At 37.7% G+C, this 72,089-nt stretch overlaps 6 protein-coding genes and 1 pseudogene across 6 annotated transcripts in view; 3 read left to right on the plus strand and 4 right to left on the minus strand.

The window, feature by feature from the left end:
• The window catches only part of LOC141299340 (GTPase IMAP family member 7), a gene marked incomplete at its 5' end in the record, with an annotated part of 648 nt that extends 497 nt beyond the window's left edge, over positions 1–151 (minus strand). The window contains one exon of the mRNA XM_073829695.1: positions 1–151. This exon is cut by the window's left edge and continues 497 nt beyond it. Coding sequence (XP_073685796.1) covers positions 1–151 — 151 coding nt within the window.
• An 18,826-nt stretch (positions 152–18,977) lies between these two features.
• On the plus strand, positions 18,978–19,973 carry LOC141299808 (trace amine-associated receptor 13c-like). The gene has a single exon (XM_073830178.1). It carries the CDS (start codon positions 18,978–18,980, stop codon positions 19,971–19,973), a length of 996 nt encoding a protein of 331 aa, XP_073686279.1.
• Positions 19,974–23,424: 3,451 nt separating this feature from the next.
• LOC141298886 (trace amine-associated receptor 13c-like) lies at positions 23,425–24,491 on the minus strand (annotated as a pseudogene).
• Positions 24,492–25,527: 1,036 nt separating this feature from the next.
• LOC141299692 (trace amine-associated receptor 13c-like) lies at positions 25,528–26,571 on the minus strand. Its single transcript, XM_073830075.1, has one exon. It carries the CDS (start codon positions 26,521–26,523, stop codon positions 25,528–25,530), a length of 996 nt encoding a protein of 331 aa, XP_073686176.1. The 5' UTR covers positions 26,524–26,571.
• A 6,553-nt stretch (positions 26,572–33,124) lies between these two features.
• LOC141298887 (trace amine-associated receptor 13c-like) lies at positions 33,125–34,117 on the plus strand. Its single transcript, XM_073829202.1, has one exon. The coding sequence runs from the start codon at positions 33,125–33,127 to the stop codon at positions 34,115–34,117; it is 993 nt and encodes a 330-aa protein (XP_073685303.1).
• Positions 34,118–40,935: 6,818 nt separating this feature from the next.
• On the minus strand, positions 40,936–41,940 carry LOC141298889 (trace amine-associated receptor 6-like). Its single transcript, XM_073829203.1, has one exon. The coding sequence runs from the start codon at positions 41,938–41,940 to the stop codon at positions 40,936–40,938; it is 1,005 nt and encodes a 334-aa protein (XP_073685304.1).
• Positions 41,941–47,215: 5,275 nt separating this feature from the next.
• On the plus strand, positions 47,216–48,202 carry LOC141298890 (trace amine-associated receptor 8a-like). Its single transcript, XM_073829204.1, has one exon. The coding sequence runs from the start codon at positions 47,216–47,218 to the stop codon at positions 48,200–48,202; it is 987 nt and encodes a 328-aa protein (XP_073685305.1).
• The last annotated feature ends 23,887 nt before the right edge of the window (positions 48,203–72,089 follow it).

Genomic DNA, 72,089 nt, shown 5'->3' on the forward strand with positions numbered 1-72,089 from the left:
ACACATGTGTTACCGGCACCGAACTGGCATGCGATTCAAAATGACGTTTTCTGAGGATAGTGTTTCCAGTAGCACTCTTTCCACTTCCTGTCTGTCCCAGAAGCACGATGGTCAAGGCATTTTTCTTCTTGATAGCAGCTTGGTTGCCTCCTTAAATAGAAAATAAATTAAAATGCCATGTGTCAAAAGAAACTGAAAGCACAATAAAAATTAGTTTAATTTAATTTTGGTTTACACTGCATCTGCTATATTTTTTTAGATTTTCTGGGTAATAGGTGCAATAATGTATTTTTTTTCATTCAGTGACACTGAATAAAACGCTGTTTTTTCAAGCACCTGTCAAATCTGAGACTTCATAAAGTAAAGAAAACACCCAAACGGCACTGTTAAGTGTTTCTTTTATAACACTCGTATCTATTTGTGTCAATAGATTTCAATGCAAAGACCATTTCCTCAAAATGGGTTTTTTCTTCTACACTGAGCCATAAATCTCCACTTCAGTAGTACTTACACACATCAAACTTTAAATTTTTATTCCTGTTTATATCCTGAAGGTTTTTACAGAATAATTTGTTCATTTATAATTGTCTTGATTTTATACAACATTTTATTCCCCCAAAAATGGTACAGAATTGTTTTCTGTCTGTTCTAAGTATTTTCTAAAAATTAAACAAGAATTTTGAAAATGACTTTACAAACTAGAAATGTATGCAAACGAGCGCATATTTCATTAAATAATACCTCATTTGGATATTTTAACCTAACATTTAAAAAAAAAACTTGTAATACAAATTTTTTTGCAATTATCAATGTAATCAATTAACTGGGTATGTAAGGTGATAACTCTTTTTTTTTTTTACCCTATTCACCTGCAGTGTCTCACCTTAACTTGACTTCAACAAGGATTAGTGGATTCAGTCCAATGTGATTATTCATCCTCATCTGAGGTCTTGGTGTCATCATGTCACATGAGTTAAAATCTTCATTTTTCAAAGAATGTGTTGGCCTACATACAATATCTAAAATCTATACTGGTTCAATGTTCAAAACCAGTTTAGTGTTATCACTTTCTCTGCTTTCTTGTAGATTGAATACATTTTTTGCTTTACACTTAGACATTTTAAGTTTGTGTAAAGAATTAAACTGATTTAAATGCTACCAAAGCGAAGTTGTTTAGTCTGTCTTCTCTCTTTGCATGAAACGTGCTCCTCTACAAAGTCTAGAAAATGATTTAAGTGCGGATAGATCTTTCTTTCTTATAGAAATGCAGATTATGTCTAGATTTTTGTAATGTAGAATTATAGATAATAATATTATAATATATGTTACCTGATACACGCTCTTGTGGCACTGCTTCCTGTGGTCTCAATGTCTCCCTTTCTACAGATGTGGAATAGTATCCCCCATTGGTATTATTATGAATTTTTCCTGATACATGCTCTTGTCTCATTGCTTCCTGTGGTTTCCAGATCTCCCTTTCCACAGACAGGGATGAACTGCAGTTGGGGAGAAAATTAATTAATCGATGGATGGTCTGTGGAATGGATACAATCATGAGGATAAACTCAGATTTTTAGTCTTACCTTTTATGCTCGTACATGTGCAACTCAGACACACTCTTCCAACATGTATTCAGCTGTTTGATGAAGTCGCTTTGCTTCAGATTTTTGTTAAAATCACACACTTTCCATCCACTTTGATAGAGGACCCTTTCCAGGTTTGTATTTGTTACTTTGTTTGGCCTTGCTGATGTCTTATCATCACTACTTACCAGAACTAAAACAGTATTTTCTTTCATTTTCTTTCCGAACATCTGCTGAAAATGTGACAGTGTTTCTACATCCCTCTGAGAAACATGGTCACGTTGCAGAACATATAAAATCATATATGGACACCTAGATGATGTCTCCATATACCTCTTAATTACAGTCTGAGGCTCATTAATAACAGTAATCCATTGGATACCTATCTGCAGTGATGCCTCTTCATCAAATGTGGACTGCTCAGGCAGGAAATGTTCAAACCCAAGAATATTATTTCCCACTAGACACTTACACCACCTGTTTGCACCCAGCAGAAAAAATGCCTCCACAGAACTCTTCAGTGTGGCCATCTCCTGCAAAGAAGCCCACAAAAGCATTTAAGATTAGTAAATGCACACTAACATGAATTAATGAGCAACATTTTTAGTTAATTAAGATATGTATTCCCTTGGAATCAGACTTCAAACATTGTTATTGCTAGTACCACACACTATCAGTTGAGTTAAAGCTGAGCTTGAAATCACAGCTGTATAACATCAGTAAGTCTCTAAAACACGCTCAAATAAATAAATGTTTAAAAGATTCCTCACTATTGAGCCCTAGCTATATAAATTAAAACACTTTAGAGGCTTACCTTTTAACATGCTGAAATCAGCATAAAGTTTCAGATTATTTCACTAAAAACAGACAAGTATTTTTTTGAAAGATAATTTCTGGTAAGCGTTTGAACTGAAAGTGAAAATCCAGTAAGTTTTTTTTTTTGAATTCTGAAAAGGGGTGGATCACCATAAACACCTCTGAATGTACTCACTAAAAGCACTGTTGAGTTCAAATTACATTCTGAAGATTACAAAAATCCATTTCAGGTACAGAGGTATTTAAAAACTTGTATGTAAAGTGTTTATGGATAGTCTGTTTTTTTTTCTCCCATAAAATGTAAAATTAATTCTTAGAAATAAATAATTTCCCGAAAAAAAAAAACTACATGATTTTTGGGTGAGCTATCACATAGTACTATAAGGTAAAGTGTATAATTTCTGTGCCACTGTAGGCCAAAATGTTAAGCCTATTGGAAAAATAATTATAGTTTTCTTGCTTTCTGAGCTAGAAATTGGCATGCCTAAAGCAGTCTAGTGTTTTGTGAGCACCATGCAACCACAGTGTTTTTAACCATAAATGTTTTATTTATTTGTCTCTATCAAGTATGCCGTAGCACACACATCATGAACAGTGAAGCCAGAACATTTGATCGCCCCCTCGTGGCTAGTTTCAGTATAGTTCATAAACTCCACTGTCTCCATATACTGGGACGTGAGCCAAACTAAAAAAAAGACCATCTTTTGTCCATTCTTTTTTTTCTTCTTTTTTTTCTTTTCTTTTTTTACAATCCATGGTCTCTATATTTATAACTGTGATAGAAATATTTTACTATCAGAAAAAATTACACCCTGACCCTTCACCTTTAATGTCAGGGTTCCCATCACTGAAAACTGTCCAGATTTTTCTAACAGTTTATTAACAACTTTTTACTCCTATCAGTGGTTGATGGGATTGCGATCATTTTGCCATGTTTTATAAATCTGGGCCCGTATTCACAAAACATCTTAAGGCTAAAAGTAGCTCATAACTTGCCGATTTAGGTGAAAATCTTAAAAATAAGGGGAGTGTCAGTCCTATCCTCTCTGCTGAAAAAAAACCCCAATCATCACAGAAATTCTAATTGTTTCCACTACAAATACCATTACAAATATTTAGGGCTGTCCCCGAATAGTCGAAGATTCGATGCATCGATATGCGGAGCCTGATTCGACCACCGATCTCACAGTCGAATCTTCGCGGGTGAAACGAGCATCATACCATTTTGGCAATATGGGGGAGCTCAATGTCAAATTGCACACAGAACTACTGATTTTGTACGGTTATATTAAGCTATATACAGCCTTTGATTATGATAATGCAGTAAAAACAAAAGTGAAAAGAAAGAAGCGTTCAATAAATAGGTAATAAATAATAAATTTGGAGGAGCCTTTTTTGAATGGTTTTCTGTTGGCACTGGCAGTGAGCGTTCTGCGCTCTGTTTATGCGCCCCCGCGGTGCCTCGCTTTTTCGCCGTCTGCTGCGCCTCGCGTTTTTGCAGGAGCGCTCTGAGCGCCTGAAGTTCAAAAAAAATAAATAAAATCAACTCTGAGCGGAAAAACGCCCAACGTCATTCACGTTCTTTTCCATTGTCCAATCGAATGAATGGAGACGCGGGTCTTCTGTTGTGATGGCGAAAGTTTACCGTCGCTTAAAAAGTCCGGAGACTGCAAGAAATGGAGGAGAAACATTTGGTGTCTATCGTGGGTAATCAGGAGCTGTATTATTTAGGGTTTCTGCTAATATGACAGTTTACTTAACAGCAAAAAACTAAGATTTTAGAGCGTTCGCGCTATGATCCTTTGATTTGACTGACAGGACAGCTGTTTTGGTCGTTGCTTAGCAAAAAAGGCAGTGCTGTGCGCCTCGCGTTTTTAGAACTAAAAGACGCGTTCTGTGTTTTTATTTAAACCTAAATAAGTTCGTCTGTCAGTTGGAAGGTAGTTTTGGTCGCTTTATTAAAAGTTGTTGCTGTGTGCAGTGTGTAAAATAAAATAAAAATTGTTTTACCCTCCTGCTGACTATAATGTCGTGCATCTTTCAACCCATTCACACACACACACAGGCCTAGATGATTCGACTATCGGTCGACTATAGAAAGATTCGAAAATTCTGATTCGACTATGAAAATTCATAGTCGGGGACAGCCCTACAAATATTCCAAACCATCAACTTTTAACCATTAAAATCATTAATAAAAGGTTTCCTGTACTGTTTTTTGGGACATATTCCATTAGGATTTAGTGGTTTTAACAAGCCACCAATAGAAGGTGACCAATTATCAGTAGAGATTAACAGGCACCATTACAGTAACCATTAAAACCAACACAATTTCTAATAACCAGTAAAAACATTACAGTTTTTTGTGATGGTTTCCATTTTTTTATATCATTTTTTTTGCAGGGCTAAAATGGCTGTTGCCTGCAATCTGCCTCGAAATGTAAACATTTTAGGAACATGTTGCATTTATTGGCACGCATATGTTTTCCCACGCATCTTTTTTGGTTTTGGAGGTTATCCGTACTCCAGATTTTCATTTGATTATATCCCTGTTTTCATTAACAGGTTAGGTAAGAAGCTGTTCTTAAGTCCAGTTTGGTTTCTTTTACGTTTGCATGTCTTGTATCAGCCATGATTATTCTAGTCGGTCAATTAAAATTATGTTTATATGCATATCTGCTGTTTATGAGAAGCACACATGTAAGAGGCTGACAATTAGCTGAACATATACTTGTTTAATTATTGACACTAATTGACATTAGTGGCAACATCTTTATTTTTAAACCTTTATTTGAATATGGCAACATCATATCGCCCTCCACAATATTTCTATGAACAAATCTCTGACAGAGACCCTTGCCCAGTGTTGCCAGATTGGAAATGTCCAAGTATCGTACCAGAAGCTCAAAATTATCGTATTTGGGAGAAAATTATCGTATTTGAGTCAAACATTCAAAATAAAGATATTTATCTAGATGTTACAGCTATTTATCCTTTTCAGCACTCATTTTCTATACTTTATTGCAATGCTAAACTAATTATATTACCCGAGTCAAACGTTCAAAATACAGCTATTAATCTAGATGTTACAGCGATTTATCCTTTTCAGCACTCATTTTCTATACTTTATTGTTAAACTAACAACTTCAGTTTTGAAACAACTGACCTAAGTGCGACAGGAACGTCAACTTGTGCTCGTGAGAGAGAGCCATTCTCCACGATGATATTGGTTGAGAAGACGTAAGATTGGATGAAAGACATGCGTAACGCCACGTTCACGTCTCCTCACAATCATGAAGGTAGACGTAGGATCCACACAGCTAGATCTTTGAGAATAGAAGCTCTATAATTACAACGATGGTGTCACAAAATTCTGAAATTATCGTACATTGTGGTATTATTGATCGTACATCGTACAGAGGTCAAAATTATGGTACAAATACGATAATTATCGTACGTCTGGCAACACTGCCCTTGCCCTATCAGCCAATCACTGTGTGCATAGTTAATAAGCATGCTGACATCATCCACAGCAATGAGGTCAACCCCGCCCCTTACTCTTAGTTTAAGGGCGAATTCCAAACGGCTATTTTGCGCCCTTCTAGGGCACTTCTAGAAGGGGACGCCATTTGTAGGGACGTTCCAAACGAAAGTGAGCAACTTAATCCCTTCACGAAGGGCCCTTCCAGAAGGCCGTTAGCGAAGGGAACATTCCATGGTCACTTCACGGAAGTGATTTCCGTTAGTGATCACGTTTGCGCAGCGTTGTCAAGGTAACATTTCGTCAGTCATTCCCTTCGCCAAGGGAGTTCCAAACGGTTAAAAGAGACATAAATGCCCTACTCCCTTAAAAGAACTCACTTCAAAGGGATCTGCCCTTCGGAGGGAGTAGGGCGTAGGGATGCGCACTTCCATTTGGAATTTGCCCTAAGACTTCTCTCTATTCCTTAGTAAAAGTTTATCTCAGCAGCTTTGTGAATAGGTTTTAAGAGAAAACTCTTAGCTAAAAACTTTTACTGCAATTTATGAGAACTCTTAGTGGTTAGATAAAATGTTTTGTGAATACAGGCCCTGGTTCTTAATTGAATAGATTATACTCTTTGTGATCTCTATAGAATGATTTTAAAAAAAAAATAGTTTTCTGAATAATTGAGAAATTCATGGAAGTTAATAAAATGTTAATATTGGAGTGTGGAGTAACTTTTAACTCTGTAACGATCCATTTTTATTTAATCCACGGTGACCAGACTGGTCATGTGACTTTAGTTTACCCAATGAAAGGTGGCCTGTAGAATACAAATATTTTTATAGGTTAGTGATATGAAGGGAGTACCGTTTTATTCTATTTATTTATTTATTTATTGATTGATTTTCTAAAGTTGTACTATTCGTTTATTTAAATATAAAATTTTTGAAGATGACCAAATTAATTAGTGCATTATGTAACGGTAGTCTGCCTATAGGGGGAGCTCTCGCGAGTCGTGACAGGTTTAAAGTTACTCCCCTCAAGCCTGAGGACAGCATGCTTGAGGGGAACATCGCCTCAGCGTTTGTTTAATTTATAATCTACCATTTCAGGTAGAAAGTTATTTAAAAACACAATATACAGTCAAAAGTCGTGTCTATGTGTATTTATAAACGTAGAGGAATGTTATTGTAGCGAACATTCAACATTTGACCGACTAACCGAACTATACCTTGTCATTTAACTCAATGGGCGGTGTACACCTGAGGTTTGCTTGATGGTTTTTGTCAAAGGTACATTTAATTTGACTTGTTTTACAACTTTTGCCAGTCAAGAATCATTTCGTGCATATTTAAGGCCCTTTAGTCTTGCAATACGTGGTATGAAAGTATCTTTTTAGGGTGAACGCGGCAATAACCACCTGAGGGGAGACATTTTGGGGATTTGGTTTCAAATAATCTCCTGTTTTACAAACAAAGCTCTTTTAAACAGTTTATACAGCAAAGACTGTTAATGTATTTGTAAACATTTAAGAATGTTACTCCGCGAAAATTAATCCCTTTAGTCGTTGTTTTGTTTGACGGACCGTTAAACAGTGCTTTGTTGTTGAAGTGTTTGTTTGTTTGTTGTAGTGTAATAGATTAAAGGTAAGCTTAAATAGGATAATCGTTCTCTTTGCCTAAAAATATGTGTAAGTTGTATTTACTCCTAAATTCAAATGAAACAAATTACACTGTACTTCAGAAAGCATTGTGTTGTACGTTATAAATTATTTGCTATGTGCAAGATTTTCTTTTGAATAACTCCTGCTTGAGTTTCTAATTTGGTAATCATTTTCCCTCTTTTGTGACTCCAGCAACAGGCCTTCATGAGATCTTTGGAACAAAAGCTTCACTGATCTTGAAGAACAGAACTCAAGAGAATATAAATTGGACCCACCACTGTGCAAGCCAACGAAAAAGGTAAGGACAATTTAAAATCAAAGGGATAGTTTAATCACCCAAAAATTTAAATTCAGTTAGCATTAATGCACACTCATTTTGTTCTAAATCGGTATAACTTTGTTTCTATTGGGGACCAAAAAAGAAGACTTTAAAAAAAAATATCCAATAGTTTTTTTCCCCATTAAAAATGAAGGAAGAGAAATGCTTGATATGAATTTACATTTTTGGGTGAACTATCGCATTAAATATTATGGTGGAGAGGTGATGTGTGTAATTTCTGTACCACTGGTGGCCAAAATCATATTGCAAAAACACTTATAGTTTTTAGTTATAAACTAGACATTGTCATGCCTAAATCAGTTTAGTGTTTTTAGGGCACCATGTACTTACAGTGTATACCCAGCAATGGCTAAATTATATCTGTCTTTGTCAAGTGTGCCTCGGGCATCCTGAAAGTGAAGTCAAAACATTTTGATCGCCCTCTCGTGGTTAGTTGTAGTATAGATCATAAACTCCATATAAACAATAGGACTTGAGCCAAACTGAAAAAAGAAGTGTTGCCTGTCTTTTTTATATTTACATAACTGTGATGGAAGTGTTTTACTGTCAGAAAAAAAATTACACACGTCACCTTTAATGTCAGGGTTCCCACAGTAATGGAAAACGTGGATTTATTGTTTTAATATTCTGGTTTCCAAACCTGGACAAGTAATATAAATGTATACTTATTATAGTAAATAGACATGCTTCTATGCTCAGTGTTAAAATATTCAGGGACAGATTTACTAACAGCTTACTAGCAACTTTTCACTCCTATTAGCACACTTAAAGGATTGTGCTAATATTCACTGTTTAGTAAATCTGGCCTTTAATTGTATAGATTATACTCTTTGTGATCTCCGTTTTTAATCATTATTTAGTCTTTCAAATAATTGAGAAATTAATGAAAATCTATTATTGATATTCATGGTGAATAAACACTGATCAGCCACAACATCAAAACCACTTGCTTAATATTATGTGGGTCCGACTTGTGACGCTAAAACAGCTCTCGTACCTCTAGACTTCACAAGAACTCTGAATGTGTCCTGTGGTATCTGGCACAAAGACAATGGCAACAGATCCTTTAAGTTGCAGGTGGCAAGGTCAGGATTGGATTTGTTGGTTAAACATGTGGCATGGCCTCCAAATTATCCAATCTTTGGAATATGCTGGATATTCCATTGGATAATTTGGAGGCCACGCAACACCTTTAACCCTTTGTCATATTAATTTTTGCAGTGTGTCAGGTTGCATTATCTTCCAAAAAGAAGCCACTGCCTTTCTTTTTTATAGTGATCCTGCTGCCATCTCTTTCCCTGGCATTGTCAGCGGTGGGGTTATCATGGGCACCAGCCTGTGGCTGTGCATCCCTTTACACAGTGTACTGTGATGCACTGTTGTCTGACACCTTTCTATTCTGGCCAGGATTAAGCTTTTTTAGCAATTTGAGGTAAAGTAGCTCTTCTTTTGTGACCACATCTGCTTTGTGAGCTTTCTTTTTTGTGATCCTGCTGCTGGTTCACCATTTGTCTGTCCTTGGACTAGGGATGCACGATAAATCGAATGCGATATAGAGGCACGTTTAGTCAATGAAGCCGGTACTTTGATTAGTAGTAAATCTCCATCACGTGTGTTCCGCTGGAGCGGCAATTAATACACAGAGACGTAAATCACTGACAAGACACGCCAAATCGCGCTCAAAATCGAATTCGATTTTAAGCGCGATTTGGCGTAGCTTGTCAGTGATTTACGCCTCTGTCTGAACACTCCAGCTGAACGCACGTGATGGAGATTTACTATTAATCAAAGTACCGGCTTCATTGACTAAACGCGCCTCATAATCGCCTTCGATTTATCGTGCAGCCCTACCTTGGACCACCTTTGGTAGGTACTGTCAAGGGATGCTCTGTTCAGTATTTTTGCAGCCGATACCAAGTACCGATTTGTGTCGTGTCACTAATGCCAATTCTGATGCCTTGAGCTTTAGATAACTGATATGTAATCTCTCTGATCAACATTCATCTTATTTCAGATAAAGTATTACTAAAATGTTGCTTTTGTTATATTTTGTTACATTTTTACAGTAATTATGTAATATATGTAATGTAACTATTGTTTTAATGGAGTAATACATAATCACTCATTATACAGTGAACATTTTAATATGCCTTCAAAATTGGGTTTATGCCTAAGGTGTGCAATTATTTTCAGGGTAACGTGCACGGCGAACATAGTTCCTGGCAGCTCTTGACTGCATTACTTGTCCGGATCACTTCGTGACATAATTTTAGTTATTTGAAAGATCCTTACAGCCTAAAACAGCAAAATAACCAAAACCCACAACGACACTGGCAGAACTAAATACAGTAAACCATAAGATAAAATACGACAGATTATTTCCATGTTTTAGCCACAAAATTACGTTTTATTATGTACAGAAAGCACATACTCTATTTCTCCCACTCTCCTTTACTGACGCACACATATACAGTTAAGCACACACGTTAACATATGCACTAATGTTGTTATCGCTGCTCTGACCATTAACAACAAAACTATGTGACATTTCTCACAAGCGAGGTAACAACGGCGCTGTATTCACGTCCGCAGGCATCACGTTATTAAATTGCGATCAGTTCATAAGATCGGCCAAGTTTAGTGAATACCGTTTGAGTCATAAAATTTGATTATCGGCCGATACCAATCTCCAACAGATCGATCGGAGCATCCCTAGTACTAACCACTGCATAATGGGGTAACACCACAAGCCTTGCTACTTTGGAAATGGTCTGAGGCCAGTTGTCTAGCCATCACTTCTTGGCTCTTGTTTTGGCTCTTTGCCTGCATATTATTCCTTCTTCTAACACATGAAATTCAGTTACTTACTATTCACTTGCTGCATAATACTGTATTTATCACACCTTGACAGGTGCCACTATAACAATTTAATCAGTGTTATTAACTTAATGTTGTGACTGATCAGTGTATATTCTTCTAGGTATGCTTGACTGAATAATATTTCATATAGATTTGGAACTACAAATTCTTTCACATTTACATACACCCATGTAGGACTGGAAGTGTCATAGAAAAATCATTGACATTCACAAGTAAATATATTGTGGGAACCCTGTAATTTGAACATTGTATGTATGTGAGGCTTGGAGAAACGAAGGTAGGTAGATATGTACTCATCGGCGTCATCATATCTAAGAAGAAAAGGACGAACATTTGAGCAATCCTGTCAAGTTAAGGTATGTGTTAAAAGGAAAAGAGAGTCAAAGGTCAACCTGGCCTTCAGTGTTCTCTGCACTTTACTGATGATAGAATGATTCTCTTGTGATCAATCAACACTTTTACCTTCTTTTGGACTGTTATTTACGTGTCTGACAAAAATGTGTAATGCTCTAGAGAGGCTATTAGCACTTATCACAAATGTTTGGCATCCTTAATGATGTCTCCTCCTTCAGTGTAAAATTAGTTGTTCAAGGAAAACCGAGTCAAAGTTCAGCCTTGTCTCTAGGGTCCTCTGTGCTTGCCTTATGATGCAATAATTCTTCTCTTTTGTGACCAATCAGCACTTTTACCGTGCCCTGTTTTGTGTTAAATTGTGTAACTCTCTTGAGAGTCTGTTAGCACTTGTCACAGACCTTTGTCATTTGTAGTCTCATTAGACTTGCTGTTGAAGCCTAACAATGAGAGGTGTTATGTAAACTGACTTGAGCTGATGCAACCAGAGCTGTCGTAGAGATTGTAGCTGAAATCCCTTCCCATTGGGAGCGGGTTACTCATCATTATACTAATACACTTTTGTTTATCTTGTATGCTGAAATATATAGTTTAAATGACTTTGTCTTTTTTTCTGACAAGTATTTCAATTTCTATGTACATAAACACCATCTTACTTCAGTCTTATTTTTTTAATTAGAGTTTCACTTGCTGTTTGGCTTTCTTGGTTCTTTTAGTCTGGACCAAAAAAAAAAAAAAAAAAAAAAGATACCCTTAGTCCTGGTTTGCTTAGCATTTACACAAACATTTTTAACAATAAAACTAAAGATCCAAAACAAAGGGCATAAGGCTGCAGTCATAACCTGATTGGGCAGCTTTTATGACCTATATTTTGTAAACTTATGAAACATCCAAAACTGCTGTGTGCTGGGCTTGTTGTATGAAGTCCATATGTTGGTATTTTTTTACCAGCTGCTAACTTTAATTGTTAAAGTTATTATTATAATTATTAAATTGTGTAAGGGCCAAAACAGGAATCTCTCAGTTACACACGCACAGTGATCAGCTGTAAGGAGGCCGTGGTTCAGACACTTGTACCAAACATTAATGGCCAACATAGCATAATGAGGTTTTGTTTTATGGGAGACAAGATTGTGTTATTTTTCCGAAACAGCCAAAAGCATATGAAGCTCATAGCAGATATTGAGCAGTTCAACAGCATGAGCCCTGTTGCTATTGTTTGTGCAGTTTGTGACCTTCATCATTACAGATGTTGTCTTTGTATCACACAGCCGAATCATCCTGGTCTGTCTCCATTGTGGCTACCCAACCATTTCGAGTAATGGTGTTGTTGATTCAAATGACAATATTGATTATTCTGTTTTGTAATGTAAAGTGATGGCTATAAAAATGTGGCCCTGAAACAAAGACCTTTTTTGTGATGCATAGAACATTTTGTTTGTGAGATATACAGAAAATATATTTTGCTTTCTTGGTGGCAAAGCAAGAAAGATGGCCTTATGGCTCTATAATAGAGTATTGGTGGATTGTAAGGATGTAACGATGTTATCAATATTGTGATATCACGATAGCAAAGGTCTTCTGGGCAAAAAGTGTAGTTTTTAAAATATATTTAAACTTCTTATTCTAACATAAAAGGTCTTTAAAGTCGTGTTTCAGGGCGTCATGCTTTGACACAAAAATGAACTAAAACTGTAAGCACAATAGGGCTTAATCGCTTCATCCAGTCTGTTTCGCTGTAAGGTTCAAAGCAAAGCGCACATGTTGTTGTAGTGATCAACTCGTGATTCTGTGTTTTCCGCGTCTTAGAACGTCTCTGTTCGCAGTGAATGAATGCAGTGAACTTGTTTACTACATATACTGTGAGTTAAGCGTGCGTTTGGTAACACAACATTTTTGTAGCAGATGATGACGACATTTCACTAGATTTGTAGTGAGATGCGTTTTTGTAAGCTTGTTTTCACTAAAGCTGGAGTTTTCCTTCACAATAAAAGCTGCAGTTTCTATCAAATAAAAACCTAAAATTGCAGTATGAATTGTTGACAGCTAGCGGTTTAATTGAGTAACGTTACTGCAGTCCAAATTCAAATCTCTTTCAAGTGTAGAAATTAGGAAAGTATTGTAATTTCTCTACTGTAGTGTAAAGCAAAGTGCAATAGTCTTACAATATGTGGCTATTACTGTCATTGTTGTTAATATAATTACTATATTTGGATTAGTTTGGCTTCCTAAAATACCAAAGTGAATGTAATTTAGACTTGAGGCATTATATCACACACACACAAAAAAAAGGTTGAGTCCCCATTAAAGGTCACGAACAAGTTAATTCACTGAAATATTCTTAGTTAAGAATATGGGTTAATAAGTGCATTAGATTAGTGTGTGTGTTTGTGTGTATGTGTGTGTATATATATATATATATATATATATATATATATATATATATAAATAAATAAATAATATTAGGGATGCACAATATTTATCGGACAGATAAATTATCGACCGATGTGGGTAAAAATTACATCATTTTTATTGCTGGTAAATCAATCAATCAGTCTGGTTTATCTGAAATTCATCTGCTTTCCGAGTGCAAGTGACTGCAGCTGTAAACTTCAGTGACTCTCGGACTTTGTCGCGTGTAATACGTCATCATCTGTGTCGCCATCATAGTCTTCGCGGGTCTGGAAGTTTTTCGCGGTGGCAGAGGAGGACGATGCTATTGCTATTTGCAACACATTTTTAGCAAGGATTCTGAGAGGAGGTAAAAAGCTGTCAAGTTTTAACACAACAAATCTCACTTCAGAGCTCGTCATCGCGGTGAATCTGTTTTAGGGGCCGTTCACATGTCTAGGCATGGGATGATAACCGGTTTCAAGGTTTACCGCGGTTTGAAAAAGTCACGGTTTCACAACCGCAAACAAAAAAAGTTATACCGTTCCTACGATATATGCATTTTCTGTGTCGTCAAAGTGAAAGCGCAGGACTCCCTACTAGGTTGTGCGTGTGCGTATCTGCAGCGAAAACAATGCAGACCCTCCCCCACCGGTTAGTGCTGCATGCTCGTGTCTGTGATTGTGCACGTGGTCACTGAGACTCAGCAGTTATATAAGTTCAGGATGGCCGAAGGAGGGGAATCCCCACAACACAGAGTGGGGAATAGCAGACTATATGTACTAACGTTACGTTTCTGTGATTGAGCATTAGTACAACAATTAAGTTAAAGTGAAATCACGTCTTTGCTTTTAAGCCTTCTGCCACGTTAAAGGTGCAGTGTGTATGTTTTTGCGGCATCTAGCGGCGAAGTTGTGAATTGCAACAGTCCACCGCTCACCCCTCCCTTTACAGAACTACGGAAGACAATACAGGATTAAAATCTCACCTTTTTGACAGCAACGAATAGTGAGATTTCTTTTAAAACATAATTTAAGGAATTATATTTACTTAATCATTCAATAAAACTATATTATTTGGTTGCTGCACACATTCATAATATGATCAATAAGAAGCTTTAACAGACATTTGTACATCTGTCGTTACTCCATGATGCACTTTTCATTTTTTCCAGGTTGACAAATGTCAAAGCATTATATTTATTTAGAATTGTGGTGCCTTAAATAAAAAATACAAAAAATAAAAACATTTTTGAAGAGTCAGGACTGATGTTTGCAATGATTGTTAGATCCAGATATATACAGTAATATACATTTCATTAGTTTATCTCAGATTTTGTATTCTCCTGGGTGCAAAAAATTATATAAAAATATGAACGTATCGGTATCGGCATGAGGCGGTAATGCACCTTAACGTTGGTTGCGAACTGCCGTTAAAATACATGAAGAAGAAGAAGACGGCGGCGGACACTTTTAGCGGAGGTACACCTTCAAAAAAATGTGGCGATACATCACAGGTGTTAAGAGGTCTATTAAAATATCTTTACAATCTGCTTTTGAAGAAATATATTGTATTTCGTGCTACAGCGCACATTCTGTCAGATACAATTCATGGCGCGTTTTTCCCAATATACTGTACAACGCGGCATTCATTCACATCAAATGATAACTCGGCGGCAGAGTTCCACTCACACAGGGGCGTATATTCCACTGGGGACACGCTTTTCAAAATCCCGTTGGTGTCCACCCAAATGGTTTTGTTAAGTAATCTCTTGTATTTTAGAATACACGATCTATGCTGCCGAGAGTTTCGCGCTATAGTAAAATCGAAACCAAAAGTAAAACGCGCACGCGCATTCAAAAGCAACTTTAATACCCTGCGTTTAGAGAGCGACTCCCCAATGCGCGCAAATTAGGCTACATAAAATATCTAGGCTGTTATAGTATGTGGGCTATAAGTTGTGTAGTTGTGAAGATAGCTCTGTATCATGATAGAAAAATTTGGTGAAAATGTCAGTATTTTATTGAGACTTGAGATTAAATAAACTGCTCAAGTATAGTGGATCTTGTAGTATTAATTTTCACATGCAGCTACACGTTGTCAGTTAAAAACATAAAGTGGCTGGTAAAAACATTTAGTGGCTGGTAGATTTTGAAATCCACCAGCCACACTGGCCGGTGGACAAAAAAGTTAATTTCAAACCCTGCGTGCATCGATCTATCGATCTATCGATCGAGATATATATAGAGAGAGAGAGAGATAGAGAGAGAGAGAGAGATAGAGAGAGATAGAGATAGAGAGAGATTGATTTACTTACTATAACTTTTGTATCGTGGTATGGTTACATTCCTAGTGTATTGACATTGAATTTATAGTTGATTCAGTGAGTCATGTTAACTCTGAAGCTGCTTTGATGGATTTGGTGAGTTAATTTAAGTATTCACCAGAGAGATTTGTCATTCTGCAACACACTTGTTTTGCACAGACATCTTGCAATTACTGCACTGAGTACTTTTTCATGGCTTTAACCTTCTTTTTAGCACCAAGCACATCTTGTGCTTTTTCTCATTCATGTGTCTTTCTTTGACTCTAAATGTGCATTTTATTGCATTCGTATATTTGTTTTGTTTGTATATTTGCTTTGTTTTGATGCCAGTATGTTTGGAATTAAAAATACACAATGATGTGACTATAATTTAGTATTTTTTGAGCAAATTTTACTTGTCCAATGACTTTCCAGGGACATTTCAAAACTATTTAAAGTCTAACGTTTCTAGCCTTTAATGTTATTGTGTATTAATGTGCACAACTGTTTGAGTGTAATAGTGGACAGTACTAATAGTAACTTATGTCAAAACTACTGTAGGTGTGTCAGTACTGATACCCTAATTTGTAAAATGCAAAAGTAAAAAGTTCTGAGCTCTTCTGTATCTTGAAAATATAACAGGATTATTTTTTTCTAACTCAAAACTGTTAAAATCAGGTTAATCCAGTCTATGACAGGGGCGGTTCTAGAGGCGGGGCCATAGGGGCCCTGGCCCCTTATGAAATCTGATTGGCCCCCCTTCCATCAATCGTCGACGAGAAGAGCAACCGGAGAATTCTTCACAATGATTACAGATGTAATTCCACCCCCAAACAATTGGCGGCAGTAATGTGTCGATGCAACTTGGGAGAAGAAGCAGAGGTCTTGGCTTCATTATATCTTTGTGGCTTTGGCTTGAGCGATACGTGTTCCCGTTTTACATGTTACAGTACATAACGATTAATGACACGCATTAGAGGGCTGCTTTGGGATTGGGACCCAACGCAAATCTCACGGGAGCGGGCAGTTTGAACTTTGCTGCGGGCGGGAATGGGTGGCTAAAAAAAGCACTGCGGCATCGGGATGCTCAGCGCGCTTTGCGTTAGTGAGGAAAAAAGTCTTGCGCTTCCTTTTCAGGATATGGAGGTATTCCAATAAGGTAAAGTGCAACTCCATTCATTGGACAGCTCAACTTGTTTTGCAGGGGGATTTCGAGAGGGGGTTTCGGGAAAACCTGTCCAGTTTTCTTCCGTCCACTCGCCTTTTTCCCGTTGTTTGGGCTGCCTCGCAGTGCCCTCCCTCTTCCCTCGCCCGATGCAAATCCGTTCTGTAGGCTAATTCTAACGGCCTGTCTACGGCACAACGCGCTGGATTAGTCTGTGTGTTGTAATGAGTGGCGCGGCGCTCCCCCCTCTGGCTGCATATAGCGATTACGTGAAAAAAAGTACTTGAAGTCGGTAGCCTAAGCGTTTTAGTTGTCCCCGATAGCCCAGGCTACTATTCCCTACCAGTGTGTCAGAATACATGCAAGCCAGGGAAAGAAACAAACATGAATCTCTTTAATAACAGCAATACAAATACGTTTCTTTTCCCTGCGGGACGGGAGAAGAGGCAAAATCAATGCATTTCTATTGTGCGGGAATAAATTCTCAGAGTTTTGCGGGTGCGGGCGGGAGTGTAACACACACGTTGCGGGAGCAGGCGGTAATGGTCAGAAATTCAGCGGGCGCGGATGGGAGCGGGATGAAGAAAACAGTCCAGCACAGGGCTCTAACACGCATTACATCCACACGCGACGCTATCAGTTCGTCTTCGTTATGGTATAGAGAATTTTTGGTTTCATTTTTAATTTTACAAAAGCTTGAAGTGCAGTTAATTATTTGTCATGCTATATTTGCATTATCGTTTGGACCTTATCAGGGCTCTGGACATGCAACAATTTTTTGATAATGTGTGAGTAGAAAAATTTGCCGTGGTCGCATTTGTGTGAGTGCGTGGTCTGCACTGCTCCAAATCGAGCATTTCAGAGCCAGTTAGTTTTTAGGGAAAATAAAAATACACGCAAGCACTGTCACCGAAAGCCAGTTTAGTTTTACTTTTTTGTTTGTTTTAATTTTGAAAACCCTGTTATCTTTGCAGATTACCTCATATTATGCTATGGAGGCTTTCTTTTTTTTTTTTTTTTTTTTTTTTTTTTAATTAATTTGATTGCTCAGTGTTTTCTTGTCCTGTAATTTATTAGTCGGCATATAATACAGCATGTGATGTAATCCATGCCTCGATTTATTAGTTTTTGTTAATAAATGCTATATAAGTTAGTTTGTCATTGTTTTATTGTTGTTTTTTTGCTGTTAAATCAAAAATAACAAATCCATCTTTTAGTAATTTGTTTTAATCTTAAAATAGATAGGTGTAGCAATATAAGCAAAACCAAGATCGTGAATTTGAAATAAAAGGGAAAAGCATCCTAAGCCATTACAAAAGAGAAATATCCATTCACAAAATTAAAATCACAAATAATACTTATGAAAAATGTTAACTGTTACCATAAAACTATAAATGATAAAAGACAAACTATCAACAATGAGCATTGATTAAATAAAATAAAATAAATAAATAAAAATTAAAACAGAGCATATGCTTGTGCAACCAACTGAGAGCGTTAGTGTGTATTCTGTCACAAAATGTGGCAAAAAGTCCTACACAATGGGAATAGTGTGATTAAGGTGTGAACATGTCTATGATAATGCGACTAAAATAGGAATACTTCACCTGTCTTAATTCGATTTGTGTTTACTTCGATTATGACTTTAGTCAGCTTAAATTAATCAAAAACTTATTAGTTTGCTTTTAGAGAAAACATTAATGAAAAATGACTGAAAAATAATCATAACAAATGTAAGAGTGCCCCCTAAAAACATAAGTGGCCCCTGCCTGGCCCCCCAAGTTACAGTAGTCTAGAACCGCCACTGGTCTATGAATATTTAACTAGTAGGTGGGTTGAAAAGTGAATAATTACATGTCATTTTGAATGGGTGGTCGCTTCTCTTTCTGTAAGTATAAAACAGAGTCATGTCAGTGGTGAGCCTCTAGGAGGCCAAACTGACAAGCATCCTCGAATGGATTTGGAATAGTTCTCTTGATGAGTCACAGAGTCTAGTCAAGATTGCGATATCGCCAAAATGACTAACTGGGGAGGGACAAACACGGATAATGAAACAATCCAACAGTGCTTTCCGAATAACAATTTGTCTTGTACCAAAAACGTAAAACCTGGAGCTGAGTACATTTTTGTGTACATATTCATTTCTACAGTATCAGTGTTTACGGTGTTTCTGAACTTGTTGGTGATCATTTCCATTACTCACTTCAAGCAGCTCCACACTCCAACCAATGTGCTGATCTTCTCTCTGGCAGTGGCTGATCTGATCGTGGGACTGATTCTTATGCCAGTACAGGGCATCAAATTAATTGAGCCATGTTGGTACTTTGGAGAAATATTTTGCTCAATATTTCCTTTAATTTTCTATGTGGTTGTTACAGCATCTCTTGGTAATTTGATTATTATATCCGTTGATCGTTACATTGCTGTTAATGACCCTTTGCGATATCCAGTAAGGGTCAATATTAACAGAGCAGTTTTTTCTATTGTTGTAAACTGGGTATTTTGCTGTATATATTCTTTTGTTCTTTTGTATGAGTCTATACTCCATCCAGAGAGCAATCATACATGTATTGGAGAATGTACACTTTTTATTAAGTTAGGATATATCATAACAGATGTAATACTTACTTTAGTAACACCATGTTGTTTAATCATTTCTTTGTATATAAAAATCTGCTTTGTAGCAAAACATCAAGCTGAGCATATAAATTTACTCTTAGCCAGAAAAGCCAAATCAGAAAAAAAAGCTGCAAGAACATTAGGGTTTGTTGTAATGGTATATCTTCTTTGTTGGATACCATATTATATAGCTGCTCTTACTCTTGGGCAAGACACAGGTGACTCTCTTGTAATTAATATAATGTATTGGATTTTATGCATGAATTCATGCTTGAATCCACTTATTTATGCAATGTTTTATAGATGGTTTCGAATATCGGCAAAATACATTTTGACTCTAAAAATATTTGAACCTTCATCAGAATACTTGAACCTGTTCATTCAAGAGAAATGATTTCATACTAATCTTGTGCTGTTGCATGACTATTAAGCACACATATGAAGGAAATAGTTCACCTAAATATTTATTTACCTATGTGCTGTTCCAAAACTTTTTGACTTTCTTTTTACTGTGGAATCCAAAACGTATGCATACGCAACACACAGTTTTTTAATTTTTGGGTGAATTATAGACTTAAGATCATCTGTTTCCAAACACAATAGTTTGGGTTCTAGTGTGTTCTTCCTTGTGAAAAATGATCTTTGTGTAACACGTGGTTTTGAGATGTTTGAGTATCTTTGATTAGATCAGAGTGAGGTTTTCAAATGATTAAGATGATCTAAAGAATTCATTAACTTAAAGTGGAAAGCTGGTGCAATTACAAATCTTTAAAAAATGAAGATAAATGCTGCTGAGTAGCTCTAGTGCTAATCACAGTGTAAATGCATGGTGTCTTTAGGGACATTTAAGTTTGTTTTCCTCTGCTTTACAGTGCAAAAAATAACTTTAATGACAGACGCTAAGAGAAAATGTAATAGTTTTTATGTTTAAGTGGTGTTTCTTTTAAGTGACAGTCATAGTGTTGAGCCCTGAAAATGTTTTTCTGTTGGCCTAGTGTGACCAGTGGTTCAAATTTCTTAAATAAGTGATGACAACGAAAGAGAGAAACTTGGTGTAGACTAAAGATTAGTGAGAGTGATACGTGATCATTATTATGGGCAGTTATTAGGTTTTTCATGTTTCCTGTAAAGAGCAGTTTTGGTGGACAGTTTATTAAAAGAGCCCAGTAAAACAATTACTGAGCAGATTTTCTTTCAATAGCTGATGCTGTAAGCATTGAATATAGATCTTGTTAGCCAATTACTAAACATTTGTTTTAACAGTCCTAAGGCACACAGATCATGGAAACTGAGGTCATTGTTATAGGTCATATATTGTTATTGGCAGATTGACAGAACCACCATTTATTGATTTTTAGGTCATTCTTTTTTTCTTTTTTCTTTATATATGCTAGAATGTATGATTTTTAACATTCACATTTTACATTATTATATTGATATGGTGATATATTGATGCTACCTCAATAGGAAGCTCACTATAGTTTTTGAAACACAATATTATTGTTTTATTAAAGAATGTAAATAAGATTTATTTTTGGAAATTCTCTTAATGATCTCTAAACAAAATTCTCTACATATATAAAAAATGTGAAATAAACAAAATCAGATGTTTGGAAATTTTTAATGAATAAATGTGTTAATGGTGGTTGTGATTATAAAAAATACATATTAATAAAATGTCTAACTTGTCAAATTTATTCAATTTAATCTCATAATTAATTGAAATTAGTTGATTAAAAATGCATTTATAAAGCCTTTTATCAGTGTTTTATTTTATGTTTTTAATTGTCTTGTGATTGAAATGCAAATTTGACATTCATTTTAGGCATCAAAAATGAAAGTACTTTTCCCCCATTTTTTATTTTAATTTGTATTAAAGCAACATAATCAGGCTTTCATCATACAGATAATAATTATTAGGTCTGAACACACTTAGGAAGCTATACCTGTATTGTCTGGATGCATTTCCAAATTTCTTGCCTAATAAAAATGTTTTTAAAAATTCTGTGAAAGATATGTATAGTTGTCAAATCACATTAGAATAACTCCAAGTAGACATTACTCTAAAGCAGGGGTCACCTAGTCTCAGCCTCAGACGTCACGCCCACAGAACGTTGGCTAAACGTCTGATGCATATGGTACGCTTAACTGGAAACACTTCAGGAATGTCGAAGTCGTCATCTGATTAGTTGAATTTGACCGGATTTCCGGAACACGCGAGTGTCGCATTTATTATCGGTCCGCCTGGAAACAACGCGCAGACTGGTTTACTCGGCGTTTTGCTAAAAGGTGCTTATGCAGACGCCTTTGTTGTTAAACACATTTGCGACGTTCGCGAACAAATTACTGACTTACTGCTTGTTCTCCCCCTTCTTCGTTAACTTTCAGTGCTGGTTATTTCAATGACTGACTTGTTGCATGCCAGTCTGTTGTTGTGGGGGCATTTCTACGCCCCGAAACGTGACGCTGAACGAAACGAACTGTGATTGGATGTTTGACATGTCGGTCAAACGGCCTTATAGGCGGGCCTTGGCCAATTAAAGCTGCAATGAATTCCAGACCTTCAGCCGTCAGTCTGAAGGTCTGGCTACGCGAGACTAGGGGTCACCAAACGTGGACCTGGAGGGCCGGTGTCCTGCAGAGTTTAGCTCCAACTTCAACTCTCTATGCCTAGTAAGACCTTGATTAGCTGATTCATGTGTGTTTAATTAGGGTTGGACAGGGCTCGAAATTGCGACCATTTTGGTCGCATATGCTCCCAAAATTTAATCTGCGCGACCTCAAATTATATTTGAGAGCATTTGTGTGAGTGCGAGTAATTGTTGTGGTGCGACTTACTTTCATTTCTTTACAAAACTTTGGCTAGCCTAACTACTGCACAGACTGTTGTGAGCTGATGCAATGACAGGTTCGCCATTCTCTCATTTGATTTTTGTCAAGTGGGAAGTGTCCTCCCACTTTCAAATGGTTTTGTCAAGGTAATCTCTTGTGTTGTAGAATGCACGCGCAGCACCGTCGAGAGTTTCGCGGGATCGTTAAAACGAAACCAAAAGTAAAACTTGCACATGCGTTCAAAAGCAATTTTAATACTCCACGTTTAGAGAGCGACTGCCCAGTGTGCGCAAATTAGGCTACATAACATATCTAGGCTGTTATTAGTATGTGGGCTATAATAAGCTCTATAGTGTCTATAGCTCTGTATCAGGAAAAATTTGGTCATTTGCACTTTGAATATTGAAAGAGTAGCCTACTTTGATCATGCCTGCATTTATTGTCTACAAGACTAAGAAAGAAGTGATGTTTATTTTGTGTTGTTTATACTGTAGATTGTTTAAAAATGCAGTGGTTGCCTCTAAATGGCTTTAATTCTTTCTTTAACCTTTTTAAATGGCTGTAACTATAATAGAGAAAATAAACATCTTGTTCATATACTCAAATTTTCATTCATTCTTGTCCCTTGCTTAAGGTGTAAAATAAATATATAAAAGGGCTCTCAGAATCACCCCATTTGCTTGTAAAACATCTGCATTAAGAATTGACTATGAAGAATCACGATTGCCGCATTACTAAAACGAAATTAGGTGCTCCTAAAACTTTTTTGGTGCTCCTAACTTTTTGAAGTTGGGAGCACCAGTGCTACCAAGTAAAAAAGGTAATTTTGAGCCTTGTTGGAGCTAAATTCTTAGCTCTGGTGACCCCTGCTCTTAATTCACTACACAGAAGAAATGTGAAATACACATACAGTAGCCTATTGTTTCAAACATAATTTGTTAATATGCTCTTAAAATGTTGCTACTCATATTTGTCATGTATAACATCTGCAGTACTGTCATTCACAGGAATCATTAATGGTAATCATTAAAAATGTCCACATGAGAGGATCCAGGCTTGCATAATCTAAGAGTTAAGATATATTTAATTGCCTTTTTAAACCAGGGGTAAAATAAAGCGTAGACAATGGGATTCAGACCTGAGTTAACATATAAGGCCCACATTAGAAATTTTAACATGATTGCAGTGTTGACTGTGTTTTCTGATAAAGAAACAATGTGAAATGGAATCCAGCAAAGCAGGTGACCTGTCACAATTATTCCTAATGTTAGAGCAGCCTTGCTCTCAGATTTCTTTTTTAAGGTGTCCCCCATTATACTTTTTCCAGTCTTTAGAAGTAAATTTATAATTTTCACCTGCCTTTGTGCAACATAGAATATTCTTAAATAAAACATTATGATCACGATACAAGGAGACGCAAAGGACAAGATCAGGTCACTGACTTTCCAGGCAAAACTCATCAAATAAGGGCACTCTCCATAGCACACACCTGTTCTGTGAAAATCGTCAAAATATCCATTATTAATCATAATGGCAGTGTTGTAAGCTGTTGAACAAAACCACAGAGAACGATGCTCATTAAAGTTTTAGTTGTAGTTATTTTCTGTGGGTACTGTAAAGGAAAACACACAGCCACATAACGATCGACAGCAATTAAAACTAAATTACTGAGAGATGCTGATAGGAGCAGTCCAAGGGTGTTTATAAACACTCCACAAAATTTGTCTCCAAAGTACCAGCACGTCTCAATTAGTTTGATGGCCTCTATGGGTATCACAATTAGTCCGATAAGCATGTCAGCCACAGCCAGAGAGAGAACAATCAGGTTGGTTGGAGTGTGAAGCTTCTTGAAGTGAGAGATGGAGATGATCACCAGCAGGTTCAGAAACACAGTCCATGCTGACAGCAATGAAAAAAACACATACATGATATTGTTTTCATGTCTGGAGCGTTTTCCCTTGATACATGATGAGTTGATGGAAGGAAAGCAGTATTGAGTCTCATGATCCTCTGTCTCATAGGCCATGAGTGTGTCTTCTCTTGTTAGGAGTTTGTTCTGCTCTCCTTTCCGTCCTTTCATTTATAGTGTCTGGATCAGATTGGCCAATTCATTTTGGCCCTGTGTGAAATTCTGTTATGGCATAGTGCCCCCCCCCCATCTAATAAAAACAAAAATGATAAAGAATGCTGTTATGTCTGCTAGCTCAAACTTCTCATTAAATGAAAGCTTATAGAAACAGATGGCAAATATAGGGCCCCATGATTTAAGGTAATGTAAAGGCCTATTTTGTTTTACTCGATGCGATGTGATGTGCTGTATGCAGGTGTTTCTTGTGAAGGTTAGAATGAAACTTAATCTAATTTTTTGATCTCATTTTTATTATTTTATCATGTTTTAAATCTCTTTTTGAAATATCTCCAATTCAAGTCAGTAAACCTTTAAGTTGCTCAAGTTTCACCCAAAGTCTTATGGTGCCCTCTCTTGCACCATAAATGTGCACGATGGACGATTCGAGATACATCACTGTAAATGTGGGCACCCAATATTGCTTATTTAGATGATGTGCAGGCTTCCATCTCATTGCATTATTTTCTTAGCAGCTGTAAGTTTTACATTTACATTGAATTAAATACATGTAAAAAGTGAAATTTAATGCTGATGGTGAAATTGTGACATTAAGTTTATTTATTTCTTGATTGTTCAAATCAAATTTGAGATGCACATGTACATAATATAGTTAGTACACATTATAAATATCATTATGTATATAAACATGATAGTTAAGATTCCTGACAAAGTGAGATAAATGAATGGGTATGTTTTGTTGTAAAAAAAAAAGAGAGAAATGGTTAATCAAAGTTATCATAATGCAGCACATGGTTAGAGGCAGTCTTGCTCTTCAAGTTTCTATCTTTGACTGAAGTGTGACAGTTACACAGAAAAAAAGATCAAGTAAATAGTCTATATAAACAAACTTTTATATAACAAGCTACATTAATTTGAGACATGCATTAAATGTATTATCTAAATGTTTTTACATGCATTCTAAATAACAATGATGCACTTTATTAGGAATTGCTCTACCAGTTTGAAGCACAAATTGTGTCAAAAAATATCATATATGATGATTTGTAAAAATATTGATCCGGGAGGATGCTGGCTTAAATATTCTGAAGGTTAAGATGTGTTTTACTGATTTTCTAAACCATGGATAGAATAAAGCATAAATAAGAGGATTCAGGCACGAGTTAACGTATAATACCCATATTAGACAATATAGTATTGTGGGCGCAATTGCTATGCTTTCAGTTAGAGTCAGGATATAGTATGGAATCCAGCAAAGCAGATGAATTGCCACAATGATTCCTAATGTCAGAGCAGCTTTGCGCTCAGATTTCCTCTTCACTGTACCTTCCATTATACATTTTTCAGTCATTAGAGAGTTTATGACTTTTACTTGCTGGTGTGCAACATAAAATATCCTTAAATGTAAAGTTATAATTATGGTACAGGGAAACAGAAAGGAAATTATTAAATCAATTACTCTCCATTCAAACGTAAGCATAATGTTACATTCACCATAACATGCATCTATTCTGTGTGGGATATTTATTACAATTGCAAAATTATAAGCTGAAGAAAAAAGCCAGCCAAGACAGACACTAGTTAACATTCTAGTCATAGTTATTTTCTGTGTGTACTGTAATGGATGACACACAGCCACATAACGATCAACAGCAATTAACACTAAATTACTGAGAGATGTTGTGAGGAGCATTCCCATCGTTAGCATAAATAGTCTACATAAAGTGTCTCCAAAGTACCAGCACGTTTCAATCAACTTGATGGCCTCTATAGGCATGACAATTAGTCCAACAAGCAGGTCAGCCACAGCCAGAGAGAGAATGAGCAGGTTGGTTGGATTGTGAAGCTTTTTGAAGTGAGAGATGGAAACGATCACCAGCAGGTTCAGAAACACAGTACCTCCTGACAGAAGTGAAAAAAACATGTACATAAAATGGTAATAACTGGAGTGTTTTCCCTTGATACATGATGAGTTGATTGCAGGAAAGCAGTATTGAGTCTCGTGTTCCTCTGTCTCGTAGGCCATGTGTAGGTCTCCTCCTGTTAAGAGTTTGCTCTGCTCTGTTTGCTGTCTTTTTATTTATACAGTGTCTGGATCAGACCCACCCATCTACCACTCAGTTTGAAATGTTATAATGGCAAAAAAAAAGACTTTAAGCAGAATGCTACTTGTTAAATCTACTCAGAATATTCACTTACATTGAATGAATGCAGAAATAGCATATATAGAGCTCAATAATTTTTGTGGTGCAATAAATGCAGACTAAATCGCAGAATCCAATTCAATTCAATTTCAATTCAATTCAATTCAAAAAACTTTATTTGTCCCCAAGGGGCAATTCACAGGCATGTTGAGCAGCACATCAAAACAACCTTATTACCAAAGAATATACAATGTACAAAGTACAAATAAGTAATAATAAATAACAATAATATAAATGACAGTAGCAAATAATACATAAATAATTTAATCCAAACGTCTAAAGTGCATGATAAAAAATGTTACATTTTAAGTCAGTTACAGATTAGAATTCATAAGCAAAATAGCTTTAGGAACAAAGGTGGCTCTCCTTCTCTGAGTTCTACACGCAGGACAGCGAAGTCGTCGTCCAGAGGGGAGCCATTCAAATGCCGAATAAAGAATATGCGAGTGATCCTTAGTAATCTTACTTGCTAACCTGAGTGTCTGTTGGTCATATATACATGAAAGAGATCTAACAGGCAAACCAATAATCCTAGAGCACACTGTAACAGCACTCTGTAGTCGATTTCTATTCTGTATACTAATAGAATGGAACCAACAAGAAATGGAAAATGTAACAATACTCTCTATAAAAGAATAATAAAAGGACAACAGAATGTCTTTACATACTCCAAAAGAGCTAAGTTTCCTAAGGAGATACTGCCGCTGCTGGCACCTCCTAAGAATCTCCTCAGTATTAGAGTTAAATTTCAACTGGAAATCGAAGATAGTACCCAGATATTTATATTCCTCAACTAACTCCACAGGCTTCCCATGTATGTAGGTAGTAACTGCTGTAGCCAAATCCCTCTGCTTATTGGAAAAAGTCACCACCATCTCTTTGGTTTTACTTACATTCAATTCAAGGTGTGACCTATCACACCAATCTACAAACTCCTGTAAAACTGGTCCATGATTTTGAGAAGAATCTGACAAGAGAGACACAAGAACAGTGTCGTCAGCATATTTGACCAGATAACAGTTAGGCAGAGTGGATCGACAATCATCGGTGTACAAATTAAAAAGCAGGGGTGAAAGTACACAACCCTGGGGGGAGCCAGTAGAGGTGTAACATAAACCAGAGAATATATTATTAACCAAAACTCTCTGTGACCTGTTGGTTAAAAAGTCCAATATCCACTTGATTAGCTGGTTGTCCAGATGAAAACGAGAGGACAGTTTTGTGGCCAAAATGTGAGGCTGCAGAGTATTAAATGCTGAAGAAAAGTCAGCAAACAGAAGTCTGACTGAAGTGCCAGGATGCTCCAGATGTTTGTGAATTCCATCTATAATAAAAATTTTTGCATCATCAACACCTCTGCCTGCACGGTATACGAACTGAAGTGGATCTATCAGTGGGTCAGTTGCTTTGATAATGTGATGTTTTAAGATCCTCTCCATAGATTTCATCACTAAGGATGTCAAAGCCACAGGCCGTAAGTCATTCAGTTCTTTTATCTTACTTTTCTTAGGGATAGGAATAACTGTTGAATGTTTCCACAGTTGGGGCACTGTGCTGCTGTCCATTGAGCTCTGGAACAAAATTCGAAACACTTCCCCCAACTGCTGAGCACAATGCCTCAAAACGCGGCCACTGATGTTATCAGGGCCAGGTGAACTCCTCTCTCTGGTTCTCCTGAAGGCTCCCACAACGTCCTGTAAGCTAAAAATAAATGTGGAATTGTCAGGTTTTAGTCCGGATCTTATCACCTCAAGCTGAGTAGAATTATCTGACTCGAATCTGGTGTAAAAGGAGTTAAGGTCATCCGGTAGAGAAGTAAAACTGCTACCCTCCACCCGGATGGTTCTAGGGTAGCTGGCAGCAGTGTTAATGGAGGCCATGGTTTTAAGACCCTGCCAGGCTGAGTGAAGGTTTCCACCAGTAAATTTCTGCTCCACTTTATTCTTATACTTCAATTTGGCAGTTTTTATAGCCCGCTTAACCTCTTTGTTAACGTTTTTTTTCTCCAATTCAGAGCCAGTAAAAAAAATCCTCTTTTTCCTATTCAGAATCTCCTTAAGCTCTTTAGTGATCCAAGGTTTGTTGTTAGGGAAGATAGTGACTGTTTTTGATGGAACAATATTATCAACACAAAAAGAAATATACGATGAAACTGTATCTACCTGCTCATTAATGTTTCCAGAAGTAGAGAGAAGGCTATCCCAGTCAGTAGATTCAAAGCATCCTTGTAAAGATTGGATACTTTCCTGTGTCCACTGTTTTATGCTTTTGGTAACCTTCTTTGCTCTCCTAACAACTGGTGTATATGCTGGAGCAAGTAGAACTGTATGATGGTCAGCAGAGCCGAGAGGAGGAAGGGTGAGAGCTCTGTATGCATCCGGAAGTGAACCATAGCATTTATCTAATATTTTCCCCAGGCGAGTAGTGCATTTGACATACTGCTGAAAACCTTTTAAAAACTTATCAGGACAACAGTGATTAAAATCTCCCAGGATGAACTTTGGAGAGTCTGGTGATAGTTGTTCTATTTTATTTAAAGTGCTGGTAATATGCTCAGTAGCTGTAGTTGCATTGGCTTTAGGATGGATATAAACCAGGATGAAAAAAAGTTGAGGAAATTCTCTAGGGAGGTAGAAGGGGCGGAAAGAGACAGCCAGAAGCTCAATGTCTGTGGTACATAGTTTCTCCCTCACTATGACCGTGGAGCACCAGCTAGTGTTTACATATAAACACACGCCACCGCCGTGTTGTTTCCCTGTGAGTAATCTATCCCGGTCCAAACGTAACGGAGGAGCAAAGCCATCTATTTGCAGCATGTCATCATCGTCGTTACCATTCAGCCACGTTTCCGTGAATGCGAGGATAGAAGCAGTTCTATATTCATGCATATGATAAACGTTGGCTTGCAGCTCGTCCGTTTTTTTACGGAGAGAGCGTACATTAGCCATAATGATAGAGGGGAGTGCACGTTGTTTCCTCGTCTCCCGTTTTAATCTGGCTCTAACACCGCCCTTTTTCTTTCCCCTTCTATTCACCTTAACTTTATTAGTAGTAGAGCTGTGTTGGTTAGATGAATCCACACGAAGTATTTCCTCAGGAAAGTCATCCGTAAAGACCGTACGATACGGTTGAAGCCGGAGCTGCATTAGATAGTCTCTCGTGTATGTAAGCCGTGAGTTATCAGGCAGATCGTTTACAACCGCAGACACCAGCTCACAAAAAAACAGCCACTGCAGGCATGTCACCAACCAAATAAATCCACAGATATCCATGCCGAATATATTCCAGTTGCGAGAGGAAGCCAAGCAATTTAGATGCAATAGTCCAGAAATCACGATGAAAACAAAATACGCTGCAACCGAAGTCTTGACTCAATAATATTGCTACTTCGTGAATAAATAGTACTAAATTAAAAAGAGACAAAAAAGTCCTCTCTCCGCAGAATAAAAATAAAAACAAACACAAAAGAAACACGACTAAAATAAGAAGTAGATAAAATAATGCTGCTCAACAAGCCAACCGGTCGACCGCATGAGCAGCGACCCGGAAGTGATGTTCAACCGGAAGTGATGTTCAACAGTATGTTCCAGTAATAAAAATTAAGTTTATAATTGAGTAATCGGATAATTATAATTTTTTTAGTAATTAAATAGACCTAATTGAACAATAGTGAACAAAAGTGACTTAACATACATATATAATAGCAATAATAATTAGTTCAAATAAAGTATCAAAAGCAAGTATTCGTATGGTTACATTGATCAAAACTGTTAAAATACATAATGCATTATAAACAATAGAGCTAATGTACATTACACATAACAAATGCCTGCAGAGGGTGCCAAAGGCCTGATAATTGTTTTTACACTGTGGGATCTAATCCATGTTTAATATTGACTCAACATTTAATTCAAATGTAATCTTTAATCTTACATAATCTTTACTATTTAGCCATTCCTTTATGATAGAAAAGCTATAGCCACTGTAATTTCTTCAATATATGGACATCAAAACATATAAGGATGAGGGTTTAAACTTGTATTTTAAAATCGAGATGAACAGTTAACATATTGACAAAGATAATGATGTGTTTGCGTACACTGTAAAAAATTTGCTGTAGTTCTGCAGCTGGTTGCCAGTAACTTACTGTAGATTTTTAATTTATGTTATTTACTGGCAACAGTTTGTTCAAAGTTAAATGAACATTAAACATTAACAAGTCTTTGTCTTTACAGAATAAAACTATAAAATAACAACCTACTGCAAAGCATTCTGGGAACCAGAAACCTTCATCAACCTTTTTCTCTTTTTTTCCTTCAGATTTTGGTTCCCAGAATGCTTTGATTTTGATGGTATGCAAGATAAGGCACTTATTAATTTTATGAAACAGGAGTTCAGCGAGAGCCCAAGCTAAACACGTCCTACTCCATTGACATCTCACCAGCGCCCCTTGTACATGAATTCTTGTATGAATCCAATTATTTATGCACTCTTTTATAAATGGTTTAGAATATCAGCCAAGCACATTGTGACTCTAAAAATATTTAAGCCATCATCAGAATATTTGAGTCTTTTTCCAGAGGATAAATAATAATTTTATATATATCGAGAGAGAAATTCCTAATTGTTTGCTTGTACATTATTGATTACTTTCTGTTTGAATATATTCTCTTGTAAATTAACAAGCCTGATGAAGGGTGGTAAATGCATAACATTCACAGTTATGCAGAGTATATAAAGTAATATGTGAATGCTAGGTGCTGGTCATTTCTTTTTCACCTTTTTGCAGATCACATATTCTAAAGAAGTGCAGCGTTATGTCAGTGAAGTTATTAGAAGTACAAGTAAATGATCAAGTGTATCAATTCAATTTATTTGAAGTCATAGAACCTGCCTTATAATTATACGAGACTTGGAGAAATGCTGTTTAAAATATTTTTGGAAGTAGTATAGCATGTCACTCTACTTTTAAATTTCATATCAGCTACCCTCATAACTGTTTATAAATGTCTGTTTAATTGAATAAAGTCAATGTAAACAAACAGTTGGACAGGCCTGTGCAAAATCTGTGAACTTAAATGTGAAATAATTCAAACGAGTCATCATGCTTGGTGGTTCAAAAAACGCATTATTTTTCACAGAATTTACAATATTACAATAGCTTTCTCCCCAGCCTGGCACAAATGGCTCGATTAGTTCTGGGTTTGATGAAGGCCCACCTTCTGAAAAACTAAATGTGTTGTGATTGACGAACAGCTTAGACGGCGTTTTATTCCTGCCACGCCCCTTCTCAAAGCAGCAAGTTCTGTGTACAAATGTTAGCGCAAGCTAGATTAAAGTGATTCTTATGTTTTAAATATGGGTATTTATTGATTTATTTTATTATTTACATGCCTGAAATGAGCTCCAGTGTAAGGCTAGTAAAGCTATCTACACTGTATGATGAATAAATCTCTGTTACCACACACCGCACACATCTACGGTGCGGCTCTGACGCGGCAATCAGAGGAGTTTGCGGCCCATTTAGTCAATGCTTGTGTTTATACAAGCTGCCCTCCAGCTCGCTAAAGCATCTCAGAAGCGGCTGTCCATGCTACATCGCTCTAATAAGCTTTGTGACATCATAACATCCGAAAAACAATGCTGTCTAGCCCAAATGAGATGTTCGTTGTAGTTCTTGAAAAGGTATTGTTTTTAACGTAATATTTCCCTTTGGAGTGGACTTTGAGATTTATAACTTTGTAGATGTTTTTATGCCCAAACATACGCACCACACACTGGCTAAAATTCAAAAAGTGAAATAGCATAATAGGACTACTTTAAAATTGTATGAATAGTACAATAAGCATAACATAAACACATGCAATTGAAACATTCTTTCACCAGCCGCAGATAAACTAAGGGGTTAAAAAGAAAGTGGTATAGCTTTGCTTTAAAAACTGATTGTTATAAAAAGGATTGTTCCACAGTAAGGGACCAAGAAAAAGCTGGACACCCCTAGACTTTAGTCTAAATCTCAGGATCAATAAAAGTATCTAATCCAAAGCCCTTAGAGATCTGACAGGTATTTTATATTCGGAAGGTCATTAATATAATTATAATATGTGAGTCCTTTAAAAGTCATACAGACAAATTTCAATGTTATGAAATCTGAAATATTTGCACACTCACAAATATTATATTACAGACATCATCTAATTCATCACTTAATGCTTTGAATATTTATCTAGTAGGTGGGTTTAATGCAGTATAATCAAACCTTGCATATAATGGGATGTCCCTGTTTTCTGTACATATAAATTAGAGTTCAGTGATAGAATACACAAAGTCGAAGTGACAGCATGAACAGTGCACCACATCTTTGAAGTGGCAGCTTGAAACAACAGGGGCTGGCTACAACTGAGGATATAATAAATTGTAAAAATGTTTGACAAGAGCATCGTGGAAGACAACAGTCAAGAAATCCAGTATTGCTTTCCAAACAACAATTTGTCTTGTTTCAAAGATGTCAAACCTGAAGTGGAGTATGTCATTTTGTACATGTTCATTTCTTTTTTATCAGTGTTTACTGTATTTCTGAACCTGCTGGTGATCATCTCCATCGCTCACTTCAAGCAGCTGCACACTCCAACCAACCTGCTCATTCTCTCTCTGGCTGTGGCTGATCTGATTGTGGGACTGATTGTAATACCATTCATGGGCATCCGATTCATAGAATCATGCTGGTACTTTGGAGAGACATTTTGTTCTTTATTTTTGTTTATTATTTTTATGGTTGTTACAGCATCGCTTGGTAATTTGTTTTTTATATCTGTAGATCGTTACATTGCTGTGAGTGACCCTTTGAGATACACAGTAAGAGTCACCACTGATAATGTAGTTTTTTGTATTATTATAAACTGGTTGTGTTGTGGCATATATTCTGTCATTATCTTACTTGATACAATGTTCTACCCAGAGACACGAGACACATGTTATGGGGACTGTACAGTGTCTTTTAAGTTTGAACATTTTGTCACAGACCTCATAGTCACTTTTGTTGCCCCTTCTTCTGTAATCATGTCTATATATGTCAAAATCTTCTGTGTTGCAAAATATCAGGCCAAGGTTGTAAATTCTGTCACAGGTGTCAGCAGATCACAAAGAAAGGCAGGAAAAACACTGGGAATTGTTGTTGCAGTTTTCTTCATGTGTTGGATCCCTTACTATATAGTCACCCTTACTGAAGGAAATGAGACAACTGAATCAGTTCAACTTCATGTAACATGCTGGATTTTGTACATGAATTCCTGTATGAATCCGCTTATCTATGCACTGTTTTATAAATGGTTTAGAATATCAGTTAAACACATTGTGACTCTAAAAATATTTATACCATCATCTGAATACTTGAGTCTTTTTCCAGAGGGTAAATGATCAGTTGATATATTTTTTTAAAGAGTTTTTAAGAATTCCTTATTTCCTTGTACAGTGATTATTACTTTTTATTAGAAGGCCTTCTCTATTATACATCAGCAAGTGAATGTAGGTTAAATGTGTAATGGAAAGTTTGGTGAGGAGGAAGTCTGAGGACAAATTGACTTTGACTCTGCTGTATTCTCTTGACCATATATCAAAATTTCTAACATGGACCTTGTATGTTGAGACAAATCAGCTCTGACATTAGGATTCATTGTGACAGTTTTTCTGCTTTACTGGATTCTTTTTCAAGAGTAATCTTGTCCACCATATCAAAAATTCTCATATAGACCTTTAATGCTGAACTGAATCATTTTTGCTTTATTTTAACATTTATAAAATATCATTTAAACAAAACTTTTAAGAATATTTGAAGCAGTATGCTCACTAATAGACATTTTAGTAGACCTTCATTAATGTTTATGAAGGATTTGATTTATTTTTCAATCTGATGTAGTATTGTGGCATTGTTGTATTACACAATCCACAGCTAACATGTCTCTGGTGTTCATGTTGCTGCAACTAAGGCCCCAAAGATGTTGGGATAAAGATTTCCATTTAATGATACTGTGTGTTATCATCACACCCATGTTTTCACAAACAAATTATTATAGAAAACTACACAATCATAGTTAAGATTAAGTCAGATGTTGTCACCATAAATATGAAACAATAAAAGTTAATAAAAAATTAAAAGTCTTTTAACCCAGTGACCCTTCATTTCTGTGATGCCAATAATGTTGTTTGGAAATAAAGACTGGAATGTTAAAGTCAGTTAATGTCATTTTCTCAAAGAACATGTTCATAAACAGTATACTAAGCAAATATGAATTTTATTCCACAGTTACATACATAGGCCTATTAAAGAGTTTTGCAGAAGGTGTCATTTTCAGTTGAATTGCACTCTCTACAACTTTCTTTCCTGCATCAGTTTGTACTGTGGTGAACACTGTTTCTGTCAAAAAGCTTTGAAAATATTTCTGTAACACTTGCTATGAAGCCCCTATTTATAATACATTATAAGGGTATTTCTAATGCATTATAATGAATGCATAACGCATTATAAAAAAACTTATGTTATATCATCTCATGTATAATCATAACAATTATAATACATTATAATACTTGAGTATTTGCGGTTATAACTTTTAAGATTGATTATTTATAACACAATGGATGCCATATTACATCTACTTAATTTATAATGGACTATATCATATTACTAGGGTTGGGAATCGAAAATCGATTCCGATTCTGGATTTGGATACTTGTTATAAAATTAAAATTTCGATTCCCGGGTGCATTTTTTCATCTAGTGATCTGCAAGGACTTTCCGCGCGTGCAATCTGCCAGGACCTTACGTGATAATGTAAACATCAGTCGATAAGATGGATCGCGGTAAGCGTTTAAAAGTGTGTCTACGCTTTGTAAAAACCGAAGACAAATCTACCGCTGCACGCAAACTTCATCTTAGAGATCTGGAAGGGACGGATTTTAGTCCTGCGCCCACCCGCTCCAGAAGGAATATATGTTATTTCGTCCCGCAAAAGCCCACATAAAAGTAACTTATACCCCCGCGGGAAGACAGGTATCTACTTCATCTCTTGGCTGCATGAAACAAACCCTCCCGGTAATGTAAAGGCAAAGATGATCAGAGTAATAGTAACGAAATCGCGCGTACCTAATGTATTCTTTCTTGTATATCAGAGTCGTACATAAGGCACGCATAAGTCCGCTGTTTATTCACAAACTTTTCATGCTTTCGGGACTCTGATCCATAGTATTTTTGTGTGAAATTTCAAAATATTTGCATAGTTTTCAAAATGAATGTCCTGTGAGTTTTTTTTTTATAATGAATGCTTACCCATAGAGGTGGATCTTGTAAGGGTCAGTGGTGTTTATGCACATATGAGCACCAGCATAAACAGATTTACAATGTATTTACTGTATTTTTCATTTATATGTTTATTTTATGATAAATACAAACAGTAGATATTCAGTCACTTAAGAAAGAGTACTCTGAAGTTGTGAAGAATGTCTGAATTAAATAATTTAGGTGCTTTAAATCTGTATATGTATATTCATGTTAAGTTAGAGCAGAGGGTTTTCTTTTAAAGTTTGTTTGAAATTTAACATGCAGGAGAAAAATAAAAAGGCAAAACAAATGTTTAGGTTAATAAAAAAGGTTAAAAAATAAACACCTTTAAAAAGGTCAGGAAATGTCAGGCATAGGGGGGCCTTGCAAAATTGACCCGAGAAGAAGGGAGCCCTGATATAAAAAAAGGTTGAGAACCCCTGTAATAAAATATGTTGCAAGCTAGCACTGAAAATAAACATGTTTGATATATTAATGTTTAACTTTTGTGTTTTTTTTTTTTTTTTTTTTTTTTTTTTTTTTTTTTTACTAAATTGGAATCGAAACTGGGAGTCGAAAAGAATCTGAATCGATAAGTGGAATCGGAATCGAAATCGATAAAATTCAAACGATACCCAACCCTACATATTACATTTATTTTTTACATTATATTATGTTTTATTTTGATGGTCCACTTAGTCTATTTACTGTAAGCTTCAACTTTCCAACTACATGCCAACTAGCACACCTTAGAGTATTAGTAGACTTAGGTTAAGGTTAGGCTAGGTAGAAGGTTCATGTACTTGCAAATTTACTTATAATAGTATGTTTGGGGAAACATCAAAATGTTGTGTTAGCATATATTTAGCATACTACTAATAATAATTACTGCTAGCTGACATGCAGTTGCAGAGTTACTTATCAAAAGCTGTCTAAAGGGTACCATCAAAATAATCAAACTGATAATACAAATGTGTCATATTACACATTCATCTGATCTGATACCTGATCTTAGGGTTCTTTGGGAAATATTATTATAATTACTAATAAGTGGTCTTTGTATGCTTTAAAGGTGCCATAAAATGCATTTATACAATATTTTAAATGTTTTTATAATGCATTATGTATTCATTATAATGCCTTAAGAATACCCTTATAATGTATTATAAAAACAGGCTTCATAGAAAGTATTACCAATATTTCTTTCAATTTTCTGTCTTTAAAGACTTTCATAAAGATATACTTAAGCAAAAGGTTTAACAGGGGCCAAACATTAAAGCACGTTTTGTATGTATTGGTTCTTCTGATTTGCAGTCAATAAGTTTACATAACACTTTGTAAACAGTTGGCACACTAATTGAAGTTAGTCTAAACATTCATGTCACAGATTTAGGATTCCCAAACTCAATTTTTGTGTTCTTAAATTTGTTCAAATTATTAACGGCACCATTTACTATAGCAGGGCTATTCAATTGGCGGCCCACGGGCCCAATCCGGCCCGTCAATCATTTTCATCTGGCCAGAGGGAGTACACGCTAGTGGCTTGAATTGTTTTTGCACTAATTAGTTTGTCCACTAGGTGGCAACTCTGGCCTGGACCAGCCAAAACAGAAAAGCAAGAGATGCAAGAATAACAACAATCTACTTCCGGAGACCGCAACGTCAGTAGACGGCAGAGTTGATGAGCACTTTTAAGGCTCCACGGCGCAACCACTGCGTTGTTAAACTAAATTCTGCTCAGAATTCTGTTATAAACAGTGCTGACGTATGTCAGAAAACCGGAAATAATGCCAACTAAACCATAGTCAAATGTTATTTCATTATTCATTTCAGGATTTGTACAACCTTTTGAGAAAGAAATTCAAGTACTTTTCAATGACTTTCAAGCATTTTGCACAACTATTTCCAGCACTTTAAAGCTCTTATGATCCAATTTGAATGTTATTTTGATGGCCAAAATATATTTTGTGGTAAACAAACACTTATGTAAAATTAAAAATACTACAATAATAATCTGTATAGTTTAAGCATATACAGTTTATAGTTTGTTTTAAAGTTGTTTTAAAATCACTTAAATTAAAAGTTGTTATATATTTTAAAGCCTATTAAATGTTGAAAATAATGGCTTTCTTTTATGCTGTAATGCTGAATGGCTACAATAGGTTAAACTGATGGAAAATGCATTTAATAGAGTCACCAGTAACAGTATTGATATCAGTACTTCATATTTAATAGGCTACTTGGTAATAAGTGCCATTAAACACACATTTTATGTTGTTTCTACATCAATTTGGAAGTTCAGTGTAAAAATTATGACAATATAAATATAAAAATATGTGATTAATCATGATTAATTAATTAATATTATAGTGCATGTTTTGCCCAGGCCTGCTTCCGCTCCCTCTCTGTCTTTTTCATTTTCCTCTCTTTTGCTGCTCAGGATAGTCACTCCTGAAGGACATGGCAGATTACAAATCTCATACTTTTGGTTGTACAAACCTTTACATGTCATTGCCACATTGCTATGAGTGAATTTGGTTACAGAATCATAGACAGTATCCCCACAATTGTTGCTTGAAGCAGTATTAATCTGATTATTTATATAGTCAGGGCTGGACTGGGACAAAAAATCGGCCCGGGCATTTTGACTAGAGACCGGCCCTTGAGTTAACCTCCTGAATAGAGCTGGGTATCAATTCAAATTTCAAGAATGAATTTGATTCCAATTCTCAAGAGTTAGAATCAATTTACACGATCCGATCTGATCCAATCTGTTCCAATTCAATATTGATATGGGTCAGTCCTATTAAAAAAGTTTTTTTTTTTTTTTTACTGTTACCTTAATAATATGGCTGTATTGCAATGACGCAACACTGGGTGAGTAACAGTTCACTGGGAAAAACTGTACCTAAGCCTTAAAATGGCTGTCTGGACTTTTCATTTCTATTTTCGCTACAAAATGGCAAACAATGTTAAACAATTAAACTGATAACTAATACATAATTAGGAATGTTTTGTGACAGGCAATTATCATTCACAAGAATTCATTTAATTTTCTGATACATTTTATCATTAAAAAGATTAAAATAAAAACACAACTTATCAATAAAATATATATTTATGTATAAAAGACAAGAACATTAAAGTAGCTAGTCTACTTATAAATCCAAGCAACTTTATGTTAATGTGCAGCATCACATCTCCTGGTGAATCCTAATTTGAATCTATCTAAATTATATCTACAAGTGTAGATGGTTTACAACGAATTCTAGCCTATCATTTGGTTTCATCAGTTAGTTTCTGCATATTGCACTATCAATAATGAACACTCAAATATTAAACAACCTAATCAATATTTACATATACCTAACTAATAGAGTGGCTAACTCCCATAAAAAAAAAAAAATTAGGAACCACCCCCACCATCGTGATGCTCCCAAAGTAAAAAGGACTATAGCTTAGGGTATATAATAGACTTAATATTTACTATATACGATAATGATTGATGGATTTTTTGACCACTAAATCCAAATGGTTGTAAGATTCAGATAATTATTTATTAAAAAAGCCAGACATTTTAAAAGAGAATAAAAAAAGAAAAGTATTTCCCCTTCAGTTGTAGAAAATGATCCTGGTGTTATTTGTCTCTCAGAAACAGTTCATAACTTCCCTTCAACTCATTCATGTCACCTAAAAGGCAAACCGGTTTCTCCATCACCTGTTCAGCTCTGATGATTCAGTAAGGACATCTCCTGGTTTCATGTTCATTTTTCCCTCTGACCAGATATCCAAATCGATATTATGACCAGCAGCTTTTACAGCTGTGGCTCCAGCAAACATCAGCTCATATAAAAGACATATTAAAACAATTCTAACAAGTTATTAAACGTGCTGCTGCTGTTTAGCGCGACATCCGCATGGTTTCCTCTTTCTAGCGCACAGTGGGCGATAAATAAACGAGAGAGAGACGGGACTGGTGACAGAAAAGCCAATCATTAGCTGATCATTGATCAGTTTCATGATTGAACGAGCATCAGGAGAGGGGGAGGGGCAGAGAGTGAAAGAAGAAGCAGCTGCGCAGCGTAAAGACAGAATAACTCCAGCTTTGTGTCTTTTTTTTCATTCTAGCTGAAGTACGGAACAAATCGCGTTCCTTCTCACCTCAATAGAGAACACGTAATATTTTTTTTCTGAATACGGGACGGTTCGTAACCCTACAAACTAACCTTATGGACAAAATAAAATTCAATATTAGTAAAATCATAGCACCAGCCCAGTAGCATGGAAAATCCATCATGCAAGCTAGTACGCAGTACGAGTTATTGTTACTGACTGTAAAAAGGTAGCAAGCAAAACGAAAATAAACTTTGTCTGTGGTCTGCAATGAGAGCCGTTGCCCAAGCAAGGGGGAGGGGTCATCCGACCTCCTCGGCTGCAATTGGTCCAGCCCAGAGTCGATCATGACCAATTGGCCAATCCACCATCTTTTAATAGTTTATACCGTTTAAAAAAAAAACAAAAAAAAAAACACCGGCCCACAAAATCACCATCGGCCCGGTATGCCCGATGGCCAGTCCAGCCATGTATATAGTGAAGTAATTTTTTACATTTTGATGTAGAGACAAACATAAAACCAAATGTAATTATTAAATGTAATAGTTTTTTGTTGCTATTATCTAATTGCACACAGCCTTTTATTATTCTTTTTTTTATTACAGTTATCTCCTAGTTATTGATTTCCTGACAGTTGTATCTGCTGCAGTTTTACAGTGGTTGTCTTTAAAAGTGCTATCAGGCAGCAGGAGGTGCTATAGATAGATGTTGTAGTACATAAAGTGAATTAGTACAGTCTAGTCAGCAAAATACATATTGAAATCATTTTGTTTTTCATTTTCATACCTTTAACATTACAGGTTACTGATCATTTGGGATCATCTGACTTCTTTGGAAACAGACTTAAATATTCTGAGGATGGTTCAAGTATTTTCAAAGACAGAATATGTTTAGCTGATATTCTAAACCATCGATAAAATAGTGCATAGATGAGAGGATTCATGCAAGAATTCATATACATAATCCAGCACATAACGTTCATTACAGCTGATTCATTTGAATCGTATCCTGGAAAAAGAGAGACCATGTAATATGGTATCCAACACAAAAGATAAACTACTATCACAATCCCCAGTGTTTTTGCAGCTTTTTTTTCTGACTTGCTGACATTTGTGACAGAGTTTATCAGCTGAGCTTGCTGTTTTGCCACACAGAAGATCTGCCCATATAAAGATATGATTACTGAACAAGGGGCCACTAATGAAACAATGAGGTCTGTGAGAACATACTCATACCTAACAGTAACAATACAGTCCCCGTAACATGTAACTGGGTTCTCTGTATTGAAGATAGCATTGTATAACATGATAACCGAATAAATGCTTGAACATAGCCAGTTTAAAATGATACAAATCACAGCTTTGTTGGTTGTTACCCTTGTTGAATATTGCAGAGGATTTTTCACAGCAATGTAACGATCTATAGATATAAAAACTAAATTACCAAGAGATGCTGAAACAACAGTATAAAGAATAAATGGAAACAAAGTACAGAATGTCTCTCCAAAGTACCAGCATGTCTCAATATATCTGCTTCCCATTAGTGGTATGACAATCAGTCCCACAAGCAAGTCGGCCACAGCCAGAGAGAGAATGAGGAGGTTGGTTGGAGTGTGCAGCTGCTTGAAGTGAGAAATAGAGATGATAACCAGCAGGTTCAGAAACACAGTAACAACAGATGCTAAAGAAATAAACACGTATAAAACAATGTACTCCACTTGAGGCTTGATTTCCTTGATGCACGACAAATTGTTGTTTGAAAAGCAGTAGTCGATTGCTTGTTTGTCTGAGTCTGTCATTCCCCTGTTGAGCATTTCAGAAATGTATTAGCAATACCACAAGTCTCAAAAGTAAAACCGCTTCATCATAGCAACATTCTGTAGCTATAGTAGGATTTTAAAGCTTGTTAGTACGGTGTCTTGATAATCCAGTTTTGTGGATTCATTTATATTAAAGGAAAGGTTGATGCTACTGTTTTAAACACACCCATACATTAAATATTCATAAGCATAGAGAGATTGATTTGTAGGGGAATTACAGTTAAACCCTAGACAAGACTGCTTAATGAAGTCCAGGAGTAAAATTCAAGTTTACATCCAAAGGCTATAAAAAAAAAGTGTAAGAGGAGCCAGCCACAAACTTCCTTAATGTCATATGGATCAACGTTTTTACAGGTTCTACAGTATTGATAATTCTAGCAACCTCCAGCATTGTGTCTTTTCTTAATGCATATGTGGTAGTCTAAAGAATGCTTCTTTGAGATACTATGTTCCATTTGTAAGCAACTATCCTAGGGTTTGTAGGAGAGTCACAAATCTTGTTAGGGCTCATCTGGGCAGCTACTGATTTTCCTGAGAACTGTTTCTTTGGCATGGTCACAAGCTTGTTATATTCCTAAACAACCTCTGAAAACATGCCATTAGAAAAAAATACAGACTTGTATATATAGCACTGATACAAACCTCTACACATGATTCACTGTCATAGTTTAGCATATTGATACTAATGGTTTTATAAATCCTAAAAAGAATCACAAACATTAAACATACATGAGAGTTAGTGGATACATGTTGTGCTTTAGTGACCTCCTTGGCCCTAGGCACAGTTAGTTTTTACATGTCTCTTACAGTTATCATGAAAACCGCAGAATAAAAGTTCAAACTGAAAAAACATTTTAGTGAAATACATTCAGATGAATTATTACAAAACAAATGTATATTTATTCTCTAGAAGCTTCATCTAGAAATAAGTAAAAACACTGTTACTGCATTCTTGACATGGGTACATTATAGTATTTGGCCTAACAAAAATTACACCCTATTTTATTTATTTATTTATTTTGTGAACTGCGAATCTCTTACTTATTTATTAGAGTACCTCTACTGGTTGTCAAGCCATTTTTAATGAGCTGTCACTTTTTTTTCTTTGTTGTTCCTTTGCAAACACAAGAAGCACTTTTTTTTTTTTTTTTTCCTTCACTTTTTTTGGCCTGTATTATGTTTTGGGGCAATTCACATTATGCAAAATTTTTGTTATAAAGTAGTTTGAGTTCTGTAATTTAACATTATTATTTAAGTTTATCAAGAAATCAAAATGACATCAAACGTCTCACAGACTTCTGAGCAAAAACAACATCAGTGCATTGTTTGTGTTCTCTTGTTTCACACCCTTAATGAACAGATCAGATCACTGGAGGATTGTCCCTGCAGCAGAAATTATGAATACAAGAACTTTGAGCCGATGCTAATTGGACTCTCAGGATTACTTCACTATCTAAAATACCAAACAGCCACACAAGTGGATTTCTTTAGATTACTTCTTTCTCTCTCATTGTATAAAATTAATTTGTCAAATGAAAGGCATGGTCTATATGACAGGTCTACCCATGTTATGTGTTTTTTGTAAAAGGTGCATGCTGTCATGTAGATTATCACATGACAGAGATGTATTAGACTTTTAAAAGAGCAAACAATTTGGGCTCATTACTGTGACAGTCTTTGCAGAAAGATTTTTTTATTTTTTTTTACATTGCACATTCTCTGTGTTTCCACATTGGCAGTGTCTGATATTATTCTTGAGAAAGAATGAATTAAAACATGAGTACATAAGATTTTTATTTTCTCCATTACAGGTAGAGCCATTAGAGGTAGCCACTGCATTTTTAAACGATCTACACAAATATGCTTCATATGCTTCAGCGTGCATATAAAATGTTTAACCAGCAAGGTTTTAAAGCACATACAAATCATTTACTAATGAGGTTGCAAATAAGTGCATTGTCCGTGAGTGAAACTCTGCTGCTGAGGTATCATTTGATGTTAATCTATGCTACGTTGTACAGATTGTATATTGTATATTTCTTCAGAAGCAGATTGTGGAGACATTTCAATTGTCCACAATCAAAAATCATCATATCCCACACCCCTAATTGTAATGCATTTTGTGCAAATCCAGAAGAGATGTTGGGGGAAAAAAACATTTATAGCAGAGCGTAGTATCAGTGACAGAGTGATTGACGGCTAATATCTAAAATCTGCATTAAAGGTAAGAATGTAAAGATGAAGTTTAATTGATTATGTAATGTTGGAGAGAACGGTGAAGCCGTCACTGTATCTGCTCACAGCAGTCTGTGCAGTAGTTAGGCTAGCAAAAGTTTTGTTAAGAAATAAAGTGTCAAACCACAACAATTTCTCAGGATCGCACAAATGCTTCCAAATATAATTTGAGGTCACGCAGATTAAATTTTGGGAGCATATGTGACAAATGGTCAACATTTCAATCTCTGCTTTTCTTTAAAATACTGCTTGTGATGAAATCATTCTCACTGTAAAAAGTAATACCTAGATCTAACTTAAAAATGTGAGGCAAGTGGCTGCATTGGATGTTTTAAGTTCAGTCAACTTGCAGCCTTTTTTAAGTATAATAAACACTGTAATATTACTTAATACAAATGCAACAAAATCAAGTTGACTTAAGTAATAGTACTAGTATTACTCAGTTAGATAAACCTACTTTTCTTGGTACATGTAACTTATTTATGGGTTGTTACAAGTAGCCTGAACTCGTTTTAATTAGGTTTAATGAACTTTAACCATATGTGAGTCCTGGCTATAACCTCAGAAAAAAAAAATCTAAATGTCTTTATTTTAAGCAGTACAGTGATGAACTTTACATAAACAGACTTTGTCAATAACAATTACAAATTCAATTGAAGAAGAAAAAGATGGGAAGATAGATTGAAGACAATAACATTTATTTAATGTCTTTCACTTTTAACAGTGACTTCAAAACAGACAATAATTGTGGCCACACATGTACACAATATAAAACAAACACTGTATAAGTGCATTTTCATCCTGTAATCTCAAGCGTGTCGGGCTGATGGCACATGTAAATTTTCTTGGGTGCCAAGCACAGCATGCACCTCTGTTTCATCATGACTCTATTGGTGGAGACAAAAAAAAATCAAGAGTTTGGTCAGACAATCAGGTAATGAGATGAATATAGCAGACAGGTAGAAGACCGATACAACACAAAGTCAAAATTGTACTTTTGTCGCTAAAGGTGGTAAATACTAGATGGATACTGAGACTAGAGCATGTGACCAGAGCGAAGTCTACCATGACAATGCCATAGAGTATGGGTACTATTCTATCAGTATCTACTGTAGCATGAGTGCTGTCTTTTTTTTTTTTTTTCAAAGGATGCATGAAATTAAAACAATGCAATTGTCCTTGCCTGTACCTGATTGGTCATCACATTACTGTTTATTAAGCTACATAATTAAAATCTCTTTAAACCTTTTAAGAGCAAATGTAATTACCCCATATCATTACAATATTAATTTATTCAGACAAAAAATTGACAAGTAGCTTTAAGCCCATTATATACGTTGTGGACACCGATGAGGTCTTCCCATTTCTGCCCATATACTCAATCAGGCATCTCAGGACCACTTCTCTCCTTTTCTTCACAGACGCTGTCCTGTCAAAAAGTAAAATCTGATCAACATTCACAGCCTGATGACAGTACAATATAGCACACCTATGTATTACTTTACTGGGAATAGTTATAGCTGTAATTGTATCTATTCTGAAGTTTTTCTTACCTGGATGTGAAATTTGAAGACCCCAGGTAGCAAAAGCACTTGGGCATCTAAAGACCAGGAAAATGCATGTTAGAATAAGGTTAAAAATCAGTAGTAAATGTTATCTTATTTAGGTAGGTTAGACATAGTTGTAAGTTTTTTAAAATGTTGATCAAATCTCTAAAATCAGACTACTAAGCATACATCTTTACAGTCAAATCGGCATCTTTTTTTATTAATGCTAAGGTATATTGACATGACCTCTGATTCCAGAATCCCGTCACAAAGCTTACTTTCTCTTATTTGCCCGCACAAGTAGTACTTATGTTTTGTTTAGAACTTTTACCTTACCGTTTAATGTAAAATATCAGTATAAGTTAACACAAAATAAAAAAAAAATTGGCTAAAAACACATAGTAGGCATGACTACAGTACTTATTTAATTTCACATTAACGACACAGTCTCAAATGCCGAAGGTTGCCTACAAAACCACACTAACGTTACTTAGCACTGTACAGCCAACTTAGCTTGACGTGTGCAAGCTAATCAGGACAATTTGCCAACCTAACTTTAGCTCCCTGGAGTGAGCGATTTTGCGTGACTTTACATCACCAATCATTTGGCTAAATTTGCTCAACTTGTTAATCAGTGCCTGAAATTCAGATCGGCTGCAGCGAACAAGCAGTTGAAGTGCTGAGGATGATGCTGCATCAGCCTGGGAAAGTCCCCGCCAGTGAAAAAGGGATAATCTCTTTGTACATTTTTTTTAAAAACATTTAAGTTTTATGAACACACCTGCCACGTCGACAGCTGCTCTAGTAAATTGGGTGTCAACTCACTTTTATAACATTTCTTGTACACATCAATCACAAACAATTAACTACCCAAATAAATGGCAATAGTTTTACTTAAACTATATTGTTATATATAAACTAGATTACAACAATTTAAAGTATATAAAACCTACTTTCTGGGTGTAGCACTTTTTACAGTGTAATAATGACTGGCTAAACTACTCCACAGTTTTGGACCAAAAAGCTTGGACTTATAGTGTACCAGTGTAGACCTGGGGGTCAGTAAAAGTCCAAAGACCTTAGACATCTGACAGTTTTTTTTTTTTTTTGGTATTTAGGTCATTAAGATAAGAATATGTTCTTTGAATGCTTTACAGACAAAACAAAACCAAAAAAAAAAAAAAAAACACTTGGATTAAATTTTAGTGTTGTATTTTATGAAATATTTGCACACAAATATTATATTACAGACATCATCCAATTGGTCACTGAGTGCTTTGAATATTTAATTAGTAGGTGGGTTTAATGAAGTGTAATCCAATCTCACATTTAATGGGATGTCCCTGTTTTCTGAGTATTTAAATTAGAGTCAGATCAGTGATGGAAAGCAGAAAATTCCAAACTGAAAGCTGGAAAAGTGTACCACAGCTTGAAGAACAGTAAACGACAGGGGCTGGCTACAAATGAGCTTATTAACAACTGCTGAAATGATTGACAAGAGCATCATGGAAGACAACAGACAAGAAATCCAGTATTGCTTTCTAAACAACAATTTGTCATGTTTCAAAGATGTCAAACCTGAAGTGGAGTATGTCATTTTGTACATGTTCATTTCTTCATTATCAGTGTTCACTGTGTTTCTGAACCTGCTGGTGATCATCTCCATCTCTCACTTCAAGCAGCTGCACACTCCAACAAACCTGCTCATTCTCTCTCTGGCTGTGGCCGACTTAATTGTGGGACTGATTGTTATACCGCTCATGGGCCATTTATTTATAGAATCATGCTGGTACTTTGGAGAGACATTTTGTTCTCTTTTTTTATTTATTTCTTTTATGGTTGTTTCAGCATCTCTTGGTAATTTAGTATTTATATCTGTAGATCGTTACATTGCTGTGAGTGATCCTTTGAGATACACAGTAAGGGTCACAACTGATAAAGTTGTGTTTTGTATTGTTATAAATTGGCTATGCTCTAGTATATATTCTATCATTATCTTATATGATACCATGTTCTACCCAAAAACACAAGACAAGTGTTATGGAGACTGTTCAGTTTCTTTCAAAACTGAACATGTTGTCACAGACCTCATAGTCACTTTTGTTGCCCCTGCTTCAGTAATCATGTCTATATATGTGAAAATCTTCTGTGTTGCAAAATATCAGGCCAAGGTTGTAAATTCCGTCATAGGTGTCAGCAAATCACAAAGAAAGGCTGCAAAAACATTGGGGATTGTGGTAATGGTTTACTTTATGTGTTGGATACCGTACTATATAGTCACTCTTATACAAGGAAATGAATCAACTGTTGAATTTAATATTACATGCTGGATTTTATACATGAATTCCTGTATGAATCCACTTATCTATGCACTGTTTTATAAATGGTTTAGAATATCAGCCAAACACATAATGACTCTAAAAATATTTAAACCATCATCACAATACTTCAGTCTTTTCCCAGATGATAAATGAATGGTTTATCGTTTTTAAAAGTTGCTTTTTTTCAGTTATTGTTACTTAGTATTTTAGGATATGTTGCACATCAGCAAATGAAAGAATTGAAATGTGTAATGGCAGTTTAGGAAAGAAGGAAATCTCAGAGCACATCATCTCTGATTTTAGAATTCAGTTTGACATGTTTTTCTTCTTAAAAAAAAAAAAACAATTTTGTCCAGCATATCAAAAATTCTAACATTGACCTTGTTTGCTGACCTAATGTTTTGTATCCTCTTTGCTCTATTTTAACAGCTATAAAATATCATTTATATAAAATCTTAAATATAACACATCATAACACAAACTTAGAATATTTGAATCAGTAGGCTCACAAATTTATAGACTTTTTATAATGTTTGTGAAGGATTAGATTATATATTTTTTTATCTCATTAAGTATTGTCACATTGTTGTATTACACAATTCAAAGCTAACATGTCTGTGGTGTTAATGTTGCTGCAACGAAGGCCTCAAATATTATAGGATAAATATTTCTATTTCAGAACAAGTTTAAATCATTTTATGATACAAATGTTATCATCACACCCCGGTTTTCACATACAAATTATATTTGATATTATAACAGTATTTAAAAAAACACAACTATTTTCAGATTTAGTAGGATGTTGTCATCATACTGTAAATATGACAAATGCATCACATTATTATTACTTAATTAGTCACTTATTGTGTCACAAGTTAACCCAGTACTGTGATGAACACTGTTTTTGTTAGAAAGCTTAAATCTTTCATTTTGTGTCTTAAAAGACTTTCATAAAGATATGAAACACTACTGAAGCACTTGCACTCCTTGTCCACTGACAAGATTTTCTTGTATGAATTTCATAGCCATGTTAGCTCCTTCTGGTAGTTGTCATAATTAACGTTTGAAAGCAAACTGACTCTTTCTCATTGTTAGGCTGTTTTTAATAACCATGCATTTTTGGTAAAAACATATAGTACATCAGGCTCAATTTATATATTAATTTATTTTTTGGTGTTTTGAATGTGTTGGTTAATCTAATTTCATTGGGTTTCTACTTGTAGAAATATCTGCTTTGTGAAATGCACATGTCTTATTTATAGTGCACACACTAATAAACTGTCCTCCCTTTTGTTGTTAAGGCATGTCTATATTGCCACTGCTGAGATTTGGCTCAGGCAGAGTGCTTTAGGTAATCACAGAGTGCTGATATACAGCTATATCGTACGGATTTAAATCTAAAGTTGACAGTTTAAGAGTTGAGCCCAAGCCTCTAGTACTAATTCCAGAACGTCACTTTAGAACTAGTAACAAACGAACGTTAAGTTGCTTCATCGAAAGCTTATTGTATTACTGCAATAAAAGCTCACTGTATTATGTAACGTATCATGAAAGAGAGATGGACTGAGCAATCGTGATTACCTGAATCCGGTAAAACATGTATCCTTCAAATCAAGTCCTTATGTATTATTAATTTGATTGTCCACTGAGCAAAGCTCTGTCTTTGTCATAATTAAAAAATCCTTTCACCTTTTAAGGGTGATTTCAGAGGACAGCACTGCTCAGTGCATTTGTTAGCTGCGTTAAGTTGATGTTGAAACTAAAAAACACTTCCTCTTGACTGTTAATTTTTTCAACGCAAGTCTTTACTGCTGACTCATAAAACAGTCTTGTCACATCTAATGGTGGAACAATGTACCAAAAATGACCATCACAAACACACACAGCGTTCCATCAATGCTAAACTAGAGATGTTTCGATACCCTTTTTTCCTTCCCGATACCTAATCCGATACCTGGGTGTGTAATTGTATATACAGCTGTAGATAATACTAATAAATTATTTTATTGTGTGCTTCAGACTTATTCCCTAATAAAACAAATATACAGTGAACAAGAATATTTTTATTATGACATATATTGAACTTTTATTATATGACATATACAGTGAACTAGAGTATTTTTATTATATGACATACATTTGACAGTAATATTTTTTCATATAGTTAGTATTGCTAATCTGGTTTTCTGACGTAGATAAGCCCTGTTTATAACAGAGAATTTTGGCCAGAATTTGAAAGATTCTCACTAGATCTCGCAGCAACCTTATTCATTGTGCGGCATTTTCAAATGCTCCTCACTGCATCTCGCAGCAGTAACAGTGTTGCAAAATCAACATTGGTTCCTGAATAAAGCTGTTCGGGGTTTGTGCAAGTTTGTTTGCATTGCAGTCCAAGCTGATAAACGGTCAGCGCTGAGCAGCTCAAATGTGTCGTGTTAGTTACACTTTCGTTTCGCGTGCCATTTTATATTTCTCATCTAAGACACAAATGGCAGAGCTTATGAGTTGAACAGTGCGGTGGTCGCGCCAGTGTGACCACTCACGAAAATTAGTAACACTGGCAGAAAAATTGGTCACAGTCTGGAGCCCTTTAATATTACTGCAAGTGTCCCGCACGCTTCAGTACAGGGGTAAACAAACCACGCGCCTGTACAATTCATTAACACGGAACCACGCATGAATTCATATTTAAACAGTCGGTTTTTGGCTTAATATTAGTCCATATCACGATTTGATTTAAGTGTAATGAACTACCTTTGATTAATGCATCAAACTTTGACAAATTCCGTGACGTTCCGCGTTAAACTGTAAATTCCATTTTGACTGGATTCCGCGATTCCGTCCGTGTTTTCCGCATCGCAGAAATCATAAAGCCGTACATATGAGACATGCAGCCGTTTTAGCGGACAAACTGCTAGCACATTTGTGTTTCTTCTTCGCTGCTCTAAACAGTGGTTGCTTGTGGCAACACTGTTCGCATTCTGAGCCACGAATAAGAACTGGCTTCTGATTTGCTAGCGGGAATAACATATTTTAAGAAAATGGTATCGGAACGGTACATGGGTTCAAGTACTCGCCGATTCCGATGCTAGATTTTTTTGTGGTATCGGCGGCATTTCCGATACTAGTATCGGAATCGGAAAAACCCTATGCTAAACGCTTATGAAATACTACTGTTATTTATATAAAATACAGTATTAAATACCACTATTTATATAAAATATTTGTTTAATAAGAATATTTAATTAACAACAGCCATCATTAAAGTTGCAAGGCAATTCAGTAAAAATTACACAGGCAGCGCTCTGATAAACAGCATTGAGTTTAAATAAATATGACAAGATTTTGCCAAAACAACGTTTATCCGTGCATAGTGACAAACTAAATTTTTGAAGTCACTGGAATAAGGTCATTTAACACACACAGAATATTTGTTCTCGGGACTTTCGAGAATTGGATGTGGTAGGCTAGGTTTTTTTTCTACCAAATGATGTGAAAATCATCTAGTTCACTTGTTTTTACAAAACAGTATATAGATTTAAATTTTTGAAGACACTTTTTGTTTAGAATGGCTGTATGCGAGGAGGCGTGAATCATCATGAATAATGCTGTGATTTACACCTGAGAAGACAAAGACCTGCATAATGAGCCGCATAATGAGCCATTCAGTCAGATGTTGACTGAGAGGAAACAACAGAAAGAATAAAGGAAAAATTAAAGGACAAAATAAATATATATTTAGTTTTGAAGCGTATTTTGAATAAATTTAACTATCACGCAAAATAACTTGAGATTCACTTGTGAGTGCAGTTAAACTTTTTATTAGGAACAAAAGTAATAAACAACACAGAAGTCAAGATGTCGTGGGTGTAATATCCAAATCACTCGCAGGAAACTTGCACACAGGAAAACGGGGAACAGCAGAAACTGCAAAGGTCACAACCAATACACAACCTGACAAAGACAGAGCTAACATGGAGGAAAAACATACACTATTAGCCAAACTTTTTTATTATTAAAAGTTTTTTTTATTTTTTAAGTGAGCAGTTTTTTTACATAGTAAACCTATTTCACAATATTATATAATTATTTTTCTTTAAAAAAGTACCTTTGACTGGTAGTGTATAGCATAGTTGTATAACAGTTAGGTGCAAATAAAAACAGTGCAAGATAAATACAGGTGTAAGGTTTGTAATGAAGTGAATACAGGAGAAACCATACATCTACCTTTCATACAGATTACTTAAAAAGAGAATATTAGTTTTTTATTTCAATTGGTTTATGTAAAAGTAAACATTTCAAGCTTTCTACACATATGATTTACGTCTGTGAGGCACGTAATCACTGAGATTTAGGTTGTTTCATTTATGTGTTTGTGAAAAGATATAACAGAGACAGTGAAGGCAGAGCGTGTGCCCTGTCTGTTCTTATTTTCATAAAAGCACAGTGTATACAAAAAAAAATATACCCTCTACAGTTTCGAATGATATATTGGTTGTATTTGTACGATCAAAACTGACGGAGAATTTTACATTCTTTTTGGCGCTATTACAAAAGCGTGCCTCAAAACGCGCCGGCTCATCCTGTCATCATGAGACATTTAGATGCAGTGAAATGAAACATACTTTATAATGTTTCACTTGCTGTAGTCAGGAATTATAGTTGACAAAAAGTCATGTGGTATCGATTTGGTATCGATACCAAGGTATTGGATCCTAGTATCGTACCGAAGTCAATATTGTGGTATCGAGCCATCCCTACTATGCCCTGTACTATAGGCTGTGAAGGGATTTGATATAACTATCATGTTTTTCATCTTTACTGTCTGTTTAAATAAGTCAAAAAGTCAAAGTCAACTTTTTCAATGCTGCCATATGTAACGGACATACAGAGAATTGAAATTGCGTTACTCTCAGACCCTAGGTTCATACACGTAACGTTAAATAAAAAAGGTAGAAATATGTTTTAAATTAATAGGACACACACTATAAGAAGAGAAAAATGCTTATAAAGTGAGTGTGTGACAAGAATTACTGTGGAATTGTGTTTGGCAAAGAATCCCTGAGTTCAGGAAGTTCATGGGGCAGAAGGGAGTGGGGGCAGAGCCGATAAAGAGTTAAGCTTCCTGACTGCTCGATGGATGAAGCTGTCCTTCAGTCTGCTGGTCCTGGCCTGGAGACTCTGCAGTCTCCTCCCTGATGGCATCAGGATGAAGAAGCTTTGCTTAGGGTGGGAGGGATCAGCTGCTATGCAGAGGGCTTTTTTGGTGAGATGGGTGCTTTAAATGTCTTGGAGGGGGAGGAGAGGGACACCAATGATGCTCTCATTATACGTTGGAGAGTTTTTTGGCAGGATGCATTGCAGGCTCAAAACCATACAGTGATGCAGCTCGTCAGGATACTCTCGATGGTGCCTTTGTAAGGTGGACATGATGGGGGCTGGTGCTCTTCTCTTCTCAGTCGGAGGAAGCAGAGATGCTGGTGTGATTTCTCAGCCAGTGCAGTGTTGTTGTTCATCCAGGAGAAATCCTCAGTGACATGCACACCCAGGAACTTAGTGCTGCTCACTCTCTACACTGACGCACTGTTGATGGTCAGAGGAGCATGCTGAGTGTGCGCTCTCCTGAAGTCAACAACAATCTCCTTTGTTTTCTCCACATTCAGAGAGGTTGTTGTCTCTGCATAATGCGGTCAGGCGGCTCACCTCACTTCTGCAGTTGGACTCATCCCTGTTGCTAATGAGACCCACCACTGTTGTGTTGTCCGCAAACTTGAAAAGGTTGGAGCTGTGTGACTGTGTGCAGTCGTGGGTCAGCAGAGTGAAGAGGAGGGGGCTCAGCACACATCCCTGAGTGGCCCCCCATGTTTAGAATGATGGTGCTAGATGTGTTGCTGCCAACCCGTACTGCTTGTGGACTTCTGGTGAGGAAATCCAACAGCCAGTTACACAATGAGGTGTTGGGCCTCAGCTCAATATGAGTATTAGTAACATATGAGTTATTTTTTTGTCCAGATGTGTGAGTGCTGAGTGGAGTGCAGTGGAAATGGCGTCATCGTTCATGCGGTTGGGCTGATATTCAAACTGGAAGGGGTCCAGGGTGGGGGGTAGGTCTGTCTTAATGTGCTGCATGGCTAGCCATTTAAAGCACTTCATGAGGATGGGAGGCATCTGCCACTGCACAGTCTCTCAGTACACTACCAGGAATGTTGTCAGGACCCGGAGCCTTGCGTGTGTTGATCCTGCTTAGGGATCTCCTCACACTGTCCGGGGACAGAGACAGAGTCATCACCCGGTCACCAGGAGGGGGTGGGGGTCTTTTGTGCAGTGGTGCTGTTTTGCATTTCAAAGCAAGCGAAGAAGGTGTTCAGCTCGTTTAGCAGGGAGGTAGTGCTGTCAGAGGTCTGTGGTGGGGGGTTGTAATCTGTGATGGTCTGTATGCCCCGCTACAGGCTCCATGTGTCTCTGCTGTCTTTGAAGTGATGGGATATTCCTCGGGAGTACTGTCTCTTAACCTCTCTGATGCCACTGGACAGGTTGGCCCTAGCTGTCTTCATGCTCTCCTCATCTCCAGCTCTGAAGGCAACGTTCCAAGCTTCAAGCAGCCTGTAGACCTCCCCTGTTATCCAAGGCTTTTGGTTGGCACGGACAGTAATGGTTTTATTGACTGTCACATCCTCAGTGCATTTGTTGATGTACAGTCATGGCCAAAAGTTTTGACAATTACATAAATTTTGGAAATTGGAAAAGTTGCTGATTATGTTTTTATAATAACAACTTGCATATACTCCAGAATGTTATGAAGAGTGATCAGATGAATTGCATAGTCCTTCTTTGCCATGAAAATGAACTTAATCCTGAAAAAAACTTTCCACTGCATTACTTTGCTGTCATTAAAGGACCTCATTTCAGTAATCGTCTTGATAACTCAGGTGAGAATGTTGGCCAGCACAAGGCTGGAGATCATTATGTCAGGCTGATTGGGTTACAATGGCAGACTTGACATGTTAAAAGGAGGGTAATGCTTGAAATCATTGTTCTTCTATTGTTAACCATGGGGACCTGCAAAGAAACGCGTGCAGCTATCATTGCGTTGCATAAAAATGGTTTCACAGGCAAGGATATTGTGGCTACTTAGCACCTAAATCAACAATTTATAGGATCATCAAGAACTTCAAGGAAAGAGGATCAATTCTTGTTAAGAAGGCTTCAGGGCATCCAAGAAAGTCCAGCAAGCGCAAGGATCGTCTCCAAAAGAGGATTCAGCTGTGGGATTAGAGTGCCACCAGTGCAGAGCTTGCTCAGGAATGGCAGCAGGCAGGTGTGAGCCTATCTGCACACACAGTGAGGCGAAGACTTTTGGAAGATGGCCTGGTGTCAAGAAGGGCAGCAAATAAGCCACTTCTCTCCAAAAAACATAAGGGACAGATCGATCTTCTGCAAAAAGTATGGCGAATGGACTGCTGAGGACTGGGGCAAAGTCATATTCTCCGACGAAGCCTCTTTCCGATTGTTTGGGGTATCTGGAAAAAGGCTTATCCGGAGAAGAAAAGGTGAGCGCTACCATCAGTCCTGTGTCATGCGAACAGTAAAGCATCCTGAGACCATTCATGTGTGGGCTGCTTCTCATGCAAGGGAGTGGGCTCACTCACAATTTTGAACAAAAACACAGCCATGAATAAAGAATGGTACAAAAACACCCTCCAATAGCAACTTCTTCCAACGATCCAACAACAATTTGGTGAAGAACAATGCATTTTCCAGCATGATAGAGCACCGTGCCATAAGGCAAAAGTTATAACTAAGTGGCTCTGGGACCAAAACTTTGAAATTTTGGGTCCATGGCCTGGAAAGGAAGATCTTAATCCCATTGAGAACTTGTGATCAATTCTCAAGAGGCGGGTGGACAAACAAAAACCCACTAATTCTGATAAACTCCAAGAAGTGATTATGAAAGAATGGGTTGCTATCAGTCAGGATTTGGCCCAGAAGTTGATTGAGAGCATGCCCAGTCGAATTGCAGAGGTCCTGAAAAAGAAGGGCCAACACTGCAAATACTGACTCTTTGCACAAATGTCATGTAATTGTCGATAAAAGCCTTTGAAACGTATGAAGTGCTTGTAATTATATTTCAGTACATCACAGAAACAACTGAAACAAAGATCTAAAAGCAGTTTAGCAGCAAACTTTGTGAAAACTAATTTGTGTGTCATTCTCAAAACTTTTGGCCACAACTGTAGGCTGTAACAGTCTCTGTGTACTCCTGGAGGTCAGTGGTGTTATTGTAAGTGGCAGCCTGCTTAAACATATTCCAATCTGTGGTGTCAAAGCAGTCCTGTTAAGCCTCTGAGGACCCTTTTGGCCACACTTGTATCTACTTGTGAACCGGTTTGGGGACTTTAACAAGTGGTCTGTAAGCAGGCATTAGCATAACAGTGATGTGGTCTGAGGCACCGAGGTGTGGGAGGGGGAAAGCTTTGTATGCTCCTCTCTGGGTGGTGTAAACAGTCCTGCGTGTTATTTCCCGACGCCTCACTCCTGCTGTTGCCATGGGAGGATGGAGGGATGTACACAGTAGAGGTCGACCGACCTATCGGTTTTGCCGATTAATCGGCACCGATAGTTGATTGGCCGAACTATCGGTTATCGGCGAAAAACCCTTGCCGATAGTTTTTCCGAGTTGCGTTCTTTGCTGAAGCGCTCATGCTCCGCTGTCTTAGTAGAGGTTAAGCCACAGACCAATGTTTAATGTCAGGATTGTTACCATATATTTGTATTGATTTATAGTCATATTTTTAGCCAGCAAAGTTGTAGATTTAAAGACGTGATATGAGAAAGCAAACTGTGTTCATTCAGCCGACAGAATCCTGCCGGGTCACAGCGCGCCATAGTTTTACATTACATCTTATCTGTCCAAAATCATTGTTAATGTTCATAAAGACTTGACCCTGGGCTGGAAGATTGAGTATTGTGCATTTCAGCAAAATATTTGTATTTCTGTAGCGCTAATGTCTGTATGCTTCATATAGAACTATAATTTATGTTTTAGCCTTTTCTTCAGGCCCTTAAAGCTTGCACGCACTTTATTTCACAATGCCATTTTCCTGTTCTTATTTGATTTTAATAACTGATTAACAAAAATATATATTAAAAATTAAGATAAAAATTATACAAAACGAAATTCGTTTAAGGAGGGATTTTCCACAAATAAAAACGTATGAGGTGGTCAAAAATTGTGTCTGACCCTCTCCAATTCTCCCAGCGTATTTTCGTCCAATTCATACCACGTCCGACATTTACAAATAACACAAACTTCTTTCGTAATTAATATATTAAACTGAAACAAAACACAAACAAATAATATTTAAACATGAATGTAAAACAGAAAAGAAATTGTTTCTGAAATGGCTGCAATTAACGATATAGATCGCACTTTCTCTTTCCGTTTAATTGGTCTAGACTAACCTTTGCTGGTTTTTTGATCTTTCTGGAGGTAAACATTTGCCCGTTTGGTGATTAAATAAACTGTTTTAGATTTCTGCTTGAACTACACGCGACGCGTGTGTGCGTGTGAGAGAGAGATACTTGCGAGTTGTCCGCGCAACGCAGCGCTGCACTTTTGTCCGGTTGAGCTTGTGTTTTTCCCGCACATGGCACGTGTGCGCGCCAGAAACGCGGCAGGCTTCGTTGCACAGAATTTGCACTGTGAGCTACGTGTGCATTGTTTGACAGTGTGAGCTTTCAATCGCAGTGTTTTACTTTAGATATGCCTTCATTTCTGCTGTTTGTAATGCAGTACTAGATGCACTAAAGTCGCGCACTGACGGACTTTCACTTTCTCTTTGAGTCTGTTCGTCTTAAAAAGCTTGTTTGCAGATGAGGTTAAATGCACATGGATTTCCGAATACTTTCGATGTACACACAGTCAGTTATGTTCTCAGAGCAGGACAAAACATCTGATACATCGAAATAAATATGTGCATTCGTTTGAATGCAGCCGGTTAAAGCAGCGACTGTCTGTGATCTCATCAATAATCAAACGAAAAAGAAAAAACAATAACTATTTTCTGTAAACTTGCCGACACTTAAAGAACGCTTATTTTAAATAAGTAAATGTTTTTTAAAAAAGTAGCCTGCTTATATAATAAAAAAAATAAAGTAAATTTTGCACAAAATAAATTTTATATAAAATGTATATGAAAATGGTGTCATGTGCATTGAAAACTGAGAATGTGACGCATGGTTATATTTAGTTAATACTGAAAATCGTAATTAAATTGAATCATAATTTTAAGATGGCAAATATAAACAAAAAGCATTGAACCTGCAATTTTACATATTGTTAAAATGTAAAGATGACAATGAGTCCATTTTTAACATCAACTAAGATTAATGAAAGCTGTAGAATAGAAGTGTTGTTCCTTGTTAGAGTGTGTTAATTTCAACATTTACTGATATTTTGTTAACATTAATGAACTATGAAATAACTTTAATTATCAATATATAATAAATAATATTTTTATTCATTTACAAAGTATGGTTTAGTATTAAAAAAAAAATAGTAGATCACTATTTTTAATGCTGTTCAGTATCCATTTTCAAAAACTATCGGTTAATAAATCGTTATCGGCCAGTGTGGTCCAACCTAGCTATCGGTATCGGTAAAAACCAATATCGGTCGACCTCTAGTACACAGCAGTATAGCTGTATGTTCCCTCAGTAGATAGAACAGCCAGGACTTAATAACCAAAAACTCCAACACTGGTAAGCAGTATTTGCAGACATCAACAGAATCGTGGTACCAAGCACCATTGGATCTTACCTCCTGCGACAATTACTCTGTCGGCACGATAGCATGTTAGCTGGTCGAGCTGAATGGCGTGGTCCGGGACACTGTCGCTGAGCCATGTTTCTGTGAACACAAAAACACAACAGTCCTTTACAGTCCTCTGAGATGAATGTAGTAGTCGGATGTAGTCCAGTTTGTTATCCAAAATGTATGTTTGCAAGAACGATGGAGGGGATAGCGGGTTTGTGTGGGCTAGCCGCTAGTCCAGCTTAGGGATGGGGCCGATCCGATCCAGTATCGGTATCGAGTTCCGATACCAGCTGAATTAATGGATCTGAAATTTCCGATCCAACCTGGAGAAATTTCCGATCCAGAGTTATGTCTACGTACAGTGCTGTCTGCTGAAATGACTTCACAAGTGATCCCGGGCTAGGTGACATGTCTGTGCTCCAATGAGACACTGAGAGAGATGACATGCCTCCTTTCAGGAAATCTTCAGTTTGCAGGTAGCAGTTTAGCATTGAACTTCATACAACATGTCCGCTGTGTGGAAATACTTTACGGTCGGAAACGCCGCAAAGACAGCAACGTGCAATGTTTGCAAAGCCGTTGTTCCGAGAGGTGGAACCTCGCGGATTTATTTAGTAGATTAACTGTTAAATATTATCCATCATAGAGTAAAAGTTTATAATTTGTACATTTCGCGCGTGTTATTTTCTGTTTTTACCGCTGCCGCACACACCTGAAGTGAGCACGCGCACAGAGAGAGAGAGAGAGACGTGATTCAAACTGCGCGATTCACAGACTGATTCCTCTTTAACGTCTCTTGAACAGAAACATTCATACAAAGGTATGTTTAAATACCCGTTGTTTTATTCTGGTAAACACCGTCGGTTATGTCTTCAGTGAACCGAAACAGAAGGAGATGCGTGCCAGTATTAGGTATGTGCATTAGGCCTTAAAGAGACAGCATCCTATAAATACCTACAGTGAGAAACACTAGTTATTTATCAATGAATTACTAAATTTCTGCACCTGAATACTAGTGTTATTGATTTTATTAGTAACTTCATGTTGTATTCATCTACACTTGTCATTTGTGTAATTGTTCTTGTTTTGTTACTGACTATATTTGTTCAGCTAGTTTTTGCTGTGGATTAGAAGTACTTAAAGTAAGCATTCAGTAATTAATAAACAATAAACTTTTTTTGTTTTGTTTGTTTTTTGCTGATCCGAAAAGTGATCCGATCCGTGACTCAAAATCTGTGATATGATCCAAACCGTGAGTTTATTGCACTTTTATTCAAAATGTTTAACATTTGAAAACCTTATTTTTTTTGCTGCTACAAGCAAGAATTTACTGAATTTATGTTGATCAGATGCACATTGTTATATTTATAGTGTGAATATTTATTTTTTATTTCAAATATTTGATATTTGAAAACCTTTTTGTTTTATGCTTAAAGTTGCATATTTGTTTTCAGGATGGGTGACATACTTACCTCAAGTTGCTTTTTGGGAGATACATAGACTTGCTTGTAGAGAAGTTTGTTACAGCCTCATAAAATCAACAATAATGATAATAGTCATAGTGATATAAAAGCAAATAGAGCTCTGGTATCGGAATAGTATCGGTATCGGCAGATATCCAAATTCAGGTATCGGAATCGGATCGGAAGTGAAAAAATGTGGATCGGTGCAAAACGGTTCTCATTTGCGCTTAAATATGAATGAAGAAGATCAGACTGCCGCGCCACTAACAGAAAAAGCAAAAAGAAAAAAAAAAAAAAAAAAAGAGAGAGAGAAATTGAGTAATATTTGAGAGACACTATAAAGTACAGTCGGGCCCACTTAAATGGTTTAAGCAAAACTAGGGCTGTGACTGTCGTAATGACAACTGCGCCTCTGCTTTAAATGCACGCAGCTAAAGCTGACCGCAAAGCCCCAGCAAAAATAATTACCATGAATGTGTCGGGGAAAAAGTAGGGAGATATTTGAATTATTTATTAAAAAACTGGTATTTGACACAAAGATGAAGTTGATCCTGATGCCATTTGCTCATTGACGCGGCTTTAATACCTACATGCATATGCATTAGGCCTATAGCTATTGGATTTGGAAGAGTTTTGTTCTCTTACGAGAGGGAACGAGTACTGCGTAAGAAGTATCTTACGCTAGGGGAAAATCCTTTTCTGCGAGATATTGAAGCCAAAAATTATCCTTAATTTTGAAATAATGTAAAGCGCGTTGCAGCAGCATACAGACATAGGCGAAACAGCTTGCGCGCCTATTGGCTGCTCTGCGGCAACTGCAGCAGCCTATTAGAGCGAGGCCTGACGCGACGCCAGATCCAATGGGGGCATTTCGCGCCCTTTGCGTCGCTTCGCGCCCTTTTCGTAGCTTCCCGCCTAAAAGGGCGTGGTCTAGACCTATAAATATCGCTCATAGGCAGCTATTATCTGATTTTTCATCCTTCAAGCGAAGCACACGCATCGCTGGAGCCGGATAAGAAGCCGCCGTTTGACTGCAAGCATCTCAGCGGGACGAGCCACCGAAGCTGCTGGCCACGCCGCCTTCCGTGCCTTCCTGCTGCGCTTTCCGGCGCCTATATCCTTTATAATCTACAGTGTGTGTCGCCGCTGCGATACACACTGTTTCTCTAAAAAGAGCAAAGCGTCTTTTTAAAGATGCCTTCATACGGCTCGTGCAGATGCCAATGGTGACTCTGAGGACTTGCCTTGCCTTCTTCACTGAGACTGCTCCCCCGCCCGCCGCGGTGTAGCGCCGTAAAAAGCGCCGTGCCCAGCGGGCCCCGGACACTTCCCCCAGCCGACAAAGCTCGCCGGTTCGCCCGCCTGCTTCATCGACCTCGTCAGCCTCTGTTCCGGACGTAAAGCGGCCGCTGTCTGCCACCGCTTCCATCGACGCCGCTGACGAGGGGGGCCATGAAGGAGGAAGAGGATTTCCGTTTCCCGCCAAAGCGGGAACGCGCATGCTGCTCAGAAGAGGCGATAGCAGCCCACTTATGTCTGCCCTCCGCTGGACGGCGTGCTAAGTCGGCCCTCCCCTCTAAAGCTTGCCGTCAGACGTCAAACCTGCTTCGCCGCGCTTTCGCCGCCGCCTAGCCGCGTCAGCGCTGCGTAACATGGTCTCTCACCGTTGCTGAGAGGCACCCGTGGTTAACGCTTTCTGACGTTTTTCTCGTCTGGCCGCCGCCCCGCCAGACGCGGCCCGCGGCCCAGGATTGAGTTGAAACCTGAGCCTCCGAAATCGTCCTAGCACAACTGGGAAAACGACGGTGTACGAGTCCCGCTGTTGCCGGACCCCCATCAAAGTTATTCGCTCGTCCAGTTCCAGGAAATGTGACTGTTCCAGTGTTTTCTGCAGCCAACAAACCGGCTCCGTCGCCCGTTTGCCTGCACACAAAAGTCGTTCCCACGGCTACACAGATAAACCCCCAATAAAGTGTATTGTCTGGTGTCCCGGCCACGGCCGATGGTGTTTCATGTGTCGTAAGAATGCCCACTAACCAGTGCTCATCTCTAACGTTACACACAAGCACAGCGCACATAAAATCGACACAGATCGATTGCGCTTCACAACCGGCCACGGCCGATGGTGTTTCACGTGTAAGAATGCCCACTAGCAGTGCTCATCTCTACACTCAAGCACAGCGCACATAAAATCGACACAGATCGATTGCGCTTCACAACCGGCCACGGCCGATGGTGTTTCACGTGTAAGAATGCCCACTAGCAGTGCTCATCTCTACACTCAAGCACAGCGCACATAAAATCGACACAGATCGATTGCGCTTCACAACCGGCCACGGCCGATGGTGTTTCACGTGTAAGAATGCCCACTAGCAGTGCTCATCTCTACACACAAGCACAGCGCACATAAAATCGACACAGATCGATTGCGCTTCACAACCGGCCACGGCCGATGGTGTTTCACGTGTAAGAATGCCCACTAGCAGTGCTCATCTCTACACACAAGCATAGCGCACATAAAATCGACTCAGATCGATTGCGCTTCACACGTGGTAAATATGCCCGCTTCACAGTGGCCACAGACACCACATTATGCACGTCAAACGGTTTCTGTGAAAACGAAACCAAAAGTGCATTCGCTCTACGCAGGCGAACGTTGTTTGGAGTGTGTTAAATGTGCCCGCTGCCCCACAGCCACATCCACACACAGACATAATAGTTCCCGCTATCAGCGTGCCCCATGCCTCAAATATCACGAGCACGTTTTGCATGAAATCAGCGTGCATTCGCTCCATGCAAGCGAACGATGTTTGGAGTGTGTTAAATGTGACTGTTCCAGTGTTTGCTGCAGCCAACAAGCCGGTTCTGTCGCCCGCTTGCCTGCACACAAAGGTTGTTTTCACGGCTACCCAGATAAATCCCCAATAGAGTGTATTTTCTGGAGTCCCGGCCACGGCCGATGGTGTTTCACGTGTAGACAAAATGCCCACTCCTCCAGTGCCCATTTCTACACACAAGCACAACCTGTCATACACCCTGCGCGCATAAAATCGGCTCAGATCGATTGCGCTTCACATGTGGTAAACGTGTCCACTTAACAGTGCCCACAGACATCACATTATGCACGTCAAAAGGTTTCTGTACAAACGAAACTAACATGTATGCAGGCGAACGGTGTTTGCAGTGTGTTAAATGTGCCTGTTGCCACACAACCACATACACACACAGACATAATAGTTCCCGCTATCAGCGTGCCCCACGCCCCGAATGTCACGAGCACGTCTCTGGTGCCACAGCATACCGAAACCACTCCGTTAATGAAAGAACGGAGCGCGCTTCGTATTCAGCCTCTAGCTATTCATGCAAACGCATTGGAAAAGCTTCCAGGGGTCTCGAAATGGGTGCTGGACATTATAAAAGGAGGCTATTCGCTACAGTTTCACCGACGCCCGCGCCGCTATACAGCGCGCGTCGAGACCACAATGCAGACAGAAGCAGCACACCTGCTTCGAGCCGAAGTGGCGAAACTATTGAGCAAAGAGGTCATAGAGCCCCTTTCTCAAGCTCAAAGCGAAGGGGGGCTGTACAGCAGATATTTCCTGGTACCGAAAAAAGACGGGGGTCACAGACCCATATTAGATCTAAGGCAACTGAACAAAGCGCTGGTGAAGCGTCGGTTCAGGATGCTCACGACCAGAAAAATCCTCGCGCAAGTTCGCCAAGGAGACTGGTTCGTGTCAGTGGATCTGAAAGACGCGTATTTTCAAATACAGATAGCGTCACGTCACAGGCGATTTTTGAGATTCGCCTTCGAGGGCCAGGCATATCAGTACACAGTCCTGCCGTTCGGTTTGTCCCAGGCACCCCGTACATTACGAAGTGCATGGACGCAGCGCTCGTTCCTCTCAGACTGAAAGGCGTGCGCATACTGAACTATTTGGACGATTGGCTGATTCTAGCGCAGTCTCGCTCAGTGCTTGTACAGCATACGACCATGTTACTCGATCACCTCGAGAATTTGGGTCTCAGAGTCAATTGGGCGAAGAGCTCACTGTCCCCCAGTCAGAAAACTTCCTTCCTGGGCACAGAATTGGACTCGCTGTCAATGATAGCGCGGCTGTCACCACAGCGCGCAGCAGACATTCAGCGCACAGCGGGCTCGTTCCGCTGCGGCGCGTCTGTCCCGCTCAAAAAAAAAAAAAAAAAAAAATTCAGAAAATGCTGGGTCTCATGGCCTCAGCGTCATCAGTTCTGCAGCTGGGTCTGCTATGTATGCGCCCACTGCAGCTCTGGCTGAAAGCGCGCGTCCCGCGTCAAGCGTGGGCGCCCGGTCGGCTTCGTATCACGGTCAATCAGTAATGTGTCACAGCCCTGAATCCGTGGAGAGCAATCGACTGGTACCAGTTAGGTGTAAGCCTGGGGACTTCCTCGAGAATAAAAGTGGTGTCTACGGACGCGTCCACCTCGGGATGGGGGGCTCTGCTCGAGGGCAGACCGTTTTTTGGCCAGTGGTCAGAACGGGAAAAGCTCCTGCATATCAACTGCCTCGAAATGTTGGCAGTACAGAACGCGCTGATGCGCTTCTGTCCCCAAATAAAAGGAAACCATGTATTAGTCCGCTCGGACAACATGTCAGTGGTTTCCTATATAAATCGCCAGGGCGGTCTCAGGTCCAAAAACCTATACAGACTTGCAGAACGCCTCCTGGTATGGGCTCAGCGCAACCTGCGCTCGCTGAAAGCAGCGCATGTGCCGGGGCTTCTAAACATAAGGCCAGACAGACTGTCCAGGAACAATGTTCCAGCAGGCGAATGGTCTCTACACCCACAGACAGTACAACTACTGTGGAAGAAATTCGGCAGAGCGGAAGTAGACCTGTTTGCGTCTCCGAACAACGCTCACTGTCTGGAATTTTACTCAAAAAGCAGAGACGCGCTGGCCCACGAATGGCCTCGCCGTCATCTCTATGCTTTTCCCCCGTCTCTCTCCTACCTCAGGTGATAGAGGGGGTCAGGGAAAAAGGATGTTCAATACTGCTGATAACGCCGTTTTGGGAAAACCAGCCCTGGTTCCCAGCGCTGATGCAGCTGACGAGCACTGTCCCGTGGCCGATACCAGTGAGGAGAGTCCTTCTCTCTCAGGCCAGCGGCTCGATTTGGCATCCTCACCCAGAGCTGTGGTCCCTTCATGTCTGGGCCACCAGCGAATATATGATGAACTCCCTAAAGGAGTATTAAACACGATCACGCAGGCTAGAGCCCCGTCTACGAGACGGCTCTATTCCTCAAAATGGTCAGTGTTTTCGGGCTGGTGCGCAGCTCGCGGCTCGTCACCCACTAACTGTGGTGTGATGGAGGTGCTTTCCTTTCTACAAGAGCTGCTGGACAAGGGCAGAACCCCGTCCACGCTCAAAGTCTATGTGGCGACCATAACAGCGTTCTCGAGCACAACGCTAGGTCAGTCAATAGGAAGGAACGATTTAGTTATTCGCTTCCTGAAGGGAGCTAGAAGACTAAATCCCCCCATACCTCCCACAGTCCCCGTATGGGACCTTTCTGTGGTACTAGAGGCCATGAAAGGTGGACCATTCGAGCCTCTGCAGACGATTGATTTGAAATACCTGTCTCTTAAGACCGTGTTTCTGCTGGCTCTCGCTTCAGTGAAGCGCATAGGGGATTTGCACGCACTCTCTGTGAGCGCGACGTGCATGGAATTTGGACCTAATGACTCTAAAGTCATACTCAAACACAAACATGGTTACGTTCCAAAATCACTCAACACACCGTTTAGGGCACAGGTCATCGCACTGTCAGCCCTACCGGTCAATGATGAGGAAACGGACGCGAGCCTCCTATGCCCAGTCAGGGCATTACGAGCTTACGTGTCTCGCTCGTCTGCTTTTAGACAGACAGAGCAGCTTTTTGTTTCGTTTTACGGGCGTCCCAAGGGACTGGCCGCGTCGAAACAGAGCTTATCCAGATGGATAGTTGATGCTATTGCGTTGGCATATGCTTCCAAGGGCATGCAGTGTCAGGTGTCAGAGCACATTCCACGAGGGGCGTGGCCTCATCGTGGGCGTGGTCGAGTGGGATTGCCTTGCAAGATATTTGTACGGCGGCGGGCTGGGCCTCTCCGTCTACATTTATAAGGTTTTACAACCTGGAGGTTCCCGCCTTACAGGCCAGATTGCTGTCAGTCTAGATGTTCAGTGTTGTCTGACCTGATGTTATCAGCTCGGAATGCTGCGTCTACTGAGCACAGCTCTAGGGTCGACAGTGAAAGTGATAGCACAAGATGTGTCTGAGCAAACTGTGTGATGACCCTTATTCTTACGTCAGCTCAGGCCGTAACCCCGCCCTGTATGTACGTTTACTTAGCGTCTGAGTGACGCTGCACTATGTGGAAGAGTGCGGCGTTGCCCCTCCCTCTTCCCCGGACTCCCTGTGAGTTCTATAGGTGATTATGAACTGTATGAACCCCGGGCTTTCGCCCTTGGGTCTTTGGTGTCAGATCTCAGCATGCACGGCGTTTTACACTGGGTCCCCTAGCGTAAGATACTTCTTACGCAGTACTCGTTCCCTCTAGAGAGGGAACGAGTACTGCGTATCTTGCCGTGCATGCGCACGCTCTGGTTGCTTTGATGATGAAAAACCAGATAATAGCTGCCTATGAGCGATATTTATAGGTCTAGACCACGCCCTTTTAGGCGGGAAGCTACGAAAAGGGCGCGAAGCGACGCAAAGGGCGCGAAATGCCCCCATTGGATCTGGCGTCGCGTCAGGCCTCGCTCTAATAGGCTGCTGCAGTTGCCGCAGAGCAGCCAATAGGCGCGCAAGCTGTTTCGCCTATGTCTGTATGCTGCTGCAACGCGCTTTACATTATTTCAAAATTAAGGATAATTTTTGGCTTCAATATCTCGCAGAAAAGGATTTTCCCCTAGCGTAAGATACTTCTTACGCAGTACTCGTTCCCTCTCTAGAGAGAACCGAGGTTACGTTAGTAACCGAGTACGTTTTCGATTTGAATTATTTAAATTATTTTTTTTACAGTTTCGGATGATATATTAGTCTTACCTTTATGAGCAAAAATGAAGTTTCACATAGCGCTGGCTGGCGCTTCCATGTTCTGCAAAGCGTGCTTATATCTATGGGTTTTAATTGAAATCGTGATGACTTGGTCGTTACTTTAAAAAACAAAAACTTAAATTTAACAAATAAAAAGTGTTCCAAATATATGTCTAAATTAACTTTATAACCTAAATAAACGAAAATAAATGTAATCACTTTGCTATTAAAAACAGCAGCTGTGCAGTGGGGAAGAGAAAGAGAAAACAGACCGGTTCCAGTCGGACTTGGGCCAGTAATTCTGATGAGCTGTCGGAGAAGGTCCGGGCGAGGTTTTAGTAATGTTTGCAACGAATGTTTCATAAATAGCCGATTTAACATTATTATTTAGGCTAGATTCATATTTAAATGTATTATTTATTTGATTTATTTTAGCGTTTTGTAGGCTGATTGTTCGCTGACAGACGTGCTCAAATAAACACGCACGTTTGTTAATAATGTTTGGGCCTCATTTATTTTGGGTTTCAACATAATATACATAGGCTGTGTATTTTATATAGGCTTATATACACAAACGTTATATATAATGTGTATATATATATATATATATATATATATATATATATATATATATATATATATATTTATTTATTTATAAATAATTTAGATACGAATAATTTATTTATATATAAACACCGCGCCATTTATTTCGTTCTTCTTTTATTTAAATAGCCTACCCTTCACGGTGCCAGTAATTACTGTGCTAATTTCTGATTTGGGAGTGATTTGTTTGTTAAAATTTTTTAGGCTAACGTTACCTTATTAAAAGTATTGCACTTAACAGACATGTGTGTTTTGTATCACTAGCGCGGTGTCCGTTCATGAAGCGTATAAGCTCTGCCTGCGTGAGGCGCGTCGCATCCAGCAATGTTCTATTACAATTTATTAATTCTGAACGTGTGGTGTGTCCATATTGCACCAAAATGCAACACTGCACTCCCTCGGGTCCACAGCAAAAATCGTTTGGATGAACTGTTCTCGACATAATAAAAATGCAAACAGAAAGACATACAGAGATTCCTGCCTTTATTAGAGAGAAGAATATGTTCAGCCCCTCCCACCGAAGCTTCGAAGCTCAAAATATGGTATTCGGACCAGCCCTAGTTGTTAGACCGTTGTGTTCTTTTGTGTTGACATGCAGATGTTTGGATAGGCCTATTGGCCCATGTGCGCCGTTGCGCGCAAAGTTTGTATATTTTAAACACTTCCGAGGATAGTGGGGGTCACGAGTCACTGGCACGGTTATTTTGGGGGTCGTGAGCTGAAAAGTTTGGGAATCCCTGGCCTAATAGACTGCAACATGATAAAACCAATGGATAAAACAGGCACCTTCAGAATGCGTAAAAGACGCACCGGCACTTTTTTTTTTTAACCGACTACCGACAACTTTGACCGGTTAATGTTGATACGGTCAACCACCGGTCAAACGGTCATCGGTTAACATCCCTAGTGCAGTGCTATTATTGACATTTTTTCCATTTGTTTTGTTAAACCGGAGAGCAAAATAAAAATGGGCCTATACGGATACATTTTATAACAGATAAATTATGTGAACCCATCTCCGAAATCGCATTCACAGATGCACGTTGCCATTATAGTAGTCAGTGCTGAACAACAGGCAAATAAAATATAGACTGATGTTACAAAAGTGATTTAGTCAAGATAAATAAGGGATTTTCTTTTGTTTTTCGGCTGATGTGAATATACAAATCCAAAACACCCTTGTATTCTTTCTCAACTCTTTACTTTCACTTAAGACATAACGATTATATTTCTGGGATATTTTGATATAATTCTGGGTGTATTTGACCATTTGAATGTGTAAGAATGCGAGAAAGAGAACTCAGTCCAGTGTTCATGTACATGAAAGGCATATGAAAGACATGCGCAGCAGAGTATGTGAGCGGAGTGCATGGCAACAATTTCCCCTCCGCGCTCCATGCATATAATAATCACTCCGCTCTGGGTTCACAATTTCCCGCTCCCGCTCCACTCCTCGCTCAATGACATCATAAACACCATTCTGCCTTCACTCCGCATCAAAAAAATTTCAGTATGTTTGAAATGTAACAATCCTGTTCATAACTTATAATAAAATAAAATAACAGGAGAGTTTGGAACACTAGTGTGCAATCTTTGTTGCTACCACATTCCAAGCTAATAATTGTCAGCATTAAAAGTGTAATTTTTTTTTTTTTGCAGTGCAAAGTTTGTAATGAAAAAAAATGTTTTCATCAGTTATTTTACCTACAGATTGCTGCATTTCTTACAGATTTCTGCTCATTCGAATACCATTACATTTGTTTTAATGCATAATTGACAGAGTGATTGCATGTGAATAAGTGTTGTACAGGTTTATCTAGAAGGAACAAACTAATTCCTTGTGAACTATAATTTACCGCTCATCCATTGCTGTCATCATAGCCTTGACATTCTTTCTGATTTTAGTGATTCATCTCTATCAAGCTAGATAAACATTTTTAACATGTGAATTCTTGCTTAATATGCAGCTATATTACGGACCATTGGCATGAATTGTACTCATGGTGGAGCGCTCTTGGAGCGTGTGAAAACCACGATGCTTTGACTTCTAAAACAAATCATCTCCCTCCATTCAAAATCACACCGCTCCGCTCTGCTCACATACTCTAATGCGCAGCACAGAAAACAGTGTGTGAGTGCAGAAGTTCTATTTTCGTCGTCTAGCATTTGAATCTTTTAAAACCACATTAAATGTGCATACAGAAATAAAGAAACAAAATAGAAATTTTATTTTATAACAAGTAATTCGATTCCTGACCTTAGCCATCTGATTTCCCAAACAGCTTTTCGAAAATAGCTTTAATTTCCAAAAATAGCTTTTTGATTCCCAACCATCCTACTGTAAAAAATTAAATTAAAATTCAAAGAGACCTGTGAAATGCTCTGTAAAATGTTTTGCCAACTATTTACAAGGTTTATGATTTACATTTTTCCCCCTCGATAATATCGATAATCACCTGACTCTGACTGTTGACATCATCGCGATACTTACGAGACATCATCAATATATGATAATATCGTCATATCGCCCGGCCCTAGTACAGAAATTGTTTAAAAATACTGCATAGTTTTGTTTTCATAAATAAAATATTGATAAATCCTCATAAATGTATAAAAAATATTCACTCATTTAATGATTTTCTTTTGTTTTTTGATTAACAATAATATAATAATATAAATTAATATTAATATTATTATTAATAATGATAATACAATATTATTAATATCATTATATAATATTATGAAATATTATAATAATAATAATAATTATAAATTATATTATTATTATTTATAATAATAATTATAATAGCTGTTATGTTTATTAGACAGCTGTCTCTTTAACACCGAACACAGATCTAAAATTACGGTTTCTCAACTGTTTACATTCTATCAAGACAAAAAACACTCGTTTATGAGGATATGCTGATGTATTTCATGCATAAGGGTCAATAAATGTGAAAGAACAACCTTTTCTGCAGTGGAAATGCACAGAACTGTTTGAGAACGGACACAGGTAGGGAACCCGCATCAGTTCTGTGCTCCTCACAAGTTATTTTCCTTCCTGCACTTAAATAGTTAAATCACAATAAAATGCAAACATGGGAATTGTTAAGCAGTATTGTCTTATTGAATACCCGGTTATTTGAAATTTGATACTGGTTCTAGCTACCCTACCCACAGTGCACCACAAAAACGAGTGTACAATTGATGTACACTCAACTGCTAGTTACTTCAGGTGACTGCCGCAATACTAATTATGTATATGTGGTATCTACATGATTATCTATCTTATTATTTACATGCACTTTAAAGGAGGCTTTGACAAGTCAAATTTATGACAATAACAGTTAAACTGTACAGAGCAGTAGCAGTAAAATGTACTTTGTGCAAATTATGAAAATTAAGTTTTTTCATTATGGAGAGCATCAAAGCTCTAGAGCTTCAAAGTTACTATGTACTATGTGTTTTTGCAGCATTGAGAAGTGTAGCTAATCACAGACGTATCTGTTGATTTCTTGAACACAACGGCCAAACAGAGGCGTTTTAGTTTGTCAGAATTCAACTAACTACTTAAAAGAGTTTTTATTAATCGTCTCATAGCCAACAGATGCAATCTAAATAAGAGAATAATAGTGCAGTTTAGAGAGTTGCATAGGTTATAATAGAGTCTAGTGAGATTAAAGTTAACTAAGCTGAGTGATGGCTTTTTAGTGATAATAAAGGGAGTGCTTTTGTTTTTCGATTTATGAATGTAGTCACTCAAAAGTCTCACCTTTGAGGGCAACAATTTAAAATAGACAAATTTCAAGTGACTGAATTTGGCAACTGGAAAAAAGAAATGGAAAAATTCTATGAACACAAGAAAAGCTGGTTAAAAATTAAAGGCCATCAACAGGCACTTAAAACATGAAACATTGCCATTCAAGTCAGCAGCAAGAGTCAACATGTGTCAATGTAGTTATTTATTACTTACTACACTCTCATTATTTATTCACAAATGCATTCATTAAGGAAGTTATTACCACAGTGGCTTTCTTTAACTTTATTATACTTTTAGGGGTACAAAATACACAAGAAGTGCTAGTAATACATAG

Source organism: Garra rufa, chromosome 23 (assembly GCF_049309525.1).
Source record: "Garra rufa chromosome 23, GarRuf1.0, whole genome shotgun sequence".
NCBI lineage: Eukaryota > Metazoa > Chordata > Actinopteri > Cypriniformes > Cyprinidae > Garra > Garra rufa.

Excerpts from the sequence above, each read along its gene's own strand:
- LOC141298889 (XM_073829203.1), bottom strand. The coding sequence starts at position 41,940 with ATGCTCAACAGGGGAATGACAGACTCAGACAAACAAGCAATCGACTAC.
- LOC141298887 (XM_073829202.1), top strand. The coding sequence starts at position 33,125 with ATGTTTGACAAGAGCATCGTGGAAGACAACAGTCAAGAAATCCAGTAT.
- LOC141299692 (XM_073830075.1), bottom strand. The coding sequence starts at position 26,523 with ATGGCCTACGAGACAGAGGAACACGAGACTCAATACTGCTTTCCTGCA.
- LOC141299808 (XM_073830178.1), top strand. The coding sequence starts at position 18,978 with ATGACTAACTGGGGAGGGACAAACACGGATAATGAAACAATCCAACAG.
- LOC141298890 (XM_073829204.1), top strand. The coding sequence starts at position 47,216 with ATGATTGACAAGAGCATCATGGAAGACAACAGACAAGAAATCCAGTAT.